Raw genomic sequence first — 72,089 nt, forward strand, 5'->3', positions numbered from 1 at the left:
GTGGCTGAGAAAAGACAGGATGACGTGGAACAACCTCAGGCAAGGAATGCTTCCACAGTTAGTATATAGTGTTAGGGTCTTCTCCTTCCAAAGGTCCTCAAAAATATAATGTTGCTTTCAGCATCAGCTATTACAAAAAGCTTCGTCTTCAGGACACAAGCCTCTTCCACATGACGAAGGCACACAAGATGAGAACAGATCTAAACAGGATAAGAGTAAACGCCGAAGCTATCACCAGATGGACAGCTTCGACTCACAACGGAGATGAAGTATAATGATGATGCTGACGGAAAGAGGAAAAGACTACTTAGTCCTTAATAACTTGTACTATGATCCTATGTGAATATTAGGGACATAAATGTACTATTACTCGAGCTGCGTCCCGTGTCTATAAATAGATGAACAGTAGTACCTTACTGTTCACGATGAATTGTAATCACTCTCTCGTGTGTATCAATGTAATATTAATTCTGTTGATGTTCATACATGTTTTATAGAATGCGAATATAGAGGAATTAATGAGATGTAATTTCTATCTTGCCCTTTCGCATTCATGTTCACATATTAAATGATGGAGACCTGTCCTTCATGACCTTCGTCTGATGATCATTATACCACGGTGAGATAATGCTTCGGAAGACGAAGGACCCTAGTAATTCATAATTGTGTTGTCTTGTTCTTGATTAAAAACATTTGAGAACAAGTGACCAACATATAAAATAGAATAGAAATTTAGAACTTGAATAAAAGAATTACGTAGGCACATGTAAGCGTGCATGCATATCATTTTGTTTTTGAGATACAGTGTGTGTTTACATCAGTCTAGAAATCCCAATTAAAATAAATAAAGTTACAAGGTTTAATTCGCCAAACCACAGAGAAACCATGTAACCAAATGAATTTTTATAATGGCTCTGGCTTCCAAAAAAGCTGCTCCCACCAAGAAGTCAGGGCCAAAGCTATTTATAGAAAAGATAAAGCCCTACCAAAAGACTCTAAGAGGGTCGGATACATCGGAGTTACGAGAACTCAGATATGGGGGCTCTATCAACTACCTAGAGCCCTAGGTCAATGTTTCAACGCCCGCTTTCACCATGACCATTGTGGTGAACTCCGACTTGTCACAAGATGATGACCACTGAAACACTTCCTCATCCCTAACCATTTAGTAATCTAATTGCTATGTTGTAGGGTGTAAAATCGAGTATGAGTCACTCAGAAGCTGTGTATCCTCTCCAGCCTAGTTGTGAAAGTGTGGGTTAAGTTTCATACCTGTATACCAGTGTAACCCATTGTGTAAAATTTCTATTAGTGGTCGTGGTATGTGTTTGCAGTACCCATCGGATACATATACGTTCACATCCCTACCGGTGGCTGTGGAGCAAGGGAATGGAGGCCCTTGGGCAGGTTTTCTTGTTAGCCTAACCCTAACACTTCTACATCTAGGCTTGGTTGTTTGAAATGAGGGCACTACATGTGAGTAAGGTCACCGATCGTGATGAGTGTGTTGGATGGTAGTGACAGGGGAGCAAGAACGAACTTGGCAATCGGGGGTAAGGAGTAAGGACGACAATGGTGGATAGGACCAAGGGCTATTAGTGATGTCGAACAATAGCACTGCTGGTGGAGGGAGCACATGAGCTATGCGATATGAGGCTACTACGACCGAGAGTTGAGGCGGTGGTATTGGCCTAGAGTAGAGTGGTGCGTTGGGCAAAGATGTGCAGCGTATAGAGAAGATCGACGAAGAAGAAGATGGTGACATATGCTGTGTGGGTCCCACATGAAGGTGGCATGATGGATCACAACGACTGCCCGTCTGCTGCGTCTCAATCCTCATACCGAACACTAAATATGGTGTTGACGTCTTTTTGGAGCGCCAATGTGATACCCAATTTTCTCAAAAGAAGTTAAATGTATTTTTCCCTTTTCTTTCGTGATCTGTGTAGTTGGGGTTGGAGTTTTTTTAGGAAGCATTCACCAATAAAACAGTAGAATACTTGTTGGATTTGTGCGCTGGGGTAAGGAGCAGACGTGAGAGCGAGTTTGGGTCGTGGATCTCGATCCGGCGGTGGGGAGCCCATTAGTTCCCCCCCCTTAACCCTAGCCGCCCCCTCCCTCTCACTCCCCCACCCCTTTGGCCGCCCCTCCCCTCTCTCTTCCACTCTTGCAGCCGCCCCAATCCCTCTCCTTCTTCCCCAAGTGATTGCAGCGCCACCCCTCAACCCTAGCCCCCCCCCCACCTCTTCCTCTCCAAGGTGGAGCCTCCCCGCTTGGTGTCCGTCGTGTAGGTGCGAGTCTTCCATGGGAGTTTGGAGGGAGGAAGAAGAAAGAAAAGAAGGAGGAAAGGAGGAACCCAAGGTGATTTTCGTGATCATTTTGTTGTATTTGTGCTGCAATCCAATTGGTTACATGTTTACCTATGCGATTTGGTAGAGGTGCTGTCCAGAAATTTAGTGGGTGGACGAACAACAGTAGTTCTAGGGATTTCTGGGAATTTTTCGTGGTCAATTAGTAGGGATCAGTGGGAGAATCATGTAGATATTTGTCATACATTTCCAACGAGTACTTATGCGCTTGATTTGGAGTTATAATTTAGTAGATATAGTTGTTTGAATCCGGTTATGTTGTTGTCCAAAAAACAGATTTTTCAGGTGGGTGAACAGCAGTAGTATTAGCAGTTTCTGGGAATTTTTCGTGGGTAATTAGTGTTAACCAGTATGATAATCATGTAGGGATTTGTCTTATCTTTCCAATAAGTACTTATGCGCTTGATTTGGAATTATATTTTAAAAGATATCGTTGTTTGAATCCGGGTATGTCGCTGTCCAAAAGACAAAAAACAAATTATAGGGTTCATCTTGTGGACTGTTTTGGGCTAACTAGATGTTGGAGTTTAATTATAAATTGTATACAAAACTTGTGGGGAATTTCATGTAGATGCCTCTGGAGTTTTTTTTTGTTGCCACCGCTGTCATAATTTTAAAGTTATGAAATTATTAAGCAGCGCCGCTGCAGTTTGGTGGGTGTGGGGAGAGATGTAACCCGCGGCGGGGTTTGAATTTGTGCGTAGGTGCGGCGTCGTTTATGAGCCTGATTATGTGAAATTGGTGCACTAAGTTGTGTGTCAAAAACAGGTGGTGGACTTCCGGATCGTACTTAGTGATTTGCCCGAACTTCCGGTAAAAGCAAGTAAATACAGTGGTGGTTGCTACCGTTTGGGTTGCATCCTGTTCTCTGACATTGAGTATGCATAAGTTTTAATTATGTTAATCATTGAATTCTATGATGAAGTTTATTTGTTTGGAAGTATTAATTCTCAAATGTCTAATATTGTGGATGATCATAATTTGGTAATGATATATGTGGTTGATTCCCATCTTGGATGAAGTTGAAGTATTTTTTTGAATCACGTTATATGAAGTGTTGTAGGCATGACATGCTCATCGCATCATCCATCTTGCATTTTGAAGTTATGTCGTGATCTTATGGTCCGACCGTACCGGTACATGTTTAGCATCGTACGTTGCCCGAGGAGGGGTACGATGCGGCTTCATATCCTTAGAGGTATGAAGGCAGAAGTCATCCTTGCATTTGCAGACATTTGCACTCATGAGGTATATATGAAGTGTGACATTACTATGTTACTATTGTGGTTTCTACCTGCAAGGTGTGGTGACTAGGTGTGTTGTATGTTGTATACGTGCTGCACCTTCGTAATAAGAAGGTTGTGGAATCAAGTGGTGGTAAAACAATGTTCTTATGTGGTTAAACAGTTTGATATTATTTTACTTGCTGAGATGTGTCATCTCACTCTTGCATTACTCAATGCAGGTACTTGATACATGTTGGGAATGAGGGGAGTAGCAGCACGTCCACTTTCCCTCTCACAATAACGCTGCCCAGGCGCAGCCATGATTTAATTAGAAACTTATTGTCAAAGGAAGTTTGTTTTTTTAACTAGTCGTGCGCACTAGTTAATTCACTTCATGTCGTATGTTTAACTTCTCTTTGCTAGCCGATTAATAATACTTAGTATGTTTTTGTCATGATATATGTTTATACACTGTTGCCCCCTCATTTATGCAATTTTGCAAGGGGGATGTTGCCGAAATTTTATATATAGATGTCAGAAGTGTTGTTTAGTAGCATTCCGGGGTGTTGGTGGACCCCGGGGTGTTACAGTTGGTATCAGAGGATAGGCTTTAGATTCTACGCAATTTGAAGATAAATTTGACACACTTGCACATATAGGAAGGGTATGTGTTCGTATCTCTTTCATATTAGTATTTTATTGTATAGATGACTAGAACTTCCTTACTCCAAATCCCTTTATGGTTTGATGGGGTATGTCGTTAACGACGTAATGCTTGATATGATATGTTACTTCTATTTAGTATTGGTTTCTTGATGTGGTTGTTATTGAAGATGTTATGCAAGTGAAGCTACTAATGTACTTGTTTTATATACATATCGTCATGATGTTTTTTTTGGGATGCAATGTTTTCAAATCTTTGAGCTATTACCATCATATATTTCTATATGCTTGACTGTGGATGTTTTTTTCCCAAAAGGATTCTTGGGTTCTTGTACTTATAGGACCGATTGTTTATTGAGCTTGTGTATAGTGGGTCTAATATGACTTGGTGTAGTGTGAAAACACTATATAATGTAGTTTTATGGTGTTGTTGAGTTTGATTGACTGTTGGGTTACAACCCAACTTATCAATGTAATATTTCCATGGGTGCAATGCTTTGCGCCTCACTTTTTTTAGGCTAGTGTGGCTATTTGCTAACTTGATCTTAGTATAAAATTGGTTTGTCTCTATAGAACATATGCAACGTTGTAATGTCTATGAAATCTTTAGACTGGTAGAACTCGAGTGAATTTGTGAGATGACGTAGATTGATAAGTCCAACCATGTCTACCTGATAGGTTTTCTTATTATGTGCAACCTTATTTTTAACAATAAATAGGGTGGTTTCAAGTGGATTTTATGTCGTGTATGTTTTCCTTCTATGGCTTGTTTCAATAGCCATAAAGGCTATGCATATATTTTTAGTTGTTGCAGGCTAGTCATGTGGGCGATATTGACAACCTGTTTTATATTTTTTTTATTTGCCAACATTGTATGGCAGTTTGATTTTTTTATGAGCAGTTTCTCTATACATGTTGTTGAATCATTATTTGGACCGCTTTATCTTAAACGAAGTCAATGCTTAACTGGGAGTTGCTTATGTTTGCTAGTCATCGATCTCTTTAATGATGGGGTTGTTGCATCGGATTGAGATTTTTCTTATATGAATGATGGTTTGATAGATCATGTATGTCTACTACTTTGAATGCATCCTGTGATATCACGAAGTACAAATTGTTCAAGTGCAGTAATAGTAGGTTTTGTTGTATGTGAGGTTAATCAAGGTAGTTTGGTTATGTGGATTGTCTTATTGACGTCCAATTACTCCTGTTGAGCATAGTATCGTGTTATTATTTTAGTATTGAAAGTAATATTTATGAAGCTTTTGCATGAGTCTGTGTCAAGAAGTACATTAGTTTTTCTTGTTATCCCTCCATTGCTTTATGAGTATTGCAAATTTTATCTCTTTTGAGAGGAGGAAAAGGCGTTACATGACATGAGCACCATTTGCTTCACGTCAACAGAATAGTTGTGGAGAGCTCTAATAGTTGGATTCTAGTGTAATAACAACCATGTTTTATAGTGCTAGAGACAGGTATGTCAGGTGTTTCATACATTGTCGATACATGGATGTTTGACATTAGTGGCATTAACAAATTAGGTTGTTGAATTCGTTGATTGTGGTGCTTAGTGTTCTAACCTATTAGGTAAAGTGTTGCTTAAAGGCTTTGGGGAGTTGCATCCCCATTTGGTAGTGGAAAATCCTAATGTTGGTAAACCTGCCAATGCCTTGGGTTTTATTTTATATTGTTTTTTTATTATGGGTAAGGTGTTGTTTTGTTTTGGGAGTCATTTTAAATTAGTTGGAGGCTGAATCAGGCTTCACTTATCTAGAATGTTTTGTAGTAGGTTTCTTCATCTTTGCATAGGATGCTCAATCACCCAGTTTGGTCTAAACATTTGAGAGTTATGGGTTTCCTATAGCAGCCTTAATTTTGTACGGAAGTATAGACATTGAATACGGTAAATTTTGGGTTTTGTTAGATTATGAAAGTTTTAGTAATTTCATGATCTTCCCGAAGAGTATTGGTTTGTAATTTTCATTGCATATAATTGGAGTTAGGCTACTCTGAAGTTGTTGCACCGTTGTGTCTGAACTTTAGGTGTCGTTAAAAACCACTAATAAATCGACCGCGTTTTGAAAGTTTCAGAGCCCAAATTTGGGAATTCTCTTTAAGAAAAACTTTTAGTTTTCTTAGTACCTTTTAATGGGTATTTACTTGTAATTGTCTGTTAAATAGATTGGGAGAGGTGGTTGTCCGGATATAAGTCGAATCTCTGATGTGCAGTATCTCAGGCTGAGTTTAGCTGTAGGTCATGCAGAGTTGAGGGCTATAAAGATAAATTTGGGTGGAACTTTATTGCAAAAGTCATGGACAATTTCCAAACTTTTCCCACGCGTGTTCATTGTAGTTTTAAGTTGAGTACAACAGGAGTTATAATATTTTGAATTTTAGTTGTCCATTGTTTCTAACCTATCAGTTTTGCAACAAAGCAGTTGCATTGTTTTATCGGTTTGGAAACCAATTCTGAGACACTCATTATAATAAAAGTTTTAGGTAATGTTATAATCTTTTCAATGAGTTTATATTTGTAAAATTTTGTTAGATGCAGAGAGTTATGAGGTTTTGAATTTATGGGTCATGTTCGGTCAGGTTCTGGTAGCAGATCATGTATGTCACCTTACAAGTCAAATTAAAAAAATGGAGATAAAAAAATAACTTTGTTTATCCTTTGAATACAAAAGTTGTAGGTCATGAAGTTTAGATGATTTTACAATATTTCTTTGTTATCATTGTTTTTATAGTGAAAGAGGTAGAGACAGAATGAGCATTTGTGCTGTTGATTGTCAATTTTCTATTTAGGGATATTTCTTTGGGAGTTTGGTTTAGTTATGGTGAGCTCTTTCGCAATCCATGTTAATTATGTTGTATGGTGGGAGGGAATAGATGTAGTGGTTGTGATAGTTATCTTGTTATTGTATATGTGGAGCGTGGGCTGAAATAGAGAGATAGCGAGGGATATTTGAATAGGCCAGTACGTATTGTTGTGAAGCCATGTTTTCTGGTCTTGGCGTGTTTGCGTAAGTACGAAATAGTTACATCGTGTGAAGTCTAGGTGGAGATGCAGATTGTCTGAGTTATTGGATGGATATATGGGCAGGCATAGTATACTTAAATTGATTCTTGCTTGCATGATGTGAGATCAGGCTTAAAATGATTTAAAAAGTAAGCATATTGCTTCTACCCTTATGTTGGCTCTAAGTGTCTCGTAATGAAGAACCTAAAGTTATTAGTCCTTCGATGAACGCTTAATCTTAGAAGAGTATAGAACCTGAATAAATCTATTGCTTGTTGTTTGGGACTACATGACCAGTTTTGGTTATGCCGCTAGTTCAATGAATTACACCATGTTTTCGGTAGAGGTGTTGTATATAAAAAGTTGTAGCCAACTTCTTCATCTTACTTGTGTAAAATTTCATGACCATAGGTCTAGTAGTTTGGGAGTTATGATTTTCTCAAGTCTAGTCTTGGAATCTGTCCAGATTCTGTACAGATTTCGAAACTGACCTTGTTTGCCCAAGTTAAACTTCGAATCAGTTCTTATAAATTATAAAGAAGTGGTAGTACTTTCCTTAAGCTTTCCAACAAATTTTGAATCAACCTTTTTGGTGACCTATAAGTTAAGCTACATCTATTTTAATTGGAATCTTTGAATCTATCCAAATTTGGACAGCAAAGCCTTTCTTATGTCTTTTGATCTTGATATGCATTGAATTAACCTGATAGGTTTATAAATGAAATATAGACAATTTTACTGGCCTTCTAAAAAGTCTAGGAGCGCCTGAATGGGATGACTGAGACTCCAATTATGGATTTTTGAAGTGAGTAGTTGAATTCTGTTCAAGTCTGGACAAAATTTACGTTTCGCATTGTTTGGCCTTTCTAAGTGTCAAATCTTGTGGTGATGATAATACCAAGGGTATAAAGTCCTAGTTTACTTCTATTGGATGCATATTTTGTGAGTTATGAGGAAAACAAATAACCGTTGTGCTGCTGTCTAGAAATATGCAAGCATTAAATTGATCTTTTGAAGTTACTCTTGTTTGGATAGGTTTGGTTTAGGCTATTTGAGCACAGTATGTATTGCATTCATATATATATATTCATTGAAGTACTTGCATGTGTCAATGTTGATTTGGTGTCAGGAAAGCTTTGTCCGAGTTATATAGGACCGTTTACTATCTTAGCCCGAGTTGGCAGCTTGGCTTAGCACCTACAATTGTCGGAGTCTATGATCAGAGTACACCATGTATTCCATGTCTTTATGTTGAGGAAGTATTTGCGGAATCCAGACCATCAAATCGAGCTAGAGCCGATTCCTGTGTAGCAAGACCAGACTCTAGAGTGTCGTCTGCTGCGTATCTTAGAATCCTAGGAGCTTGAGGAGCTGATGCGGCAGAAGTACCCAAACCTTTCTTTATGTGTGAGTTTTGTTGATTCATTGATATTTCCTTGTCGTTCCGATAGAAGCGTCAGAATTCGAGGTCGAATTCTTTTTAAGGGGGGTAGAGTGTGATACCCAATTTTCTCAAAAGAAGTTAAATGTATTTTTCCCTTTTCTTTCGTGATTTGTGTAGTTGGGGTTGGAGTTTTTTAGGAAGCATTCACCAATAAAACAGTAGAATACTTGTTGGATTTGTGCGCTGGGGTAAGGAGCAGACGTGAGAGCGAGTTTGGGCCGTGGATCTCGATCCGGCGGTGGGGAGCCCATTAGTTCCCCCCCTTAACCCTAGCCGCCCCCTCCCTCTCACTCCCCCACCCCTTTGGTCGCCCCTCCCCTCTCTCTTCCACTCTTGCAGCCGCCCCAATCCCTCTCCTTCTTCCCCAAGTGATTGCAGCGCCACCCCTCAACCCTAGCCCCCCCCACCTCTTCCTCTCCAAGGTGGAGCCTCCCCGCTTGGTGTCCATCGTGTAGGTGCGAGTCTTCCATGGGAGTTTGGAGGGAGGAAGAAGAAAGAAAAGAAGGAGGAAAGGAGGAACCCAAGGTGATTTTCGTGATCATTTTGTTGTATTTGTGCTGCAATCCAATTGGTTACATGTTTACCTATGCGATTTGGTAGAGGTGCTGTCCAGAAATTTAGTGGGTGGACGAACAGCAGTAGTTCTAGGGATTTCTGGGAATTTTTCGTGGGCAATTAGTAGGGATCAGTGGGAGAATCATGTAGATCTTTGTCATACCTTTCCAACGAGTACTTATGCGCTCGATTTGGAGTTATAATTTAGGAGATATAGTTGTTTGAATCCGGTTATGTTGCTGTCCAAAAAACAGATTTTTCAGGTGGGTGAACAGCAGTAGTATTAGCAGTTTCTGGGAATTTTTCGTGGGTAATTAGTGTTAACCAGTATGATAATCATGTAGGGCTTTGTCTTATCTTTCCAATAAGTACTTATGCGCTTGATTTGGAATTATATTTTAAAAGATATCGCTGTTTGAATCCGGGTATGTCGCTGTCCAAAAGACAAAAAACAAATTACAGGGTTCATCTTGTGGACTGTTTTGGGCTAATTAGATGTTGGAATTTAATTATAAATTGTATACAAAACTTGTGGGGAATTTCATGTAGATGCCTCTGGAGTTTTTTTTTGTTACCACCGCTATCATAATTTTAAAGTTATGAAATTATTAAGCAGCGCCGCTGCAGTTTGGTGGGTGTGGGGAGAGATGTAACCCGCGGCGGGGTTTGAATTTGTGCGTAGGTGCGGCGTCGTTTATGAGCCTGATTATGTGAAATTGGTGCACTAAGTTGTGTGTCAAAAACAGGTGGTGGACTTCCGGATCGTACTTAGTGATTTGCCCGAACTTCCGGTAAAGGCAAGTAAATACAGTGGTGGTTGCTACCGTTTGGGTTGCATCCTATTCCCTGACATTGAGTATGCATAAGTTTTAATTATGTTAATCATTGAATTCTATGATGAAGTTTATTTGTTTGGAAGTATTAATTCTCAATTGTCTAATATTGTGGATGATCAAAATTTGGTAATGATATATGTGGTTGATTCCCATCTTGGATGAAGTTGAAGTATTTTTTTGAATCACGTTATATGAAGTGTTGTAGGCATGACATGCTCATCGCATCATCCATCTTGCATTTTGAAGTTATGTCGTGATCTTATGGTCCGACCGTACCGGTACATTTTTAGCATCGTACGTTGCCCGAGGAGGGGTACGATGCGGCTTCATATCCTTAGAGGTATGAAGGCAGAAGTCATCCTTGCATTTGCAGACATTTGCACTCATGAGGTATATATGAAGTGTGACATTACTATGTTACTATTGTGGTTTCTACCTGCAAGGTGTGGTGACTAGGTGTGTTGTATGTTGTATACGTGCTACACCTTCGTAATAAGAAGGTTGTGGAATCAAGTGGTGGTAAAACAATGTTCTTATGTGGTTAAACAGTTTGATATTATTTTACTTGCTGAGATGTGTCATCTCACTCTTGCATTACTCAATGCAGGTACTTGATACATGTTGGGAATGAGGGGAGTAGCAGCACGTCCACTTTCACTCTCACAATAACGCTGCCCAGGCGCAGCCATGATTTAATTAGAAACTTATTGTCAAAGGAAGTTTGTTTTTTTAACTAGTCGTGCGCACTAGTTAATTCACTTCATGTCGTATGTTTAACTTCTCTTTGCTAGCCGATTAATAATACTTAGTATGTTTTTGTCATGATATATGTTTATACACTGTTGCCCCCTCATTTATGAAATTTTTCAAGGGGGATGCTGCCGAAATTTTATATATAGATGTCAGAAGTGTTGTTTAGTAGCATTCCGGGGTGTTGGTGGACCCCGGGGAGTTACAGCCAAACACTCAACAAGAACCGTGGCGGTGCTCTCTGGTCAGGCGCGGACGGTCCGCGGCCAGGGGCCGGACGGTCCGCGACCTGGCGCAGGGGCTAGGGTTTCCTGCCTGACTGTCGGATGGTCCGCGCCCTGGGGCCGAACGGTCCGCGCGTGCGCAGGGGCCGCGAAAGATCGCCGACGGCGCCTGGATCTCGCTCCCGGGAGGGACCCCGTCGAGGAGGAGAGATCATAGGAGTTGTTTAGGCTCGGGCAGGCCGACCTAGACTCCTCTAATCCACGTAGAGTTGAAGAGAGGCAAATAATTTGGGGATCGGAAGGCTAAACTAGAACTAGACTAGAACTACTCCTAGGAAATAAATGCGAAATAGAAGTGTTTTGATTCGATTGATTCTATCAAATCGGTCGTATACCTCTCTATTTATAGAGGAGGGGGCTGGACCCTTTACACAACTGATTTCCGAGCTAATTCCGCGAATCTAGCTAACAACCGTCACAAAACTCAGAATCCTAATCTGTTCTGCGCACGCGCAGACCGTCCGGCCCATAGGCGCGGACTTTCCGGACCGCGGACTGTCCGGCCTCAGGGCCGGACCGTCCGCACGCTCATTTTGGTGCCAAACAAATGCCCCTGCCTTTTGGTGGAGCTGAGCAAAACAAAAGCAACTAACTCGATGTGATTACATCGGTTTTCTTAGGCATCTTGCCACATACTAGGATGGTACTGCTTGAGGAAACGCCCATTCAAAGCTTTGGTTAAATCCTTGCCTTGTAATGTTTGTAGTAAATAGGCGTTACCAGACATTACCTGTTTTACTTTATAAGGACCCTCCCAGCTTGGCGACCATTTTACAAACTTCCGGTCTTTATTCCTTAGAGGCAGGATGGTCTTCCACACCAGGTCCCCTACTTGAAATGACTTTGCTTTGACCTTCTTGTTGTAGGCCTTGGCTACCATGATCTTGTCCTTTTCTGTTGCTCCCAAAGCTATCACCCTCTTTTCGGTCACCTCATCAATATTATCCATCATTGAATTGTAATAATCAGTGAGAGTTAGATCATTTTGTCTGGTGAACCTGACAACATTCAGACTTATTTCCACAGGCAACACTGCTTCCTGCCCATAGACAAGCTCAAAAGGAGACACTTTAGTAGCACTATGTTTAGATATTCTGTGAGCCCATAAGGCTTCGGACAAAATCTTATGCCAGTGCTTAGGATTATCAGATATCTTCTTTTTTATCAAGTTAATCAATGTCCTACAACTAGACTCGGCCTGTCCATTGGCCTGAGCATAATATGGAGATGAATTAAGCAACTTAATTCTATATAATTCAGCAAATTCACGTACCTCCTTTGACATAAAAGAAGTCCCCTGATCTGTGGTCAAGGTCTGGGGAATATCGAATCTATGAATAATATTCTCAGTTATGAACTCAATTACCTCCTTGTGTGTCATGTTCTTCAGAGCAACGGCTTCAGTCCATTTGGTAAAGTAGTCAGTGGCAACTAACACGAACCGATGCCCCTTTGATGATGAAGGATGAATTTTCCCAATAAAGTCTAATCCCCATCCTCTGAATGGCCAAGGCTTGATGATAGGATGTAATTTGACTGCAGGGATCAACTGTAGGTCGCCAAATTTTTGACACACTTGGCAACCCTTGTAGTACTTGAAACAATCAGCTATCATATTAGGCCAATAAAAACCAGACCTTCGCAACAGCCATTTCATCTTTGGAGCCGATTGATGGGTACCACAAATTCCTTCATGTACTTCGGCCATGGCTAATATAGCATCATTTGGGCCCAAGCACTTAAGCAGGACGTCGTTGACTGTTCGGCGGTAGAGTTCATCACTCATCAAAACATACTTGAAAGTTGTACGCCGAATGTTCTTATCTGTCCTGACATTGGGATTTCGTAAATAATTAGTTATGGGCGTCCTCCAATCACTTGCATCGGCTTCATTATCAGCTGAATCGATTAGGAGAACTTTCCTGGTAACCCCGGACGGTCCGGCATCTTCACGCGGACGGACAACGACCTGGGGATTTGGCCCTGCACTGGTTATCAGATTTTCAGCATTGTGAAATTTCCCTCACTTTACCCGATAACCTGATGCATCTTGTGCCAAATTGTTAGCTCTATAATTCTCAACCCTAGAGATATGCCGAATACTGAATTCATCAAAAGAATGGATTATGCTCCAATATTTTTCAAGGTAACTATTTAGAGTACCATCAAAACATTGATATTCTTCTAACACCTGTTGGACGACCAACTGAGAATCACCAAATGCCTTCACATGTTTTACTCCCATACAATTTAAAAGTTCCAAGCTGAATAAAAGGGCTTCATATTCGGCTTGATTGTTAGTGCAATAAGTTTTCAATCGGCTAGAGAAGTCGAAGGAGACATTACTTGGTGAAACAAGCACAATGCCAATCCCTTGCCCTTCATTCCAAACCGATCCATCAAAATATAAAGTCCAAGGAGTAATAGTGAGGTATGACATGTCTAGTTTATAAGTATCATTAATCCGATGTTCTACAATAAAATCTGCTACGACCTGGCCTCTCATAGATTTCAATGGTTCATAGGCCAAGTCATATTCTATGAGTGCATAAGCCCACTTACCAATTCTACCACTCATAATTGGGTTATTCAACATGTATTTAATTACAGCGGCTTGACCAGAAACAGTGCAATGACTAGACAGTAAATAACATCTACACTTGGTGCATGCATAAAACAAGCATAAGCATAACTTCTCAATAAAAGTGTACCTCGTTTCAGCATCCACCAACCTCCGACTTAGATATGTCACCACATGCTCCTTTCCTTCAGTTTCTTGTGTCAGAACAGCCCCAATGACCTTATCTTCAGCTGCAATGTATAATCAGAATGGTACTCCTGCTCGTGGTGCTTTTAATACGGGAGCCGAAGACAAGTATTTTTTAATGAGATCAAATGCTTCCTGCTGCTCTGCCCCCCAAGCGAATTCGTCATCATTCTTAAGCCGAAGGATAGGGATGAAGGCATCAATCTTCCTAGCTAGGTTAGAAATAAACCTTCGTAAATAATTCATCTTGCCGAGAAACTTCTGCACTTCGACCTTACAGGTCGGAGGTCCCACATTCCGAATAGACTTAATTCGGTCAGGGTCTATCTCTATGCCATGTTCATGGATGATAAATCCTAAAAACTTATCAGCCGACACCCCAAAAGCACATTTACGTGGGTTCATTTTCAAACCATACCGACGCATTTTATCAAAGGCTTTGCGCAAATCAGCTATATGAGAACTAAACTCAGCCGATTTGACTACAATATCATCAATGTAGACTTTCACAGTGTTTCCTAACAACTCATGGAAAATCAAATTCGTAGCCCTTTGATAAGTAGCACCAACATTTTTAAGACCAAATGTCATGACAACCCATTCAAATAAACCGATGAAGCCTGAACATATAAAGGCCGTTTTAGACGCATCCTCTTCGGCCATGAAGATCTGGTTATATCCGGCATTACCGTCAAGAAAGCTAATAATTCTATTTCCTGATGCATTATTGATTAATGTGTCGGCTATGGGCATGGCATACTCTAAGCTTACCTGACTCCTTCTTCTCCATCGACACAATATTGGATACCCATTCTGTGTATCTGCAAGGTCTAATAAAATCAGCTTCTAGCAGCCGGTGGATTTCGTCCTTGATCCGTGGGAGAAGGTCTGGACGAAATGTTCTAGCTTTCTACTTGAAAGGTCTGAAACCGGACTTAATAGGCAGCCGATGCTCTACGATCTCTCGGCTTAATCCAGGCATCTCAGTATAATCCCAAGCAAAGCAATCTGAATATTCCTTCAATAGACCGATCATCTCATTTCTAGGATCGGTCTCCAGGGTCTTGTTTGCAAAAGTCGGCCTTGGAGTTTTACCATCTCCTATGTCAATCTCCTCTAAAGGATCAGCTGATGTAAACCCCTGTCCTAGTTTATCAAGATCTCTGAATTCCTCTATCATGTCCCCCACACAGGAATCAGATGATCTTTGTGTGATGGTGGGCTTTCCGGTGTCGGGGACCGGATCATCCGTAACACTGTCTTTACGCTGCGGTAGATGTTCGGTCTTAAAGTCCGAACTGTTTTGTGAAAGACTAGACCATCCGGCCTTAAAAGTCAAACTGTCCGTGACCAAAGACTCATGAACTTTGTGTGTACTCATCATTTAAACTTTATTTAGGATTTAGCCGATTCTCCATCGGCTCTAGCATTATAGGAATGAAACCCTTCTTATCTATACTTATGAACTGATAATCAGAAAAATCTACTCCTGTGAGACATGTAGCAGTCTCATAAGTCCAAAGTACATGGGCATCAGCCACAACGATACAGGCCGATACATCAGCATGTACTTGTTCTACATCATCGCCTACCCATTGTATTAACATTTGATGTAATGTAGAAGGTATATATTGATTGGCATGATCCAATCTCTACCTAGGATTATTCCCTTCTACATTAGCGACGAAGAATGCAGCAGCAAGGGTCTTAGTCCCGATGGTTAATTCAACGAACGTGACTCCCCTGGCTTTGATCAAACTATCAGTTCCAACACCGCTGAGGGTCATGTTGGCCTTGACAAGTTCATCATCTTGTTTACCTAATTTTTTGTATAATGAGTAAGACATTAGATTTACAGTCGCCCCTCCATCTACCAACATTTTAGCAATCGGTATCCCATCAATGTGACCGCACACGAAGAGCGGCTTTAAATGATTTACCGATTCCTTTGGTTTAGTAAAGGCGGCTTCTTTAGGACCAAAATCAAACTGGGCAACAACAGGTTCATCGTCGTCGATAATAGTACAATCGGCGGAAAATGTAATAACATTTACATCCATACCTGGGCACTCTGGAGAAGCCTCGTAGTCGACCAGGTCTTCTCCTAGTAGGTCGTCTTCTTCCATTGATGTTGGTATGTCGTTGGAGGCTTCCTGGTGTGGTGCGGACGATCCAGACTCCAAGGGCGGATGGTCCGCGCCTGGTGCAGATTGTCCGGCCTTGCTGGCCAAGCTATCTGTCGTACCTGCAGGGTGCTGTACAAGCGTTGTTTTATTTTCTATTTTCGTGGCCGTTTGTTTTTCTTCAACGGCCTTTGGTCTCCATTTCTTTTGTGGTGGTGGGTATTGTGGACGTGTGTCATTGAATATCTTTTCTACCTCCTTCTCCTGGCTCTCCTTTGCTCTTAGGCGCTGCAATTTCCGCTTTTTGGGACCGTGTCAATCCCGCTGGGCACCATCGAGGCATGGAGTATTTTGGGTCGGCTATTTTGATGGTAGCCGTATCTTCTTTTTTGGTTGTGTTGGCCGATTCACCAAAAATCATCGGCCCTTTATTATCTTCCTGTATGACAACATCTGCAGTACCTACTTTGATGATGTCCTTTTTTGTTGTTCTTTTAGTTGCTACAGGCATATGCCCCCCTGCCGGATTGGTCGGCCTTGGAGGCCGAGTAGTCCGGCAATCTTGTTGGGTCTGTGCCTGGTGACCGGATTGAGCGGCGCTCAATCGGTCTTGTGCTGGTGGTGCCAACCTGTTGAATACGGATGTTTGGGGTGCCCCCCAAGCGGGGTACTATGGCATCCCAAACGAATATGGTGGCATGCCCCACATTTGATTTGGAACATATGGTGGAGGCATGTATGTGTATGGATATGGCATAGGTGGATATGGAGGTGGAGGTGTCCATGCAGGTATGTTAGGTCTCAATTGCACATTATGACCTTTCATTTCTTCCGATTGGTGAGGTGATCCAATCGGCCTTACCTGACGTTGCTCATGAACAGGTGAGCGGGGTCGCTTTGCTGGCCGGTCACTGGGGCCGGCCTTCTTTTTCACGTATTTAGACAATAATTGATCGAAAGTCAGGCCGGTTTTGACCAACCGACCAGCTGCCTTGAATGTATTTGTTTTCCACGTACCTATCTCTGGTCGTCGTGGTTTGAAGGTATGTGGCCGTTGCGAGTCTTGAGTGGGGCCAGATTGTCCGCTTGAATTCTCCGGACCGTCCAGCGTGGTCCCGGACCGTCCGCACCTGTGTGTCGGACCGTCCGGGATGTGCAGCACGTGTTCCTGCTCCTTGGTCCATGCCTGCCTTCTAGCGTCGGAGGTCGTGATGGTCACCTTAAGAGTTTCCCCTCCATCGGGAGTCTTCTCTGCCACCACATTTCTGCAAGAAATTTTATGATTCTCATCGGCCTCTCTTGCATTGCCGATGACTATCTCCTCGCCTTTGCCTTTATCGGTTGTGTTTGGCCGAACCAGGACTTTCTTGCCCTCAAAGTCGATCATGTTCATTGGAAAGGGCTCTGTATCCACCTGCATTTCCTGAAATTTCAATCGTCCCTCGTTAATGGCCGATTGAATCTGTCGACGGAATACATTACAATCATTAGTGGCATGAGAAAATGAGTTATGCCACTTGCAGTATGCCCGACATTTTAGCTCGTCGGCGCATGGAACAGTGTGATTTATTTTTTATGTTGCCATTTTTAAGTAATTCAACAAATATTTTATCACATTTACCAACATTAAATGTAAACTTAACTTCCTCTTGCCGTTTCTTCTGAACCGGCTGCAAGGAGGAACAAGCCGAAGATTTGGCCTGCTTAGGCCAAACCATTTCAGCAGTATAAACTTCTGTTGATTCGTCGTCCGAGCTACTTTGGTCGCATTCTACTATATGGACATTGTGACGAATGGTTTTGGCAGTTTCTTTGCTTCGGCTTTCACAGGCCAAAGCTCTCTGGTGTAAATGTGCTAGTGTGAAAAATTGGATGCTTTCTAATCTTTCTTTTAAATAGTTTCGCAGACCATTAAAGGCTAATCCTGCTAGCTGTTTTTCTGCTAAATGGATTTGAAAGCATCAATTTCTTGTTTCTCGGAATCTCCGGATGTAATCATTAACCGATTCATCTTTCGCTTGTCGCAAGGACACTAAATCTACCAAATCTAACTCATAGTCTCTAGAGAAAAAGTGGTCATGAAATTTTTGTTCTAAATCCCCCCATGACAAAATAGAATTAAGAGGTAAAGTGGCGTACCATGCAAACGTGGTTCCTGTTAAAGATAATGAAAATAAACGCACGCGAAATGCTTCTGTGTCGGCCAATTCCCCTAACTGTGCTAAAAACTGGCCTATGTGTTCGCGCGTGTTTTTTCCTTGGTCACCCGAAAACTTTGCGAATTCAGGTATCCTGGTTCCCTGTGGGTATGGGTGGTGATCAAATCGGCTGTCATAAGGTTTCCGATATGATTGCCCCCCAGGGACCATGCTTACTCCGAGCTTATCTCGGAACACCTCAGCTATTTCCTCCCTTACAATATCAATGGCAGCCATTGCAAGACCACCGGCTCTCTGGTCAAACATAGGTGGGGTTGGCTGAAAATTAGCGTGTTGTCTTCCCCCCGACTGGTTATGTGGTGCATTGCCACTTGCCCTATATGGTTCATAGGTTTGATCGTTCCTTTCCAGCCTTCTAGGTGGGGCCGGAAAGCTTTCTTGGGCTCTTGATCTTGAATTAATGGGCTGATGCATTGCATAGTGTGATGGGAAGTGTTGCTGGGACGGGTGAGGATTCAGGTAACAATCCTCCTCAAAAAGGTCATGTGCAGACTGTCCGGACATTGGCTCGGACCGTCCGTGATTATATGTGGACCGTCCGTCGTTGTATGCGGACCTTCCGACTGGGTAGTTCAGATTCTGTGTCATATGTGGTGGCTCGGGTGCATGTCTGGGTAACTCATTAAAAATGGGCCTGACTGTGGCTGGCCCGGACGGTCCGCGATCACGGGCGGACGGTCCGGACATGTGCAGATCGGCTGATTTACTGCCGATTTGTGGTTGCTCAGGGTACATGTCCATCGACATTCCATAAAGGGGTTGTGACTGGTCGTGACAACCTGTAGCCGATGTATTACGCGTGTTACCCCCTAACTCAACCTCGTGCGAAGGAAAATTTGCGATATTAGATTCATCAAATGCACGTACTAGTCTCCTATAATCGTTTTGCATACCCCCTATGATATTTTGCATTTGTTCACGCTGTTCATCTACATAATTCCTAAAAGATTGTAGCTCGTTAGTATTACTTACATTGGGGATATCTGGTGTGGGCCGGAGCAAAGCCGAATCCGTCGCCCGATGTCGGACGACCTTGTTGTTCCTGTCCACTTTGAAGTTGGCCAAGAACTTTGCTTTTGCCTTCTGGATCATCTGCTCCTTGTGCTCCTCGAACTGGAGCTGTTCGTCGGCCGGCAAGGTTTCCCAAGTCCGCTCTATAATGTTGCTGGGGAGACTTCAGAACTATCCCTTGAACTGGCCATTGAGGGCCGATTTGATAGGTCTAGATGTGTTGTCCCCAGTGGAGTCGCCAAAAAGTATGTTGACGTATTTTTGGAGCGCCAAACACTCAACAAGAACCGTGGCGGTGCTCTCTGGTCAGGCGCGGACGGTCCGCGGCCAGGGGCCGGACGGTCCCCGACATGGCGCAGGGGCTAGGGTTTCCTGCCTGACGGCCGGACGGTCCGCGCGTGCGCAGGGGCAGCGGAAGATCGCCGACGGCGCCTGAATCTCGCTGCCGGGAGGGACCCCGTCGTGGAGAAGAGATCCTAGGAGTTGTCTAGGCTCGGGCAGACCGACCTAGACTCCTCTAATCCACGTAGAGTCGAAGAGAGGCGAAAAATTTAGGGATCGGAAGGCTAAACTAGAACTAGACTAGAGCTACTCCTAGAAAATAAATGTGAAATCGAAGTGTTTTGATTCGATTGATTCTATCAAATCGGTCGTATACCTCTCTATTTATAGAGGAGGGAGGTTGGACCCTTTACACAACTGATTTCCGAGCTAATTCCACGAATCTAGCTAACAACCGTAGCACAAAACTCGGAACCCTAATCTGTTCTACGCACGCGCGGACCGTCCGGCCCACAGGCGCGGACTGTCCGGACTGTGGACTGGGGCCGGACCGTCCGCACGCTCATTTTGGTGCCAAACATATGAATATCCCTATTTGCTCAACCAACCAAACCCAAATATGGGATGGTCCCAAACAAGAGGACTTGACTCAATTAGAAAAAAAAAAACGAACGGCCAATAAAGCAAACACAGCACAAGTTTGAGAAAGGGATGGGAAATAAAAGTTACTTACTGTTTAATTATATACCAGATTATCTAATTCATTAAGGATTTTAATAATTAAAAATAAAAATAATAAAGTTGTGGATCCCTCAAGCCCCCACCACAACACAACCGTCGCCACTTCTTTCTTAGCCATTGCTCTAGCCTGATCTTGGTCGTGCTAATGTTAAACAACAACAGCCTCTCATACGATTAATATCTCTCCAATCACATACATATATTGGTTGTAAAAGACGCACATGATTAATATCACTCCAATCACATACGTATTACATATATAGATAGGCCGCTAACCAGAGTTTTTTTTTCATGAAACCGTACATGCAAAAAATATGGAGTAATAAAATGGGATAAATCATGTGCGGGAGCCTCTCACACGAGGAAGTGGAGAAGAGATAAAACGAGACAAGTTTTTTTTCGCAGATACGGAAAGACTGTTTCAAATCTGTGACATAATGATTTAGGGAGATAGCTCACACCTTTTACACCATGCCAACCTTTAACAGTACTTTGCATATACATTTTTTAATTTGCCAACCCGACGCTAATTAAATCTGTCCACAACAATGTGACCTGGGACGACATTAGATCGAGCAACAAGGTCAATTGATCTAGTTTCACTCGGACACGACTAATTCATCGCCATCGCAACCACTTGTACGGGTATTATGTATGGAAGAAGAGCGTGAATAAAACACTGACGAGGATCAGCTCGAGTGCTTCACTGAACAAGCCACTACTTGAGCCCAGTGCCTGAGCCTTGTCTTCACAAGCAGAGGGTTATCTCCTATTACATCAAGAACCGACAAAAGAGATGAGAAGAAAGACAAAAACTCTATGCCAAAACACACCGTTCTTCCCAACATAAGAAACTGCAGAACGTTAACAAGATCATGGAAAAAAATTCTGCAACTCAAATTACCTGGGTTGCAAATCTTCCATGACTCCAAGGCGTTACTAGAGTGCGCACCAGGGCTACCTGGGCTGGGCGTGCCGCAGAGGTTGGGCGAGGACTTGGTGGCCGACAGAGACGGCCCTGAGCTCGTGCTCGTGGGAAACGACATCCTGGGCTCCGACACCTGCCGGTTGACGGCGAAATAGAAGTCGAGGGCGGGGAGGGTGTCGCAGAGGTCCTGGCCGCCCTTCTGCTCGTCGAACCTGAAGCCGAGATCCATGGATCCCCTCAGCTCATCCAGGTCCCCGTCGGTTATACCAGTGGCCACCCGCTCCGCGCTCGAGCTCGCCTCGCCGTCAACAGGACAGACAGCAGTGCTGCCACCTGCCCTGTCGTCGGCTTCGCTCAGGCGCATGCTGCTCCTCTGCCGTTGTATCTGCCGCTTCCGCTTCTCCCACTTGACCTCCCTGGTGGTCTCCTTCATGGACAGCTGCTTCGACAGCCTCTTCTTGTTGGCGACGCCGGCTGCGGCCGCGGGTGACGTTGACGACTGCGCCAACGGCGACTGCCGACGTCGACCAGCCTTGACGACCTCTTCCTCCTCCCAATCCCTGTAAAGTGGTAAAGGTGGCGGGCGTGGGACTCCGCGCCTATGATCTCTGCCATTACTGCCCATGGCTTTTGTCGTCCTACTCTCTATTATGATATATATGACGAGAGATTGTTGGTTTAAACTCGTGCCGTCGTCCCCTTTCTTCCTCCCCTGAAGGACGCTGCAACTGTCGTGCTCCGACAGCTGCCGCTCGTGCTGGAGGAAGGAGGGAGAAGGAGACGTCGACAAGAGAAGGCAGGGGAGGTGAAACTCCCCCAATATCAAAGTGACCGAGGGGGAAGAAACCCCCCAAATAGAGGTGTGTAGCCTGTCCCATGGCCTGGCGGCATGCATGCCTATTTTACTAGGTTCCTAATGGTAGCCATGCACGGTTGTTGTTATGCATGCCCATCGGCGGTGCGCATTCCAGACCATCCATGCCTATGCACTTAAATTAGTTTGCAGCCAGCATCAGCCAAACAACATGGGATAATTTTTCTGTATATATTTAATATTAAAGAGATAAAATTTCTCACCTCAATATTTTCGTCCCACCTCTCACTCCTTCCTAGATAGTATAATAAGAGTTTTAGCTGAGTCCAATGTTGAAATTATTGTGTCTAGCCTATTTTAATTTTAGAACAATTTCTAGAAATTATCAAAGGCTTATTCATGAAGAGGTGTATAACAACATTGAGACTGGTGTGTAAACATTTAGTTCTACCTTGCTAGTAGAGATATAGGAAACCCAACTTCAATAGTTCAGTCATTTCGATCGTCTTGCATGTGTTGGGTGAGAGGTACAAGGAAGAACACATACACTCGCCTTATTGGGTGGGGCAAAACGGAGGGTCCACACACACACGACATGCTTGTGAATGTCAGCACACTGCCAGGTAGGGCTCTTGACATGTTGGCAAGTGGGACACCTTCATCTACAAAAGGAAAAACATACACACCAAAGGGGATCAATTACCATTACCAGGACTCACTTACTTGTTTTCCACGTTCATCTCTCTCTTCTCTACTACTTCTACTGTTCTTCCTCGCATGTATTTCGGTTATGAACATTGTGGAGATTCTGAACTCTGAATACAGCTACCTCGTTCCCCAATCCTCTTCTTCCTTCATCTCTAGATCCCTCCTATATTGCTAACAAGTGGTATCAGAGGAATTTGATCCTTGGTGTTGGTTTCATCTTCGCAACAACACCATGGCTCTTGACACCAAGCTCATACTCGATGCACTGCAGTACCACTTCGACGAGATGGACACCAAGATGGATCGATGGTTCACCGCTCAGGATGCGAGGCGTGGCTAGTGATAGTCGCCTAGAGGGGGGGTGAATAGGGCGAAACTGAAATTTACAAAGTTAATCACAACTACAAGCCGGGTTAGCGTTAGAAATATAATTTAGTCCGTGAGAGAGGGTCGAAAACAAATCGCAAGCAAATAAGAAGTGTGACACGCGGATTTGTTTTACCGAGGTTCGGTTCTCGCAAACCTACTCCCCGTTAAGGAGGCCACAAAGGCCGGGTCTCTTTCAACCCTTCCCTCTCTCAAACCGTCCCTCGGACCGAGTGAGCTTTCTCTTCTCAATCACTTGGAACACAAAGTTCCTACAAGGATCACCACAAGATTGGTGTCTCTTGCCTCAATTACAAGTGAGTTTAATCGCAATGAAAGAATCAAGAAAGCACGATTGAAAAAGCCAAGCGACAAGAGCGACAAATAACACACGGATCACTTTCTCTCTCAAGTCACTAATCACTAATGATCTCTTTTCTCAATTGTGAAACTTGGAGAGATGGAGGCTTTGAATGTGTCTTGGAATGGATTGCTAGCTCTTGTATTGAATGTTGAAGGTTGGAATGCTTGGGTGGTGTGAATGGAGGTGGTTGGGGTTGTATTTATAGCCACCAACCACTTCCTAGCCGTTACTCCATTCTGCTGAGCGCGGACGGTCCGCCCGCCTGGCCCGGATGGTCCGCGCCTGTAGATCAACGGCTGAAAACGCAACGGTCAGCAGTAACGGCTATATCAACGGCTATATAGCATTTAATGCGTCGTCAGATGTCAGATAAAGCCAGTCGCGGACGGTCCGCGAGCCTGGCCCGGACGGTCCGCGAGCCTGCTATAATTCATTTCTCCGAACCCGTCACCTTCGGGTTTTTCGGATCCTTGCCTACCGGACTGTCCGCGCTAGAGGCCGGACGGTCCGCGCGAGGACTCAGACGGTCCGCTCTTTTCCTCCGGACGGTCCATAGTGCAGACTTGGATTTTTGCATTGTTTCTGTCCGAGTGTCATCCTCGTGTCGCGGACGGTCTGCCGCAAGGGCCCGGACGGTCCGCGCTTGGCCTGTTTTTCCAAAAAGCTTCTCCTGTCCGGAATAATCTACGGTATTCCGGACAGTTGATTTAGTATAGTTGTAGATGAACCTTTGACACCTGTAGAACATATAATCTAGAGCAAACTAGTTAGTCCAATTGTTTGTGTTGGGCAATTCAACCACCAAAATCAATTAGGAAGTAGGTGTAAGCCTAATTCCCTTTCAGCTAGCATTTCATCTCCCATGGTGGCACCCTTCTCGACTAGGCCACCAGAGGGTTGCCTAATGCGACGGCGGCACATACGGCTACTCCGGCCTCTACTTCGCCTGTGGTTGTGGCCACCACGACATTCTGCGACATCATCTTCTTCAGTTCTGGTGGCAAGCATGCCACCACGCACCTTGTTGTCGCCGACGACACCGAGGACGACATCACCCGCACCATGCCCACAAGGTGTTGCACTTCGTCTTGCTGCATTCCCGCTTCTCCGCCGCCGCCACCGTTGCCTCGGTCCACCCCGTCTTCTGACAGTTCAGCACGTAGAGCTACTCCTGGCATCACCGCACGTCGGAGGCCTGGGACGGTGGTTCGCGTCCGCACGAGGACTGCGGCCACGACATTTGGTTACTTTCCCTACGTAGAGCTCACCACAGCGGCAGCCCCGAAGATTCCGTCGGCCTCCATCGGCTTCTGCATCGACGTCGCGGAATCTGAGCTCTACATCGATGGGCGCTACATCGTGCACGGCCTCCACGGCTTCATTCCGCTGCTCTTCCGCGCCCCCTGCGTCGAGGGTGTGCGTGTGCATCCCCTCCATCAAGCACACAACAACGAGCTCATGACACATCACCTAATGGCTCCACCATTGTGCTCTCGAGCGGCATCGTCGACTATCACACCATCGGTTGTCTCAACTCCTCCACCAACTCATGTGTGTACACCGTCGGCTAAAGATTGGGCTCCAGCTATCTCTAGTCTGGATGTACCTGACGACACGCCCACCAACTGTTCGATGATGGTCATAAACCGCGGCGCCTATCTGCGACGAAGACTTCGAGAACAGCTGTTGGACCATCATCTTTACCTACAACTCCGTCGACCACGACGACACCATCCCCGACGGTGGCTACTCTAGCAGAGTGGTGGTGCACGAGCGGTTATTAGAGAGGATAGCAAAGAATTAATAGAGTATCACTGATGTTGTGAATTCACAGGAACAGGGTACAACTGATGCTTCTAGGAAGCAAGAAGCCAAACCTATGCAGGTCGAAGGTGAAGCCACAAGTTGTATTCTCAAATTTAACAAAGTGGATAAAGATAGTGAGGAGGGTTTGTGTGATGACTGCACAGTTTCTGTTGTTTTCTATAATGAGGAAACATGGCTTTCTATGAAGGAAAAATAGATGAAGATGTTCCCAGTGTTAATGTTGGTGAGTCAGATGAAGTAACTAAGAATACAAGCCAAGAAACCAAGGCAGAAGTTGATTTAATTGATGACGTCATAACAGAGTCAAACTTTACATCTAAAAATATAGTTGAAGTGAATAGTGCAGCTCATGAAGTTAACGAAATAGAGGTAAAAGATCTTGCATTTGCTGACAAGGCTAATGTAGCTCCTTTACACCTTCAGCATGACTATGAATCTGTTCTGGAAACTATATAGCATGAGAAGGTCGAAGTACCAGGTGGTTGTCAATCTCATGAAATTGAGAATTCTTCAGCACTAGAACCGAAGAAAGAGTTTGAGATGGAGGTTGATGGTGTTGTTCCATTGCAAGGAGCTACAACTTCTATGGCCTATGTGGTCCACCATGAGCCAAGGTCCATTGATTTTCTTGAGAATGATAGCGGTAACCATTCTAGCCCAACTACCGCGTTGGAATCATGTGACCACGTGCGAATTAAAGAGAGCATATCCCATGAAGTTACCATGGCCACAGTTGATCAACCTATATCTGTTGATCAAGTTGAACTGGTCAACCTGAATGAAGATGAACTTGTGGTTGATGATGATCAACCTGATTTTGATCCAAGGTGTGAATCTGATAGGCTCGATAAACCTAGATGTATTTCCAAAAAGGATGATTCAAATGAGATTGTTGAAGATAGCAAATCACTGGAAAATCAGTTAGAAATTTGCAATGCTATCAATTATTAAAATGAGCCATGGCATGATATTCATTCAAGGCTGGAAGGGTCAGTTGCTTAGGATGTTCTTTACAACTTGGAGCACCGAGTCACATGGAATGTTCAGGTCTTTAGATCCATTGATGGTGCTACTGCTTTTGGTTTTCCCAAGACTTCTAAGGAAGCTGCAAGAGCTAGTCTTGTAAGTGGATTAAAGCAACCATGGCCACCACCTATGGATTTTGGGTGCTTGGATTTGTGCATGGCCTCCAACAACTTGACGATCATGATCCTCGGCTTGAGGCAAGCCACATTTCAAGAGGTGGGGAATGTCAGCACACTGCCAGGTAGGGCTCTTGACAGGTTGGGAAGTGGGACACCTTCATCTATAAAAGGGAAAATTGTACACACCAAAGGGGATCAATTACCATTACCGGAACTCACTTACTTGTTTTCCAAGTTCATCTCTCTCTTCTCTACTACTTCTACTGTTCTTCCTCGCATGTATTTCGGTTATGAACATTGTGGAGATTCTGAAGTCTGAATACAGCTATCTCGTTCCCTAATCCTCTTCTTCCTTCATCTCTGGATCCCTCTTGTATTGCTAACAGTGAATGGTCCACGAATTCGAAGTCCAATCCTTATGTGTCTTCTGCTTCCTTTTGTAGTTTTGTTTTGCCACTTATTCCGGATTACTTATCTGATAAGGATCATCAGCGTAATTTACTAGTACGGATTGTATCAACATATTTTGGTGCGAATCCTTATCTGATGCGGATTTTTTGGAACCAGACGTGGTTTTCTCCTACCAATACATATGGGTGCTGCCATCATAAAACACAACATCAGCCAACACATCTAGTCAGTTGTGCACCATGTAAGCTACTTCATCTCGATCGCTGGCATGTACCGATGAACAGGAGAGTAGGTCTCCGGAACCGGCATCCTCAGCAATCCTACACCTAGAGATGGTGAATATGGTTTTTGGGAAGCACTCATCTATGTGGTTGCTCGATCACTTCGTCGTCCTCTTCAACATCGTCGCGTGGGCATTTCACATCGTCGTGAAGAACAAGATGGTGTTGAATGTAGGCATTGTCTTCTCTACCCCATTGTCAGCAATGAACAAACATTGTTTTCTCTAATTTGTTCATACATCATTCTGCTAGTTCAAGTTTTGATCTTAATTTGCATGATACACATGTTTATATCTATTTATGTTTTGTACTTGTTTGTTGTCAGGGCCAAGCTTTATTTACGAATTAAATGAAAATCAATTGTCCTTTTTCAGCAATCTAAAAACTTTATTCTAGGATATTTTGTTTTATGGTTGTATTTGTCGATACTCTAAGGTCCGAGAAGTTCTTTAGTGAGCATTTCAATTAATTGCTAACGAGAATGATGATTTGGCTCTCTGCCATGCAAGTCCTTGTATCCAAAGGCAAACCTCAGGGTAATCTTACCCAGGAGTAGGAGAAGGCTTATAGAGATGCCAACACTCTCTTTGTGGGCGATGTGTTTGGTACAGTTGTAGATGGGCTACAATATGTGTACCTACCTCATACTAACGTTAAAGAGTTGTGGGATGCTCTGGAAGCCGAATATGGCAGCATAGATGATAGTACTGAGCTGTATATTATTGGGGGCCTACATTGCTGGAGGTCCGCTGAATGTCTATATTACATATTTGTGTTTCAAGAGTACAATAAAAGCCATGCCAAAGATCACTTATTTATGAAGAAACGATCATCTGTCTAACATATAGTGTATTTCATAACATTTCCACTTGCAGACAAAGTTAACCTTCGATTAAAGTAGTGTACAAGGATGCTGAACACCGAAGGCCGAGGCTAGCAAAGCTGAAGACGGAGAAAATACGTTATTGTCCTTATATCATTTGTAAACAGTGTATGTGTTGGGGGCCTTCGTCTTTCGAATGTCCTCAAAAACGTAATTTAACAATGTTTTCCAAGTGTAATATGTGAACAGGTGCCTTCGGTCTCGGATCAGAATCACACAGTGTGGAAAGCACGAATAATACGAAGGTTGATGCAGCGCTGAAGCTACGTGCAAGGGAGCTTCAGCATGACGACAGAAAAGGGAACCGACTTAAAAGGGAAAAGGCTATTTAGACCTCGGTGGATTACCTTAAAGTTATTAGCAAATGTAAAGGGTCTGGATGTAATTTTACACGGGCTGTGTCCCGTACCTATAAATAGATGAACAGTACCCCCGTACTGTTCACGCTGACTTGTACTTGCTTTTGCGTCACGCTTGTACTTTTTGCTTCTGTCAAGCCGAAGGTACTTTTGTAATTCAGTATTGTTTCTGTCTTCCCATGATAATATGATAATAATGAATTAATAATGTTATGTGATTATTTATGTTGTTTCTCATATTTCATATGCTTCTTCATTTATTAATATATACTGCAATCACGAAGGTATGTCCTTCATGACCTTCGTCTGAAAATCATTATATCCTGAGGGGAATAATGCTTCGAAGGACGAAGGGCTTTAACATTTAACATCTTGTGTTGCCTTGTTCTTAATTTATAGTATTTGAGAACAAGTCCCCAACATTGGCGCCCACCTCCGGTGAACCCTTTTTCGACTACCTTCGGCAAGTACTGACCTTCGTCATGCCACCGAAGAAAGCTTCAGCGCCAGGGGCTGCCGCACTGCAGCCACTGGACCTGAACCAGGAGACCCTTTCTCTTTGAGAGGCCCGAAGCCAAAAGAGGAAGGCCACTAGTCCAACACTCCAGGAGGAGGAGTTGGACCAAGAAATCAGAAACATGGAGATAATCCATCAGTAAGTGCAAAGGAAGGAGAAGATGGCCCGACTGGCTGATCTTCAAAGACAGATCGACGAAGCCACTGAAGAAGTACGCCATCTTGTTCAAGACGAACAAGATCGAAGGCCCCAACATAGGGAGCTTCATCAAGAAGGCTTGTTCAACGACGATGGATGGTATGATGATTTTAATCATGATACCTTTACTTTTGATGATGCTTCTCCCTTGGCAGCAGAACTACAGGCTATCCCATGGCCCCCATCATACAAGCCACCTCAGCTTCCCATGTATGATGGGCATTCAGACCCGAAACAGTTTTTGATGAGTTATGAAGCAACTATATCTTCATATGGAGGCAATGCAGCTGTCATGGCCAAGTCCTTCGTCATGGCAGTTCGGAATGTGGCCCAAACATGGTATTCTTCTCTTTGGCCAGGGACGATTACTTCGTGGCAGAAGCTCAAGGATATGCTGGTGACAAGTTTCCAAGGCTTCCAGACGAAGCCAGTCACAGCTCAGGCCTTGTTTCAATGCACGCAAGATCATGAGGAGTACCTTCAGTCATATGTCCGAAGGTTCTTGCGTCTTAGAGCACAAGCTCCTACAGTGCCCAATGAAATTGTCATTGAGGCCATGATTAAGGGGCTTCATCCAGGACCTACCGCCCAGTATTTCGCTAGAAAGCCCCCATAGACTCTGGAGAAGCTGCTTCAGAAGATGGATGAGTACATCCGGGCTAACAATGACTTCCGCCAAAGAAGGGAGGAAGCATATAGGTTCTCTGAAATGACCAAGGGCTTCGAAGGAATAATCCACCCGAGGCACGTCAGGTCAATTCACAACTCCACCCAGAGTGATGATAGAGGAAGTCAACAGCAGAGGCCACAGTATTCTTCATAAGCTTCGGGGCAGCAACAAAGCTTTTTCCGGCCACCAGCTCCAAGAGGCAGAGGCGCCAGGGGCTTCGGAGGAAGATATGGGGATCAGCCCAGGAAGATCTACTACCTATTTTGTGGTGAAGATAAGGGCCACAATACAAGAACGTGCCAAATCACCATCCAAAAGCAAAAAGAAATTGCAGAAGCCGAAGCCCGGAAAAGTCAACCGAAGTAGGTTCTGCACACTGCTTCGTGTCATTCTCCCTATATACCAGAATATGTGGGTAATCATCCTGCAGCTTCTGTTGCTTCGGCTAGTCAGCCGCAAGTTTCTTGGCCACAGCTTCCACCTCCGCCGCCACTACAACCTGCCTACTCACATGGTCAGCAGCCAGAAGGGAGCCAACAGACCCATCAGCAGCGAGATTTCAGGGAGGGGTCTGAAGCTCGCACAGTTAATAGTACTGTGCTAGAATCAAAACACATATATTGAGAGATATCCTACCTCTGGCACAGTTTTACATTCATTGTCATTTTCTTTTAATAAGGAACAATCAATGTAAACCTACTTTTCTTGTCATTTTTAATTTCCTGTACTAGCTTCGTTTATGTCAAAATGAAATGTACCTTCGTCACAGACTTATGAGAATGCCGAAGCTATGAAGAGATATTCCTTCAGGAATGCAAAGCTAAAAATTGCAGTGAAAGTTTCACCGAAGCCACAAAAAGTCATTCTTAAAGAGCGCAGCGTAAGTTTGCTGAAACTTCAAAAAGCCGTTCCCAAGGGAGCGCAGTGTACGTTTTCTGCTCAAAACTCGTTCCTTAGGGAATGCAGAGCCAGATACCGCCGAAATATAAGGCGAAGCGCGAAAAGTCAACGCGAATACCGCCGAAATAGAAGGCAAAGAAGTTCAAAAGATGTTCCTTAGGGTATGCAGAACTTACACCGAAAAATAAACGGTGCAGCCAAAAAATAAACGGCAAAGAGATTTCAGTCATTTCTTAGGGAATGAAGGTTGTGGATGAAGCTTCGGATGTGTGTGTTTGGGCATTCATTTGCACGATACATTAGCATCATTCTTTGCAACATATCATCGCATCATATCGCATAACATCACATTATACATCATATCACATCAATGACATCAATTGAAAATGAGGCCGATCTTCGGGCAATGCTTTACAAAAAATGAAAAGATGCCAAGGCACAAAGTAAGCTAAGAACCACAGCTTCATGAGTTCTGATGCGGAAAAAGGGATCTATTGTTTACGAAGCATTGATGTTTTACAAAGTATGAATGATTTTTACGAAGCATAAAAGCTCTTCTTTACGAAGCATAAAAACTCTTCTTTATGAAGCATAAAAGCTCTTCTTTACGAAGCATGAAAAGAAGGGAAGGTGTTTTTTCGCCGTAGGCTCAAAAACGGTATGTACAAAAAGTTTCATGCATCGCAAAGAACTGAATTACAAACCACTCATATATTACATTCAAATCTATAAGCACTGAATATTACAAACATAGTTCAGCAAATGTTACATCAATGTTCTAGAAAATGTTTTTACAATAGCTACTCTTCTTCCTTCAGAACTTTTTCTGCAGCTTCGGTTAGCAGCTTGGTAACAACTTTATCTACAATAGCTTCGGCCATATTAATAATTTCTATTGTTTTCTTTGTCTCTAGGTCGGCCAGTGGGTCGAATGGCTCTATGGGAGGAGATAGTTCAGCTGCGGTAGGAGACATAAATTAGTTTGAAGTCATAAAAATAAACAACAAAGTTAAATGCGATTAAGTAATACCTATCTGTCTTTCGAGTTTCGTAGCTTTTTCAGCCGCTTTTGTTGCTTCTCGAGCGTCATGAGTATTTTTTTCGCTCTTCTTCATTATTTCATGGGCCATCCCTCGGCCGCCATTTTCCCAGATATCAGTGAAAAATTTTCCGCCTGTTGGGGGCATTCGTCTTCCAAAGGTCCTCAAAAACGTAATTTAACAATGTTTTTTGAGTGTAATATGTGAACAGGTGCCTTCGGTCTCGGATCAGAATCACACAGTGTGGAAAGCACGAATAATACGAAGGTTGATGCAGCACCGAAGCTACGTGCAAAGGAGCTTCGGCATGACGACAGAAAAGGGAACCGACTTAAAAGGGAAAAGGTTGTTTAGACCTCGGTGGATTACCTTAAAGTTATTAGCAAATGTAAAGGGTCTGGATGTAATTTTACACGGGGTGTGTCCCGTACCTATAAATAGATGAACAGTACCCCCGTACTGTTCACGCTGACTTGTACTTGCTTTTGCGTCACGCTTGTACTTTTTGCCTTCTGTCAAGCCGAAGGTACTTTTGTAATTCAGTATTGTTTCTGTCTTCCCATGATAATATGATAATAATGAATTAATAATGTTATGCGATTATTTATGTTGTTTCTCATATTTCATATGCTTCTTCATTTATTAATATATACTGCTGTTGGGGCGAAGGCGAAGACGCTACCCTTCGCTCCAGCCTTTGTCTTTCTCGTTGCGCCAACGGAAGTCGAAGGACCGGTGAGGTCCACCCCTCCCGTTGCACACTACGAGACGAAGGCCTACGACGATGTCGCCCCGTCCCACGTCCTCACTCGGCCTCGGGGCCCACGTGGGATTCGACCCATTGTAACAGGCCCCGCACGGGGAAGCATGTTACGGGCCCGATTTGTAATAGTTTTTCTGTAATGACAGTCTGTAACCCTCCTTTATAGGAATATTCCGGGGATAGTTCAGGTGCCTGAGGGTACATGTGTCCTTACATCGAGATGTTGGGCACTCAGGCACCTATAAATACCCCCGTACAGTGCCCTTGAGAGGTTGAATCAACAGAGCTTTTGCCATCTCGAGTTGAAACCTTTTTTACGTTGCTTTCATCCCCCCGTTGGATCAACTTTCCCAGGAGAGCCAGTTCCAACATTTGGCGCTTACGTATGTGGACGACATCGTCGTCACCAGCAAAAGCAAAGAAGACCATCTGGCTGACCTCGCAGAAACGTTCGCGAACATGCGGGACGCTCGACTTCTCCTAAACCCCAAAAAGTGCGTCTTCGGCATCCGCCAGGGGAAGATACTAGGCTACCTGGTGTCGCACCGAGGAATCGAAGCCAACTCAACCAAAATCCAGGCCATCATCAACATGACGCCCCCACAGTCAGCCAGAGACGTCCAACGACTGACAGGCAGATTGGCCGCCCTCAACAGATTCATTTCCAAGTCTGCAGAGCGAAGCCTACCTTTCCTCAAAATGCTTCGTGGCGCAAAAGACTTTGCATGGGGACCAGAGCAAGCGGCGGCCTTCGCTTCACTAAAGCATCACCTGTCAGAGCTGGCGATTCTTATAAGCCTCAACCCTTCGCTACCCCTGTTGCTCTACGTCACAGCTTCGCCGCACGCGGTCAGCGCAGCGCTGGTTCAAGAATAGGACAGGGAGGGCACAACCAGACAATGTCCAGTTTATTACGTCTCCGAAGTGCTCACGCCATCCAAATGCAACATGACAGAACTGGAAAAAATCGCCTACGCAGTCGTTATGGCTTCGCGCAAGCTGCACCATTATTTTGAAGCGTTCAAGGTATGGGTCACCTCGGACAGGGGACTCGGTGAATTATTCAAAATCCGGAGGCATCTGTCCGGATCGCCAAATGGGCAGCCGAGCTTTCCGGATACCATATCACATTCGAGCCCAGGACAGCCATCAAGTCACAAGTCCTAGCAGACTTCATCGTCGATTGGACCGGGCCAATAACGCAGCCGGACACGCCTGCAGAGAAGGTGTGGACCATCCACTGCGACGGCGCATGGTGCCATGCGGGGGCAGGCGCAGCTGCAGTCATTACTTCACCCACAGGGGTCAAGCACCGATATGCAGCACAACTCAGCTTTGCTTTGGAGTCTGACATATGCACCAATAATGTAGCAGAGTACGAAGCCGTCATTCTCGGCCTTCTCAAGTTACGGGCACTTGGTGTCACCACCTGCACAATCAGAATAGACTCCAAAGTGGTTGTCGGCCAAGTCGAGAAAGATTACTCAGCCAAGGACCCCGCACTTATGCAGTATCTCGCGGCCGTCCGCAGTCTCGAGAGACAATTCAAGGGCTTTACCTTACAGCACGTGGACCGAGCCAAGAATGAGGAGGCCGACGCATTGGCCAAGGCAGCCGCCAGAGGCGAGGCCCTGCCCTCCGACGTGTTCTACCATGTCATCGGCACGATAGCCGTCCGCAGCCCAAAGGGCCTCCAAATCACCAATGACACCGAGGGCCACCGCATAGTCAACCTCATCATGATCGAAGACTGGCGGGCACCAATAACCCTGTTCCTGCAGGGATACTACCATCCGAGCGATATCAACGAGGCCAAACGCCTCAAACACCGAAGCCGGGACTTCGCACTCATTGAGGGACAACTTTACAAAAAGGGGGTCAGTCAACCCATGCTTAAATGTGTCACCGAGACCGAAGGCGTCCAGATCCTACGCGAAGTCCACAGCGGAACTTGCGGCTCTCACTCAGGGCCTAGGGCCCTAGCCGCCAAGGTGATCCGACAAGGCTTCTACTGGCCCGCTATGATTTGCGCCACAAATCGAGTGACGAGGTCCTGCGAAGCCTGCCAAAAATTTTGATGAGGACATCACTATGAGTACGACTACACCAGCAGCACCTCCACATCAAGCGCCACTTCCTTCATTAGCTGGGCCAATCACTCGGGCCCGTGCCAGAGATCTTAACTTCGTCATGCTACTGAAGAATGACGACCAGCCCAACTGCGGCCCATAGTGGACGACCTAGGGTTGGCTGCCCCTAGGGGCTGCCCCCCCCTCTCTCTATTTATATAGGAGCTGCGCCTCCTTTGTTCGGCGAGTTTTGTTTTACATCTAGCTTTAGCTACCCCAGAACACGCACAAATACGTGTTGTCCTCTGTGATTCAGAACTCCACCTCGAGTGATATTAAGATTGCTCGCATCTTTTTCTTGTTCGTTCTTCGATTGCGCACAGGAAACGATCTTCGTCATCATGTCGATCTCGCATCATCAAGGTCGGTAACCATTGGAAGTTGGTTCAGCGATTGCATTGGCGCTTCGGGATCGCTCGTCGTAGTCGGATCGTGAGGGTCTACTTCCACCAAATCGGAATTATCTCCACTCACCGAAAGATCGGGCACTCCAGCTTTATCAAGTGGTATCAGATTTCTAGGTTGATCGGTGAGTTTATCGAGTGTTTTTTTTCTCCTACAGTCCACAAAACCACATAAAAATTCAGGTTAGACCTTATACCAGCACCCTTTTGAGCCTCACACCTTCTTTCAATAATCTGCATTGTTGAATTTGTGTGCTTTCGCGTCATTTGTTACTGGTCGCATTGTGTTTTTTCTCACCATCCTTCTTTCTTCCTTGTTTTTCTCCTTCGGTTACATCAAACCCTAACGCGCCACAACCATCTTCCTTATTTTTCTCCTTCGGTTACATCAAACCCTAGCGCGTCGCAACCATCTTCCTTGTTTCTCTCCTTCGGTTACATCAAACCGAGTCAACGCCACTTCCTTATTTTTCTCCTTCGGTTACGTAAAAAAACAGAAAAAAACCTAGTCAACGTCGCTTCCTTATTTTTCTCCTTCGGTTACGTAAAAAAAACAGAAACAAAAAAAAGAAAACGAAGGAGAAAGGATACAAAGCGGTTGTCTCATCTCGGTCGTTTTAATCATACCTTCCTTAAACCGGGCATAACTTTTCGCTCGGTTGTTCAAAAAATCTGAAATTTTTACAGGAGCATGTTGGCACCATTCTGAGGCCGTCAAACGGACCGAAGGTCGGTTTGGCTTCGACAAAATTGTCAAAAAATTTCAGGAAAATAAAGAAAAAAATCCGTCAAAGTTCTCGCACTACTTCCTGATTTTCTGTAGACCACATCTGAACTCTGTTTGAGGTGAAATTTCGTGTAGCTCCTAGTTTGTTGCTCCTTGTGCTGAGAAAAATATCAAAAAAATCATACAAAAAAAGAGAAACAAAATCACCTGTGATTCCTACTAGTACCTTTTTGGCCTCGCTAGTACAATATTTGCGGTACTGCCATTCTGCTAGTTCCATCCATCCTTTGCACTTGTGGCCAGCAATATAGTTTCGTGTTTTGCACTATAATTCAACTTTGCATTATTGTTTGATCATGCTAATCCTTGACTTGAGTGCAGCCTCCCAAAACTCCATATATTTCTACAACGAGAAGGTTTCTGTTTCTCCAGGCAATCGCTCATCCAATCTTTCACCGGTTCCACCTGTTGGTTGCAGTTCACCACTGTGGCTTGGTAAGAACGGATAAGAATTTGATAACAGCATTTCATTGAGCGAGTTGTCACCACCATTTCCCTGTTGTCGTCGGTTTTTCTCCTTTTGGTGTTTTGGTGTTTGCGCTAACTATGGCAGGAGCACACGACACGGTGGATGCCCAGTTGCTGGAAGTAAGGGGACAAGTTGATGGACTTGCTGCTGACATTAGGACGATGCATGAACGGCTTGATTCAACGATCACTTCGACGACCGAGTGTTTCAACCAGCTTGACCTTGCTCAAACGGCGACTCGCACCACACTCGACACCATCCTGGCACGCCTTGATGCGTTGACCACAAAGATGGAGCAGGACTACGGCGGTGACACTGAGCAGGACGATGGAGATCGCCGTGGTCGTGCACGCCATGTGGTTCGTCATCCCCCTAATGACTTATTTTCTAAGATTAAATTTAAAATTCCACCTTTTAATGGCAAATATGATCCTGCTGCATATCTTGATTGGGAGTTAGAGGTTGAACAAAAATTTTCATGCCATGATATTGCTGCACATTCTCAGGTTAAAGCTGCTATTAGTGAATTTACTGATTTTGCTTTAATTTGGTGGCGTGAGTATAAAATGAAACATCCCACTGCCATTCCAACCACTTGGGATCAGTTGAAAGCTGCGATGCGACATCGATTTGTGCCTTCGTATTATGCTCGTGATTTGCTTAATAAAATGCAGCGTTTTCAGCAAGGTTCTCAATCTGTTGAGGACTATTTCCAGGAGTTACAAAAAGGTATGATTCGTTGTGGGATATTGGAGGACAACGACGCTGCTATGGCACGTTTTCGTGGTGGTTTAAACCGCGAAATCCAGGATATACTTGATTATAAGGAATATTATGATATGACTTCTTTATTTGAATATGCTTGCAAAGCTGAACGTGAAGTGCAGGGACGCCGCTCGAAGACATATTCTAACCCTTTTGCAGGACGAAGCTCGACATCCACCTCAGCACCAGTTCCCCCTACGCCATCCACGTCCACCACTACTCCACGCGAGAAGATGACCAAACCAGCCAGCACTTCCCTACCCACAGGTCGTACACGGGATATTCAGTGTCATCGCTGTAGAGGATTTGGCCATGTGATTCGAGACTGCCCAAACAAGCGCACTTTGCTCATTCGTGACGATGGTGAGTACTCTTCCGCTAGTGATTCTGAAGAAATTGAACATGCACTACTTGCCACTAACCATGCAGCTCAGGCAGAGGTACATGTAAACCCGGGCGACGCTGATAGGTATGAAAGTCCTGTTGTGCAGCGTGTTCTTAGTACACAGGTCGCTTTGCCCGAGAAGAATCAGCGACACACTCTGTTCCATACAAAGGGTGTTGTGCAGGAGCGGTCAATTAGCATCATTATCGACAGCGGCAGTTGCAACAATTTGGCGAGTACCATGTTGGTCGAAAAGTTGTCGTTACCTACTCGTAAGCATCCAAACCCATATCACATTCAATGGCTTAATGATGGTGGTAAAATAAAAATCACGCGTTCCGTGCGTGTTCCTTTCTCCATGGGTGCTTATTCTGATTTTGTTGATTGTGATGTTATTCCCATGGAAGCATGCTCTTTGTTACTTGGTCGACCTTGGCAATATGATACTGATAGCTTGCATCATGGTCGTTCGAATCATTATTCTTTCATTTTTAAGGGTCAGAAAATAATTATACATCCAATGACCCCTGAACAAATTGTTAAAGATGATCTTGCCCGAGCTGCTATAACTGCTAAACAACTTGATCCATCGCCCTCTGTTCCTTCTGAAATCAAGTTAAAGGCTCCTGTTTTACTTGCTACACGTGCTGATTTTGATGATCTATACGGTGCTCATTTGCCATGCTATGCACTTGTATGCTCTAGTGTCTTCATTTCACTTGATGATGCACCATCTTTGGATATTCCCCCTATGGTTGCTAACCTTTTGCAGGAGTACGCTGATGTCTTTCCCAAAGACTTACCACCGGGTCTCCCACCACTTCGTGGCATTGAGCACCAGATCGACCTCATTCCCGGCGCACAGCTTCCGAACCGCGCACCGTACCGTACAAATCCGGATGAGACGAGCGCCAGGTACAGGCGTTGCTTGACAAGGGATACATTCGTGAGTCTCTTAGCCCTTGCTCTGTTCCTGTGTTACTTGTTCCCAAGAAAGATGGGTCATGGCGTATGTGTGTAGACTGTCGTGCTATTAATAACATCACTATTCGTTATCGATATCCTATACCACGCCTTGATGATATGCTAGATGAGCTTAGTGGTGCCATTATTTTCACTAAGATTGATTTGCGTAGTGGTTACCACCAGATTAGAATGAAACTGGGTGATGAATGGAAAACGGCTTTTAAAACGAAATTTGGTTTATATGAATGGTTGGTTATGCCGTTTGGATTGACTAATGCTCCCAGCACTTTTATGCGAGTGATGAATGAAGTTCTAAGGCCCTTCATAGGATTGTTTGTGGTTGTTTATTTTGATGATATCCTTATTTACAACAAATCTAAGAAAGAGCATTTGGAACATTTAAGTGCTGTTTTTGATGCATTGCGTGCTGCCTAGTTATTTGCTAACATGGAAAAATGCATCTTTTGTACACGACGTGTCTCGTTTCTTGGTTATGTTGTTACTCCACAGGGCATTGAGGTGGATAGCAGCAAGATTGCTGCCATTCGGGAGTGGCCTACACCGACGACGGTCACACAAATTCGGAGCTTTCTTGGACTTGCCGGTTTCTACCGCAGATTTGTTCGTGATTTTAGCTCCATTGCAGTGCCTCTACATGAGCTTACAAAGAAAGATGTGCCATTTGCATGGAGTGATTCGCAGGAGGAAGCGTTCAGCACTTTGAAAGATAAGTTAACCCAAGCTCCCCTATTGCAATTGCCTGATTTTAATAAAGTGTTTGAGCTTGAATGTGATGCTAGCGGTATTGGGCTAGGTGCTGTTTTGTTACAAGAAGGAAAACCAGTTGCTTATTTTAGTGAAAAATTAAGCGGTGCTAGTCTGAAATATTCTACTTATGATAAGGAGCTTTACGCTTTAGTGCGCACTTTGCATACATGGCAGCACTATCTTTGGCATCGTGAGTTCATAATTCATTCTGATCATGAGGCTTTAAAACATATTCACACCCAAACAAATCTGAACCATCGTCATGCTAAATGGGTAGAATTCATTGAGTCTTTTCCTTACATTATTAAACACAAGAACGGGAAGGACAATGTTATTGCTGATGCTTTGTCTCGTCGCTATACCATGCTGTCACAGTTAGATTTTAAAATCTTTGGTTTGCACACTGTGAAAGATCAATATGTTGACGATGCTGATTTTAAAGATGCTTTCGTCCATTGTATTATTGGGAAACCATGGGGCAAATTTCACATACAGGATGGGTTCCTGTTTCGCGCTAACAAGCTGTGTGTTCCAGCTAGCTCGGTTCGTCTTTTGTTGTTACAGGAAGCGCATGGAGGCGGTCTCATGGGGCACTTTGGCGTCTACAAGACACATGAGGTGTTGGCTGCCCACTTCTTTTGGCCTCGAATGCGCGCTGATGTTGAGCGCCTTGTTGCACGCTGCACTACTTGTCAGAAAGCTAAGTCACGATTGAACAACCATGGTTTGTATATGCCTTTGCCTGTTCCTACTTCCCCTTGGATTGATATTTCGATGGATTTTGTTTTGGGATTGCCTAGAACTAAGAAGGGGAGGGATAGCATTTTTGTGGTTGTTGATCGATTCTCAAAAATGGCTCATTTCATACCTTGTCATAAGACTGATGATGCTAGCAATGTTGCTGAATTGTTTTTTAGAGAGATTATTCGTTTGCACGGTATTCCCAATACAATAGTCTCGGATCGTGATGCTAAGTTTCTAAGTCATTTTTGGAGATCTCTGTGGAATAAATTGGGAACTAAATTGCTGTTTAGCACCACTTGTCATCCTCAGACTGATGGTCAAACTGAGGTAGTTAATCGAACTTTGTCTACCATGCTTAGGGCTGTTTTAGACAAAATTTGAAACATTGGGAGGATTGCTTGCCTCATGTTGAGTTTGCTTATAATCATGCAACACATTCTTCTACAAAGATGTGCCCTTTTCAAATTGTTTATGGTTACATTCCTAGGGCGCCTATTGCTTTGTTTTCGCTTGAAGCTGCGGACGCACCACACATAGATGCTGTTGCACATGTTGAACAACTGATTAACCTCCATGAACAAACTCAACAAAACATTGCTGCTACTAATACAAAAAATCAGATTGCTGGTAGTAAAGGAAGAAAACTTGTTACTTCTGAGCCAGGTGATATGGTTTGGTTGCACTTGAGAAAGGATCGGTTTCCTACTTTGCGCCGTTCTAAATTAATGCCTCGTGCTGCTGGTCCTTTTAAGGAGCTAACAAAGATTAATGATAATGCTTATATCCTTGACCTGCCTGCGGAATTTGGTGTTTCCACTAGTTTTAATGTTGCAGATTTGAAACCATATATGGCCGAGGATGAGGAGTTGCCGTCGAGGACGACTTCACTTCAAGAAGGGGAGGATGATGAGGACATCACTATGAGTACGACTACACCAGCAGCACCTCCACATCAAGCGCCACTTCCTTCATTAGCTGGGCCAATCACTCGGGCCCGTGCCAGAGATCTTAACTTCGTCATGCTACTGAAGAATGAGGGCCCAGAAGAATAGACGACTAGCCCAACTGCGGCCCATAGTGGACGACCTAGGGTTGGCCGCCCCTAGGGGCTGCGCCCCCCTCTCTCTATTTATATAGGAGCTGCGCCTCCTTTGTTCGGCGAGTTTTGTTTTACATCTAGCTTTAGCTACCCCAGAACACGCACAAATACGTGTTGTCCTCTGTGATTCAGAACTCCACCTCGAGTGATATTAAGATTGCTCGCATCTTTTTCTTGTTCGTTCTTCGATTGCGCACAGGAAACGATCTTCGTGATCAGGCCGATCTCGCATCAGCAAGGTCGGTAACCATTGGAAGTTGGTTCAGCGATTGCATTGGCGCTTCGGGATCGCTCGTCATAGTCGGATCGTGAGGGTCTACTTCCACCAAATCGTAATTATCTCCACTCACCGAAAGATCGGGCACTCCAGCTCTATCAAATTTTCTCCACGCTCGGAAAGCCCTTCGCAGTTCACAAAGCTAATCGCCCACACGTGGCCTCTCCAGCGCTGGGGCCTGGACATTGTCGGGCCGCTACCGACGGCCCAAGGAAACCTCAAGTTCACCTTCGTCACCGTCGAGTATTTCACCAAGTGGATCGAGGCAAGAGCAGTATCCACGATAACATTGAAGACCTCCCAGAAATTCTTCTGGCAAAACATTGTCTGCCAATTTGGAGTCCCGTCCGAGCTCACAGTTGACAATGGCAAAAAATTCAACAGCCAAGACTTCAAGGACTTCTGCTTCTCCATTGGCACCAAGCTTGCCTTCGCCTCAGTGTACCACCCACAATCAAACGGCGTCGTGGAGCGCGCCAACGGCAAGATTTTCACGGCAATCAAGAAAATGCTCCTCGACGACAAGAAGGGTAAATGGGCCGACCTGCTACCTGAAGCAGTCTGGGCACTGAACACGACCGAGTGTCAGGGGACCAGATTCACTCCCTTCGCCTGCTATATGGATCGGAGGCCATGACCCCGCAGGAAATCAAACATGGGTCCCCGCGGACAAGCACTTCAGCAGTACCCGACGTTGACGAGCAAACCTCCAAAGATCTCATCGACGGAGACCGTGTCTTTGCCCTCCAGGCCCTCAACAAATACCAAGCCCAAACGAAGGCCTGGCGCGAACACGCAGTCGTCCCAAGGGAATTCAACGAAGGGGACCTCGTACTTGTCCGCACAACCCGGACAGAGTCACGGGGTAAGCTGGAGCCAAAGTGGGAAGGACCATTTATCGTCAAGACGAAGTCGTCTCCCAGCGCGTACAGACTAACAACGCAATCTAGCGAAGGCCTGGAACATTCCTGGAATATTGACAATCTTCGTAAATTGTTTGTTTAAATCCTCAGGGCTAACACGCCCTTGTAACTCACCAAACAGTTTTATTCCGGCCCGCACTCTTTTCCTCTCGGGGGTGAGGTTTTTAATGAGGCGGAGCCATGTAATATACACGCGAAAATCCCCCGCAAAAATTAAAGCAATGTCGAAAAAGACCGCATCGACGGTCTTCGGCATTCGATAACATCGAAGTCACCGCGAGGGACAGCGAAGCCTCCTCTCGCGTGCGACTCTCCGCGCAAAAGTCGCCTAAGGGTGCAGCCGGACTAGCACAACAAGTGCGAAACATCTAAGTCTTTCTCCAAAAGACTCTCCGTGCAAAAGTCGCCTAAGGGTGCAGCCGGATTAGCACAACAAGTGCGAAACATCAAAGTCTTTCTCCAAAAGACTCTCCGTGCAAAAGTCGCCTAAGGGTGCAGCCGGATTAGCACAACAAGTGCGAAACATCGAAGTCCATTTCCAAAAGACACTCCATGCAAAAGTCGCCTAAGGGTGCAGCTGGATTAGCACAACAAGTGTGAAACATCGAAGTCTTTTTCCAAAAGACTCCGTGCAAAAGTTGTCGAAGGCTGCAGCCGGACTAGCACAACAAGTGTGAAAAATCGAAGTCTTTTCCAAAAGACTCTCCGTGCAAAAGTCGCCTAAGGGTGCAGCTGGATTAGCTTAATAAGTGCGAAAAATCGAAGTCTTTTCCAAAAGACCCTCCGCGCAAAAGTCACCTACGGGTGCAGCCGGGGTACTAGTACGACAAAATCGAAGTGTTTTCTAAAGAACTCCGTACAAAAGCCTACGAGAGCGGCCTGATCAACGAAAGCGCGCAGCTTCATCACACAAGAGTATGGTTACATACATACAGTGAGGGCATCACACACTACATTGGCTCAACCTTCGGGATGATACCCATCTCCCTATAGTTGAACAACATTATCCTCAATTCCTCACCCGCAAACAGACTTCGTAGTTCCCCCTCACCCACACTCACCCCAGCCGGCGAGGACAACAATTCCCGCTTGCCAGTCCCATCCACACGAAGGCGTCCACCTTCCACCTCACCACGATGACGCCTACCACTTCGCGGCAGCTCACTCACCCTCCGTTTCGCCACCGCCCTTCGCCGCCTATGCCCAACACTCGCACCCGGAAGATCCTCATCACCCATTACACGCGGTGAAGCCTCCACCGTAGCCACATCCAATGCCGCAAAGTAATCCAAATCCTCATCTGAAGACTCCTCTGTCCACACAATCAAACTCCCAGAATCATCCGACTCAAAACACTTAGACACAGAATCATCAGAATCGTCTTCAGCAACCACGGTCGAAGCCGCCACAAAATTAGCATTGACAGTAGCAATTGTGTGCGCAGGCCCAAAATCTTGAACCTGCGCAGCAACCAAGGTTCAATAACATAGACAAAATTTACAAACTCCCCAAACTCCTACACAGCCACCTGTGAAGGCCTGGCCGCGGCCATGGGGTCTTCAGCCGCTGGCTCAGCCACCACCTTCGGGGGATCTTCGGCCGTCGGCGCAGGGGCTGGCAAATGGCCTTCACCAGACACGGTAGGCATGGGTGCAGCCGAGGAGCCTTCACCGGCACTCAAAGGCGGCACCGGGTTGACCTCAGCCTCGGGCGGCGCGCCGACCAGATCTCCAAGGTCCTCGACATCCTCGGCACGCACCATCTGCAGCAACAGCACACTCATTCAGCAAAACCACACATACCCACACAACCACACAAGACAAAAGATAACATTTACCTGCTCTATCGCCCGGTCAGACTGCTCCCTAACCGCCTCCCGACTGTGCGGACCCCACATCCTATCAAAGAGTGCCCCCGCTGACTGCTTCACCATAGGGTCTTCGGCCTTGAAAATTTCACGTTCAAAGTTCTCGTCTGATTGGTCGAAGACCTCGTAGTGTAGGCACCCCTCGTGGGACAACGCATTCAGGGTCCCCTTGCAGGTAACGAGGGAGGCGAAGGACATGAAACCCTGCACAATAGTTGGGAGCACCTGTAGCTCCTCTTGCAACCATTCGAGGAAGCGAAGGCCCGCCTCTTGGTCAGGTACTTCGAAGTCTGCAGTCCGCGCACCCAGATCACGGTACGCATCCACGAACTGCGCGTGCGTCCGCTCGACTTCTGAGCGCGCCGAGGCCTCGGCCTTGTCCAGGCGGCCGTGCAGGGCATTGAACCTTGCCCCACTCCTCGGCGCGTTGGCTGGCGAGACTGTTCTCCGCCCGCGCCACTTTAGCCTCCGCTCGCGCAGCCTGCGCTTCAGCGATAGCCTGGTTAGCCTCCCTCCTCTCCTCCACCAGCCGGCACCGGAGGTCCGTCTTCTCGGCCTCCAAGGTAGCCACCTTCTCCGCCAGCCTGCGGTTTTTGCTCTCCGCATCCGACTTCTCCTGGACAACATCTGCATGCTGCGCCAGAAGACTCTCGACTTTGGCAGTGACGTCTGCAGTCAGGATGCCCGATGCAACACGGTCGGCGAAGTCGGCCACGTGACAAAAGCACATGAGACCCAAACCTTCAACGAAACAACAAACGTCGAAGCCCAGCACAACTTACTTGCTTCAGCTGCTGCGACAGCTGCTGCGACACCTCCCTCAGCCGCTGGGACATGGTGCCCGCCACGTCCTTAGCGGCAGCGGCTGTCAGAATCTCTCCGCTCGCGCAGAAAGCGGCCCACGGGTCTTGCGCGGCTCCCTTCGCCCTTACCACCTCCGACGGCGAGGTGTTTGCCACCGGAGGCGGGACAACAATCAACTGTCCCTCGCCCGACCCTGCAACATTACTCCGGTAAAAAAAACTTACCAACAAGATAATCTTCGACACCAATATTCGTGCCAAAGTCAGCGACACGCCTCCCTGGCGAAGGCAGCTCCTGTCCTTTCGTAGGTCCGCCCAGGGGAGGCCTGCTTCCGCCAGAGGCGGCAGCCTTCGCGCTCGCCGACGCCTTGCTGGGTCCGGGGGCAGCTGCTTTTGCAGGCGGCACCGGCTTGCTACTGCCGAAGGCAGCAACCTTTGTGCTCCCCCGCGCCCTCTTCGCCTCGCGCGCAGGATCTGACATCCTGACGACGGCCCGGCGCTTCTGCTCAGCGTCTTGACGGTCCTTGTTCATCACTGCCGACACAACAGCAGCAATATTCCGTTCGTAAGGAAACACCTTCAAGTCGCGCGCCATGCGGGATGTATAGAAGTCTTCGCCAGCCGTGTGGGGGATCAGAACGTTCTTGGGCCATCGACCCCCGGTAACCTCCAGCATTCGCGCCGAAGACTCCCGGAGCTCGGGCGAAGACATCCTTCCCCCGAGGGCTGCACACGTCCCCATCAAATCCACAGCAAAACTATCAGACACCCCCATTCCCCCCACTACAGTACCTAATTTTCTCTTCTTAGCGGCCGGGGCAGCCTCCTGCGAAGGCCCTTCCTCGGCCACGCCTATCTGTTTCTTCCCGCGGCGGTCCGTGGCATCTTCCCCAGGATAACCACCATATGGCAAGCGGTACAATTGGAAGATCCTATTCAATCTGTCGTTGGACCCACGGATATCCCAGCTCCGCAGACCCTCTGTCTTCGGCACGTAGCGCCCCACGATCCTTGCCGCACCGTCCTCCGCTTCACGCACGAATGTGGCGGGATCCCGGCCACACAAATCCAACGCGAAGGCAGGACTTCACACCCGCTGCCCGCCCCGGAGGGGCATCTCTCGTGGGCATACTTTGCCCAGCACCCAGCCATGCGCCAAGGGCCATACCCCATACCCGAAAAACTCCTCAACTAAGTCGCGCCCGCTACTCATGCGGGCAACGCGCCGAAGAGCTCCTTTGTCTTCATCATCCTCTGCCACCTCAAACTGTGGGTACGCTATGTAATAATGTGAGCACATGACGGCCACGGGGAGCCCTGGGTGGTCTTCGACTGTGTCTTCGGAAACGTAAAACCAGAAATCCCACCAGTTGCCCCATTTATTGCGGGCGCAGGGAACCAACTCCATGACTTCCATCAAAGTCTTCCCGGTCCTCGGGGTAAATGTGCATGATCCAAATTGTGCAATCTCATGTCCAATTTTCCTCTTTTGCCAATGCAGACAGTAATGCTTTGCGAAGACCTCCACAGAGGGCTGACCACCATACGAAGTCGTCGCCCAGACATACTTCGCCAGGGCCACCACGGCATTCGGCGTCAGCTGGTGGACCTGGACCTCAAATCTCCGCAGGACCTCCGCCACGAATCGATGTGCAGGTAGACGAAGGCCAGCGGTGAAAAACGCTTCAAACACGACCAGCTCGCCTCCGGCTCGGGGACCTCCTCCGCCCCCGGAGCACGCCCCACTCCGCTGCCAAAATACCCAAGTTGCTGCATATCCTGAACGCGGACCGAGGAGATCCGCGACACGCCAAACTCCACTGTATCACCAGGATGTAGCGCTTCCACCGCCAAGTCGCTCAAAGTGTCCTCTGACGATGCGGCGGTCGGCGGGGTACTCGCAGCAGACGAGGAAGAGGACGGCATGGCTACATACTGTCGGTGGCGGCGGGCGGTCTGCTTGACGCGGGCCAGATCTCCGACGTGCAGGAGCAAGGAGGGCAGGTGAGCGGAAGAGCGGTTTCAAAAGGAGGCTAGGGTTTTGCGGCGCGCAGAAAGTGCACCTGAACCGCGCCGCCCCGCCCTCCTTTTTATACACAGGACGCGATGCTTCGGGAAACCCGCAATCCAACAGTACCACGTCCGTCAACGGTCACATCAAAAACCCCCCACGGAACCATTTCGAGCGAGGGCAGCGTCTCCACCATCTAGCGACGTCTTCGGCACCAGATGACTCAGTCGAACTGGTCCCTCGGAGGGCAAATATTGGGGCGAAGGCGAAGACGCTACCCTTCGCTCCAGCCTTCATCTTTCTCGCTGCGCCAACGGAAGCAGAAGGACCGGCGAGGTCCACCCCTCGCCTTGCACACTACGAGACGAAGGCCTACGACGACGTCGCCCCGTCCCACGTCCTCACTCGGCCTGGGGGACCACGTGGTATTCGGCCCATTGTAACAGGCCCCTCACGGAGAAGCGTGTTTTGGGCCCGATTTGTAATAGCTTTTCTGTAATGACAGTCTGTAACCCTCCTTTATAGGAATATTCCAGGGATAGTCCAGGTGCCTGAGGGTACATGCGTCCTTACATCGAGACATTGGGCACTCAGGCACCTATAAATACCCCCGTACAGTGCCCTTGAGAGGCTGAATCAACAGAGCTTTTGCCATCTCGAGTTGAAACCTTATTTACGTTGCTTTCATCCCCCCGTTGGATCAACTTGCCCAGGAGAGCCAGTTCTAACAACTGCAATCATGAAGGTATGTCCTTCATGACCTTCGTCTGAAAATCATTATGTCCTGAGGGGAATAATGCTTCGAAGGATGAAGGGCTTTAACATTTAACATCTTTTGTTGCCTTGTTCTTAATTTATAGTATTTGAGAACAAGTCCCCAACAGTTTGTAAAACCTTGATGTGCATTATTGTAAATTTATACAAAGGTGGTTCATCTCCCCTATAAAAAGATGAACAGTGCCCTGCATAAAGTATCTTTTCCAAGGGTCATAGCTTCATGTTGCTTAGCCTTCGAAGAACTTTCGTGCCTCACTCTGTCCAGGAGCCGAAGGTATGCTAAGGCAATGAAGATAAGTTCTCATATATCATTTCAATTGTTTTATTCCATTACATATCATTTCTGTTAACATCATTGTCTAAAGTCCATCGTCCTTCGTATTAACACTTCAAAGGAGTGTTAAACACAGGACGAAGGTCTCCATTCCTAACTTGTGTTGCCTTGATTTTCAATGCCTTTAGAGGATTGATATAATGACTAGGAGATGACTGATAGAACTTAAGACGAGCAAGCTCATGAGATACAGTGCATGACAAAGGAGCTTCAACACCTAAAGATCAACATACTCGACAAGTTTGTGGCTTGTGGCATTATTGCTAAGTTGCCTCCATGGAGGGATTTTGCCATAGCTCTTAATCACAAGAGGACACACAACTCTCAAACAGAAGAAAACAATGATACCAGTTTCACATCTATTTTCATCTTTTGATGTTAAGGAGAAAGCTCGGGCCAAGGATAAACAATTTAAGACTGATAAAGGTCAGACCAGTGCCAACATGGTGCATAGATCTCAATCTCATGGCAGCAGAAAGGAGAAGGGACAGAGGACCAAGCCCAAGCGTACCACTACTTTTGTAAGGAAAATGGACACCGATTCATTTGACTAAGTGATTTTGGTGTTTGATGATCAACATAACAAGTTGACTAATGGCTGTTTAAGTATGTGTTTTGTAGTTCACAGGATGCATAGTGGATTGGACTGAGGCTCTAGGGATGCAACATCTCAAAAGAAGACCTGAAAACACATAGAAGAGTTATGAATACTCAGCACGAGTCCAAGACACAAGACCAATGTCACGCCCGGTTTTAGGGGCAAACCGAATGCATAACATATGTGTTCTAGAATCTATTTCCATACATACGTTGACGTCACGAGTATAAAATATCAAAAGACTGCTTAAAATATAAATAAGAGTATAGTATTTTATTACAACTTAAATGATATAATTGTCTTAAATATTATTCCATTAATGTGGACTTGCGGCGGCGAGGGCACCTACGTGTGTGGTGCATGTGTGCAGCTGTGGTCCCTGTGGATGGCTGGCCGCAAGCTTAGCAGTCTACTTGTTTATTTAAAGGGTGTAGTAGGTGTGTATCCAAGTGTTGTGCAGTCCTGTGAGAGGTGCTGTTGTGAGAGCAGTACTGCACAAGTGCTATTCATGAACAAAGGGTGGTGTTCTGTGCGTGTGTTCTTGTGAAAAGAGTGAAATCAAGCGTTCTGTGTGTGGGTGTTGGTGTGCAGCATGTTCCTTCTACATAGGGTGAGTGCGTGTGAGTGTGAGAGCTGGGTCAACACCGGATTCCGAACAGATATCAAACGAGACTAGGACTATTTCTAGCAGCTTATACAAACTCATACCCATATTCAAACTACACTCTATAAACAATACAATCTATATTGCAAAACGGTGCAAAAGGTGTTTTTGGTGACCATATGGGTGAACTAATGTACATTGCACCTATATGGTCACTAAAAATACCGTTTTGCATCATGTTACATTGTAGATTGCACTGTTTATAGAATGTAATTTGAATATAGGTATGAGTAAACTGCTAGATATGGTTTAAAGATGCAAATCTCTATTCACAATTTGAATGGACAGATACTAAAAGTGACTTTTAATATCGGTTCCTTACCGGAACCGGTATTAAAGACGGACCTTTAGCAATGGTTGTAGCCAAGAACTAGTATTAACATTTATCACCAAGAACCAGCACTCAATTGATTTTTTTTCTAAATATATAAAATTATTAATATGTGCACATAAAAATGTACAAGTTCTTTCCAATAGACTAAACTTGTCGTTTAGAACTAATCTAAAGAGATTTGGTCTTTTTTTCTTTGCACATACACTACCGGAATCCGAGCCTTTGCCGAGTGCCGGTGGCTTTGCTGAGTGCCTTTTATCGGACACTCGGCAAAGATGACTTTGCCGAGCGCCGCACTCGGTAAAGTCCAGCGCTCGGTAAAGAGCTTGTTTACCGAGTGCAGGACACTCGGCACAGCGAAGCACTCGACAAAGACTTCTTTGCCGAGCGTCAAACACTCGGTAAAGACGGCTCTCGGCAAAGGGCCGTTAGCGGCCATCTACAGCTGACGGCCGTCAGTCTTTGCCGAGTGCCAAATAGCTAGCACTCGGCAAAGAGAGTCTTTACCGAGTGTCTTCTGTGGACACTCGGCAAAGCATATTTTTATTTTTTATTTTGGCCACCAAACTTTTTGTGGTATGTTCCTACACTATGTAGACCTACATGTACCATTTTGGGATAATTATAACAGTGTTTTCAATAGCTAGTAGATTTAGTTCGTTTATTTGGATTTCTTCGGAAAATTCAGATTTGAACTGCAGGTCACTCGAAACTTGGAAAACCGTGCATGCAAAAATGATATGCATGCTACTTAGTACAAGTTACGACCGATTTTAGGAGTGGACCGGAAACTTCGACCACCATGCTCACTCAAGATGGCCGTGAACTTGCCATCTAGGTGTTTAAAAATTGTATAAAACACAAACAAAGTCAGAAAATCATGAAACATGTCCACGTGTCATGATATCATATGTAGATGCTGTGATAAAAATTTGAAAAAGTTTAGAGAAAGCTGTGACGCACTATGTGTACAAATCTAAGAGATCCACATTGAAACTCTATGATTTCATGTGTAGTTCTCTTAGGTTTCTACACATAATGTCTCACAACTTTCTCCAAACATTCTAAATTTTTTATCACAGCCTCTACATATGATATCATGACACGTGGACAAGTTTCATGATTTTCTGAGTTTGTTTGTGTTTTATAAAAAATGTAAACAGCTGGATGGCAAGTTCACGGCCATGTTGAGTGAGCATGGTGCACGAAGTTTCTGTTCCGCTCCTGAAATCGGTCGTAACTTATGCTAACTAGCATGGATATCATTTTTGCATGCACGATTTTCCAAGTTTCGAGGGACTTGCAGTTCAAATGTGATTTTTTGAAGAAATTCAAATAAACGAACTAAATCTACTAGCTATAGAAAACACTTTTCTAATTGTCTCAAAATGGTACATGTAGGTCTATATAGTGTAGGAACACACCATAAAAATTTTGGTTGGGAAAATAAAAAAATAAAAATGTACTTTGCCGAGTGTCCAGAAATGACACTCGGCAAAGTAGGCTTTGCCGAGTGTCAGCCCAGAGGACACTCGACAAAGAATAGTAAAAGAATCTTTGCCGAGTGTCTGTCAGCCCAGAGGACACTCGACAAAGAATAGTAAAAGAATCTTTGCCGAGTGTCGCCCAAGGGACACTCGGCAAAGAATAGTAAAAGAATCTTTGTCGACTGTCGCCCAGGGGACACTCGACAAATACGACTTTGCCGAGTGCCAGTGATCAGGCACTCGTCAAAAAATATTTTAAAATTTTAAAAAAATCGTTGCCGAGTACAATATCGCGGGCACTCGACAAAGAACCTGTAAATAGCACCTGGTAAGTTTCTTTCTCTCTCACTCTCACCGCCGCGCCGCCGCTGCCCTCTCCACGCTGCCACGCCTGACGCCGTCCCGGCCAACGCCGCCACGCCCCTCGACGGTCGCGCCCTCGGCCCGACGCCGCCGCGCCCCTGCCCCCTCGCCGTGCCCCTGATGCAGTAGACTGGGACGGTCGGGAATTTAATAACAAGGCGGAGCGGGTGAAGCAAGAGCTGTGGGTAAGTCTTAGTATAATGTAAAATATGTCGCATTCGTTGCAAATTCTTGAAATAATGTATGGATACATCGTTTTTGTATGCAGGATCTCTTCAGATGCGAGGCTGGATAGGAGGCTAGGGCGGATGTGGTGGCCACCACAAGCTATAAGAAGCTCGTCGTGGACATGCACTATGAGGCCCAAATCCAGACCATCGTCACCTACCACGGCTCCGTCCTTGGGGAGAGGGTGACCAAGCAGCAAGCCTGAACCATGTCGTTGACCAGGGACCAGTACCTGCAGGTAAAGTCATGCATGTTTGGTACCAGTACTCCATGCATGAATTTTATTTTATCTTCTGATATGCACTTTACGTGTTTACTTTGTAGGTGATTCCACATTGGTGCGTCGCACATCCTCTCTACTGGGAGCAGATGGTGGATAGGTGGTGTTCGGCTGAGTGGGACGAGGCGCACAACGCTAGCCGGGAACAGCGTATGATGATGCAAGGTCCCTCCCACCACCAAGGCAGCCGGAGCCTGGGCCAATATGCCGAAGCATGGGTACGCCCTCTTTTTTATTTAGGAATATAGCACTGGATTAGATATTATTTCTAACTATCTCGTTGGTTTTCTTGTAGTCGGCGTCACATGGTGGCCGGCCTTGCTCCACCTTCTCGGCCTATGCTATGACCCATAAGGGCAAGGCGACGTCCGACGTCACCTACAACCTGGATGACGGGCCTGAGGCCTACAGCAACCCCGCCGTCTACAGCCGCCTTCATGACTACACCGCCATGGCGCAGGAGGTCCATAGCCCAGAATATGATCCGAGCACCGAGCCGATCGACCCCGATGTGCTCATGAGGGTCGGAGGAGGCAAGAGACATGGGCGGTACTGGATTGCCGACGGGGCAATCGACTCGTCCTCCACTCCCACTCTGTCTCAGGTGAGAGCAAGGAGCACGGGCTCGAGTCCAGCCATACGACCTTGGCATGATAGTTCACAGCTTCGCATACAGCAACTCGAGGTTAGTGCTTCTGTAACTCGTCCTTCCTTGAGTTATATACCTTCTCTTTGAGTTACTATAACGTTGGTTTGTAATATTACAGACTCAACTAGAAGAAGACAGGAGGGAACGTCACGAGATGGAGGCGAGGATTATGGCGGAGCGGGCGGAACGGGAGGCAGAGCGGGAGGCTCGCCGAGCAGATCATCAGAGGATGGCGGAGATGTTCCAGTACATGCAGAGCCTTGGCTCCGCACAGGGCATCGCTCCGCCACCTCCATTGTTCCCTCCAGTTGACCCTGCTCTCTTCCATACTCCTGTGAGTATCAAAATTGTAGTTAGATGTTGGTAATGCATCTGGTATAACACATGCAATCTCTTCTCTATGCAGGGCCAATCTGGGGCGGCATCCAACAACCCTCCAGAAGGGTTCAGCCCAACGCAGCACCAGTCGAACCGCCCACCTCCATGAGTGTTATGTTTTCAGTGTTTAGACTTCAGAACTTGTGTTGAATACTTATGTTTGTGTTGGATACTTATGTCAGAGCTTGAGACGTATGAGACTTATGTTTGTGTTAGATACTTGTGTTGAACACTTATGTTTGTGATGGATATTTATGTTTGTGTTGACTATTTATGTTTGTGATGATATCTGTGATGTATATATGTGATATATATGTGATATCCTTTGTTTGTGTGGATGGAATATAAAAAACAAATAAAAAAGGTGCCTAATGGTCACTTTGCTGAGTGTCAAGGCCATAGCACTCGGCAAAGAACCAAGACCTGGGCACCGGTATAGGTTCTTTGCCGAGTATAATGTCTCTGACACTCGGCAAAGAGGCACGCTTTGCCGAGTGTCGTACATAGCACTCGACAAAGAGCGTGACATAGGGACCCTCCCTGGCGGGTTCTTTGCCGAGTGTCCCAGGTGGCACTCGACAAAGATTGATTCTTTGCCGAGTGCTGTCTGGCAGACACTCGGCAAACGTAACTCCTTTGCTGAGTGTCACCCAGGACACTCGGCAAAGACGCCGTCTTCGTCACCCGGTGCCGTAACGGCTGCTTTTCTTTACCGAGTGTTGTCTGGCACTCGACAAACCTCTTTGCCGAGTTCCCGAGAAAAAGTACTTGGCAAAGAAGGCTTTGCCGATGCACTATGTGTCGAGCCTTCTTTGCCGAGTGCGACACTCGACAAAGCCTTTGCCGAGTGTTTTGCGATTCCGGTAGTGATACAAATGTAGAGGCAATTATTTTTCTTCTTAAAATCAAGACACTTCATTAAATCCAAAAAAGTATTACATATCTTTTAGTATAAATTGATAAGAAAAAATTTCATCCAAGTTTCTTCTTTGATCCTTATTTTTTGTATAAGTTTTTTCTTCTTCGTCATCATCCATCAACCTATAGGAAAACGTCGAAAAACGTTGTCTAAATTAAGAACAACAATGCTTACATACTTAAGAACGTCGAATTTTTAGGTCGATGTACTTCAACATAAGTACGTCGGTTGTGCGGTGGACCGACTTACTTATCTAACTTAAGTATGTTGGTTGGTCGGTGGACTTACGTACTTAAGGTTAATTACGTCAGTGTGGCTGTTGCATGATGTACTTATTAAGTACGTCAGAGTAAATATGTCGTCTAAGTATGCCAGTCCCATGTACTTAACCTAAGTATTTCAAGTTATTGAAGTAAGAACGTCGGTTATTGGTCGACATTCTTTAATCAGATTCCCGTAGTACCCTACTTCTTTTTTTGGTGCAGTTCCTTCTTTATCTCTTGCCAAGGATCTCTGGTGAAGGATGAAGATGCTCTTAGCCAATAACTGACCCTTAGTGCAGGAAATAAAATATATTCAACTAAGAGCTAGATGGTAGTTAAAAGTATTTTCTTATTTCTTGTCTAAGGTCTAGTTCATGATCCATGTTCTTGTCCATTTCAACGAGATTATTGTTTGCATGATTCCTAGAAAAAACAAAATAAACAAAAAATATAGTTTAAAACGAACGATGTAAGCATTATGGACACGTAACAAAAAAGCAAAACATGGATAAACATCATTGTTGGGGGCCTTCGGCTTCCGAAGGTCCTCAAAAACATAATTTGACAATGTTTTCCAAGTGAAATATGTGAACAGGTATCTTCGGATTCGGATCATGAGCATACAGAGCATGGTCAGGACGAAGCCTGAGCGAGACGAAAAGTGATTATGACAAAGGACAAGGTAATCACGAAGCTGTGCGCAGGAAAGCTTCGGCATGGCAGCAGAAAAGGGGAACCGACTTAAAGATGAAAAGACAAATTAGACCTTGAAGAATCACTATAGAGTTATTAGCAAATGTAAAGGGCATGAATGTAATTTTACATGGGCTGCGTCCCTTGCCTATAAATAGATGAACAGCGCTCACGTACTGTTCACGCTGACTTGGCATTCGCTTTTTGCATCACGCTTGTACCCTTGCTTTCCTTCAAACTGAAGGTACATTTATAATTTGTTATTGTTGATATGGTAGTGCAAATAAAAATAAGTTGATAATAATGTTTAAGTGTTTATGTTATTTTTCGTATCTTACATATGAATTCTTCTTCATCATTTATTGTGCTTATGAAGGTTTTTCCTTCACAATCTTCGTCCGGAATTCATTATATCCAAAGGGAAATAATGTCTCGAAGGACGAAGGACTTTAAAATTTAACACTTTTTATGTTGCCTTGTTCTTAACTCTTAGCATTTGAGAACAAGTCCCCAACATTGGCGCCCACCTCCGGTGAACTCACTTTTACTTTTTGAGTTTCGAACACCTTCGGCAAGCATAGACCTTCGTCATGCCGCCAAAGAAAGCTTCAGCAACAGGGGTTGTCGCTCTGCAGCCGCTGGACCCCAACCAGAAGACCCTCTCTCTTCAGGAGGCCCGAAGTGTCACACCTGGATTTTGGGGCACCAAGACCCGGGCGCGAACATAATCACCAGGTGTGCTGGGACCAAGTCTCACACATATGATGAATCATGGCACAGGATCGAATGTCACATCTTTACTATATAATCGGAGTTTTGTACAAAATAAATAAATAATTACATTATATGGAGACAACGGTCCAGCAACCCAAAGTTGACTGGGAGACGACGACCTAGATCTCTCACGAACTCATCACAGCATCCTCCATGCGCCTCATCCTGCGGTACCTGTTCTTGACCTGTGGGGGGGGTGTGAGACAGCAAGAGTGAGCTCACATATGTTCATCGCTCAACAAGTTGTGGGGAATAATGTGCATGAACTCGCCAAAGATGGGAGCTCACGTGAAGTGTAAGGCTTACCAAAGAGGATGGTTAGAGCTGAGCATTGCTTTTAAAGTTGGTCAAAATTTTATTAGCAATTACTAAGTATAAGTAAATACCAACCCAATTAAGTAGTAGAACAAAAGTAACAACATCACCTGCGATGCAATGCATATGACAAATTGAATTTAAGTTCCATAAATTAATCATGTGAGGGTCCGAGCCGCTCATGACCGTGAGCACGGCTAGTATACCAGTTTTACACTCTGCAGAGGTTGCGCATGTTTACCCACAAGTCATGTTACCCATCTGCCAAGGGATCGCGACTTCCCATACACCTCTACCGAGGAGGTGAGGAAGGGTAACACTACGAGGCCTTTACAAAGTTCCACTAGCTTCAGAAAACCCGCTACAGTTTATAGGAAGCTCCAATGCAGGAATCCCTTGCGGGACCGCCATCGCAGCAAAATCCTCCCGAGGGCCTCCCTACACTGACCACTCCCCTACTGCCCTTGCCCCTTTCGGGTAAGGTAGTCTTCCACTAGCTTTCCTAATTAGTTAGCCAAGGGCGTCCATAAACCCTTGTGGTAGCACTGTTTTCCCGGGTGGTTCTCCATGTTCCAATTAACATAATAATCTTATCATGAACAGTAAATAATAACTGATAATAAAAGATAATCATGAATAAAATGTATCTCTATACCCAAAACCACATAAAGCAATAGCAGATACTACCCAAAAATCCAGTGGTGAACAAGGTATAAAGATAGTCAAACTAGGGTAACCTATTGGGTCCCATCAAAATTAACCTATGCAGATCATTATGATTAATTAGAACATGACTGGGTAAAAAGAAGTGATCAAGGGCACAACTTGCCTGGCACTTGAGATTCCAGGTACCAGGATGATCTTCAGGTGGCTCGTGACCTCGCGCTAGTCGTAGCAATACAAACAAGCATGGTATAGGCAAAATTAACATCACACCAAACATAAGAACAAACTATATAAGAATATTCTACATATTATAATAAGATCAAAGGAACAGGAATCATTAATTTTGGAGTTATAGATTTTTAATTATGAATTTCCTAAGGTTTAATGTGATTAAAATAGGATTAGATGAGGGATTGATTTTCTAACTGTTTTCATGCCAAAACAGAGGCACTAGGTGATAGATAATATTATTACAAAATTTTAGAAACTTGAATGGATGAATTTGGAGCCAATATGAATTTAATATGAATTTCTCAAGTTTCTAGAATTAAAACTAATTTCTATAATTATTTCTCTAGTTTTAATCCCTTCTGGACTGGGCCTCGATTTCCCGAAAAGATCAGGGGCTGCGCGCATAAAATCCTAGACTCAGCGCACAGTGAAGGTGGATGGCGGGTTATTTAAGAAAAAGTGCAGGGGCTCTTTACGAAGATTGCCACGACAAGGCTACAGGCGGTTCTCAGCCGTTGGATCAACGACCGACGCGCCAGATTAAATCTACATCTAAGCGAACCGGTAAGCGCTGGCGGCCGCCCGATCCGAGATCTACGGATCGGATTTAAAATACCCGAGGTGGCTTCGAATGCGCCCGATCCCCATCCAACGGTTCGGATCTTCACACGCGAAGGGGTACGCCGGATCGATTCTCCACCACACATCCCCGGATGAACGGTTCAGAATGAATCGGTCACGATCTAATCACAGGCGTCCATTACGGATCAACGGCCCTGCGCCCTTCTTCAACCCTAGGTCAGGGACGGCGGCGCACAGAGTTTCCCCAAGGCAGAAGTCACCGGAGTTCGACGGGACGGTGACCCCCCTTGCTCCCCCACCCATCTACAACGAGATTCGCAACAAGAAGAAACACTGGGACACGCCGGAGGTACTTACCGACGTTGAAGGGTTACGAAGGGAGCTAGCCATGGCCGAGCGCAGCGCAGTGGCAGAGCAAGAAGTGCGGTGAGAAATCCCGGCAGCCACCGCCACCTGCACTGCAATTACAAGCTTCGATCGACTTCGGCACGACCCGTAGATTAGCCGAGACGTTCCTCAAGCCATCCCAATGGCGCTAATCACGGCGGCGGACCCGCTGTCTTCCTCCATCCTACGACGGCGGCTGACAAAATCCCTACCCAACCTGCGCAGACACCCAATTCTCCCCTGGTGATTGGCTCAGCAATGACTTGGGGACGGGGGCGGGGCTCAGGTCTTATAGGAGGCGAGTCCGAGGCGGTTCCATTGCATGCGCCGGCGCCAGTGGAACAAGGATCTCCCCCGTCCGCGCGCGAGTTCGTTCAGGGGCGCACCATGCGCGGGATCCACGAGCCGCAACGCCCGGAGCTGGACGTCTGGTCCGCCCGACGGGTCCCATGGGCAGAGATTCGGCGCGGAGTGGAGGTTCACGCGACGAACGACCCGAGCTAGAAATAAGGAGAGTTCGGTGAGCTAGGGGCAAGATTCCCGGCGAGAGAAGCGGTCCAGGCGTAACCATCCGGGAAGAAGACTGGCCTGACCGGTGGGTCCCGATCGGCAGTGGGAGCGGAGAGTGGATACAGGAAGACTAATACGTGGGCCCAGATTGTCATCCACAGTACCCACGCGGCATGCAGTGCTGGCTGGGCGGGATAAAATTTTGGAAATGGGCCGAAAGCTGAGGAAAGAAACGGCCCATTCGCAGTTTTATTTTTTTTCTATTTTTTTCTTTTTTGTTTTAAATTCCAAATCCAAGGATTTAATTCCAATTCAAGTCTTTATGGCACATTTATTTTCACCTTAAATGTTCAGTTTGAACATAGTTTGAATTTTATAAATCTTTGTTTTGTATTTTAGAGCATTTCTCTCTGTCAAGTCCAAATTTAAATGTAGGGCTAAATACCAATTTCCTAAATTGTACTTTTGAGTTAACTTCAAATTCTAGTCTCAATCTTTTTATTTTTATTTTCATTATCACTATGAGCGAATGCACAAACATTTAAACTCCAGCATGATGCATAATTTGGTGGCATACATTCTTATTAATTATTTGTTTTCAAATGAAGTGTTCACATGTGATGATAAATGGAGAAATCACATATATAGGAAAGAAATTCTCCTTTTATTTCTTTTACAAAAATGGGTGTTACAAATCCTACCCCCCTTAAAAATAATCTCGTCCTCGAGATTTGTAAGAAAAGGGATACAATAAGTTTGGTTAGAATTTTAGTTTCTCATTTGGTTTTGGGAATCAAAGTTTTGTTTAAAGTTTATATATATATATATGTATATATGAATTTGTATGTCTAGCCATTTATTCTGTCAGATGAGGTACGGTTATGGCAAGTATAAGTTGTGGCAAGGAAGAGTATAATAAGGAAAGACTTCATCCAGAACTGTGGATCTTGATTCCGCTGGCGATTCATCTTGATCTTTGAAGTCTTGAGTTGATGCTTATCCTTCTTTGACGTGGTTGGTCTCCTTTGGCCTTTCTTCTTGGAGTTGCCATCCGAGTTGAGGACATATGGTTAAGATATATGTGAGTAGGATGGTTATGTGGTGTAGGTAGGTTAGAATCTCTTGCTAGGTTAAAATCGAGAGGTTATGCAACTATTAGATGGTTAAGGTAGTTGCATATGGCCAAGTCGGTCTGTCGTTCTTAATTTAGTGCAGGGTGAACTAAGTTAAGACATGTTCTATAGGAGTAGAGTCTTATTTATTTTATCACTATTAACTGGTTAAGTGACTGACCTTAGGTTAGCTCAACTTAAGGTTTAGACTTCATTAGGTTAGATTAACCTATTAGATTGGATCAGGTCTAGAATAAATTTTGGATTAGCCCATGGTTGTTATTCTAGAGTGGGATAAACATACTAATTAGGGCAAGATGAATCCATAAGGATAAGGTAGAATCTTTTGAGGTTAGTTAGATCTATTAGGATGAGATAAAATCTTTTCAAGATAAGATGAGTCTACTAAGGTAATAGAGTATCTTTTAAGATAAGATGGATCTATTAAGATAAGAGAGAATATTTTAAGATGAGATGGACATTGTTAGGCTAGATGCTTTAATGAAGGATAATCTAGTTTATCTAGTTATTTTTATAAGCATTTTTTTCTATACGTATATGCAGATGTAATTGTGGACATTACTCCACAACCCATCACACTCAATCAAAGATCCAAATCAGACAAATATCATAAGAACAAACATTCAAGTGCATAGATACCTACAAATATAAAAAAAATACTTTTGTTTTTGTTCCTATGAATAGGTCTACTATTCCTAAAGGTCACTTTAGGTGCATGATTTCAAAGTCTGAAATCCACATTTGTCTTTAGAATGAAAAGGTAAGAATAATCAGAGTAAGCGGAAATAGATGAGAAAAGATTATGAAAAGTTTAGAAAGAATCAGAGTAAGGTAAGTAAGTATTGGTTGTCCAATTCTATCTAGGTTTCGTCCTACAGTCAACATTCCTCTGATACCACTTCTGTCACACCCGGATTTTGGGGCACCAAGACCCGGGCGCGAACATAATCACCAGGTGTGCTGGGACCAAGTCTCACACATATGATGAATCATGGCACAGGATCGAATGTCACATCTTTACTATATAATCGGAGTTTTGTACAAAATAAATAAATAATTACATTATATGGAGACAACGGTCCAGCAACCCAAAGTTGACTGGGAGACGACGGCCTAGATCTCTCACGAACTCATCACAGCATCCTCCATGCGCCTCATCCTGCGGTACCTGTTCTTGACCTGTGGGGGGGTGTGAGACAGCAAGAGTGAGCTCACATACGTTCATCGCTCAACAAGTTGTGGGGAATAATGTGCATGAACTCGCCAAAGATGGGAGCTCACGTGAAGTGTAAGGCTTACCAAAGAGGATGGTTAGAGCTGAGCATTGCTTTTAAAGTTGGTCAAAATTTTATTAGCAATTACTAAGTATAAGTAAATACCAACCCAATTAAGTAGTAGAACAAAAGTAACAACATCACCTGCGATGCAATGCATATGACAAATTGAATTTAAGTTCCATAAATTAATCATGTGAGGGTCCGAGCCGCTCATGACCGTGAGCACGGCTAGTATACCAGTTTTACACTCTGCAGAGGTTGCGCATCTTTACCCACAAGTCATGTTACCCATCTGCCAAGGGATCGCGACTTCCCATACACCTCTACCGAGGAGGCGAGGCAGGGTAACACTACGAGGCCTTTACAAAGTTCCACTAGCTTCAGAAAACCCGCTACAGTTTATAGGAAGCTCCAATGCAGGAATCCATTGCAGGACCGCCATCGCAGCAAAATCCTCCCGAGGGCCTCCCTACACTGACCACTCCCCTACTGCCCTTGCCCCTTTCGGGTAAGGTAGTCTTCCACTAGCTTTCCTAATTAGTTAGCCAAGGGCGTCCATAAACCCTTGTGGTAGCACTGTTTTCCCGGGTGGTTCTCCATGTTCCAATTAACATAATAATCTTATCATGAACAGTAAATAATAACTGATAATAAAAGATAATCATGAATAAAATGTATCTCTATACCCAAAACCACATAAAGCAATAGCAGATACTACCCGAAAATCCAGTGGTGAACAAGGTATAAAGATAGTCAAACTAGGGTAACCTATTGGGTCCCATCAAAATTAACATATGCAGATCATTATGATTAATTAGAACATGACTGGGTAAAAAGAAGTGATCAAGGGCACAACTTGCCTGGCACTTGAGATTCCAGGTACCAGGATGATCTTCAGGTGGCTCGTAACCTCGCGCTAGTCGTAGCAATACAAACAAGCATGGTATAGGCAAAATTAACATCACACCAAACATAAGAACAAACTATATAAGAATATTCTACATATTATAATAAGATCAAAGGAACAGGAATCATTAATTTTGGAGTTATAGATTTTTAATTATGAATTTCCTAAGGTTTAATGTGATTAAAATAGGATTAGATGAGGGATTGATTTTCTAACTGTTTTCATGCCAAAACAGAGGCACTAGGTGATAGATAATATTATTACAAAATTTTAGAAACTTGAATGGATGGATTTGGAGCCAATATGAATTTAATATGAATTTCTCAAGTTTCTAGAATTAAAAACTAATTTCTATAATTATTTCTCTAGTTTTAATCCCTTCTGGACTGGGCCTCGATTTCCCGAAAAGATCAGGGGGCTGCGCGCATAAAATCCTAGACTCAGCGCACAGTGAAGGTGGATGGCGGGTTATTTAAGAAAAAGTGCAGGGGCTCTTTACGAAGATTGCCACGGCAAGGCTACAGGCGGTTCTCGGCCGTTGGATCAACGACCGACGCGCCAGATTAAACCTACGTCTAAGCGAACCGGTAAGCGCTGGCGGCCGCCCGATCCGAGATCTACGGATCGGATTTAAAATACCCGAGGTGGCTTCGAATGCGCCCGATCCCCATCCAACGGTTCGGATCTTCACACGCGAAGGGGTACGCCGGATCGATTCTCCACCACACATCCCCGGATGAACGGTTCAGAATGAATCGGTCACGATCTAATCACAGGCGTCCATTACAGATCAACGGCCCTGCGCCCTTCTTCAACCCCAGGTCAGGGACGGCGGCGCACAGAGTTTCCCCACGGCAGAAGTCACAGGAGTTCGACGGGACGGTGACCCCCCTTGCTCCCCCACCCATCTACAACGAGATTCGCAACAAGAAGAAACACTGGGACACACCGGAGGTACTTACCGACGTTGAAGGGTTACGAAGAGAGCTAGCCATGGCCGAGCGCAGCGCAGTGGCGGAGCAAGAAGTGTGGTGAGAAATCCCGGCAGCCACCGCCACCCGCACTGCAATTACAAGCTTCGATCGACTTCGACACGACCCGTAGATTAGCCGAGACGTTCCTCAAGCCATCCCAATGGCGCTAATCACGGCGGTGGACCCACTGTCTTCCTCCATCCTACGACGGCGGCTGACAAAATCCCTACCCAACCTGCGCAGACACCCAATTCTCCCCTGGTGATTGGCTCGGCAATGACTTGGGGACCGGGGCGGGGCTCAGGTCTTATAGGAGGCGAGTCCGAGGCGGTTCCATTGCATGCGCCGGCGCCAGTGGAACAGGGATCTCCCCCGTCCGCGCGCGAGTTCGTTCAGGGGCACACCATGCGCGGGATCCACGAGCCGCAACGCCTGGAGCTGGACGTCTGGTCCGCTCGACGGGTCCCACGGGCAGAGATTCGGCGCGGAGTGGTGGTTCACGCGACGAACGACCCGAGCTAGAAATAAGGAGAGTTCGGTGAGCTAGGGGCAAGATTCCCGGCGAGAGAAGCGGTCCAGGCGTAACCATCCGGGAAGAAGACTGGCCTGACCGGTGGGTCCCGATCGGCAGTGGGAGCGGAGAGTGGAGACAGGAAGACTAATACGTGGGCCCAGATTGTCATCCACAGTACCCACGCGGCATGCAGTGCTGGCTGGGCGGGATAAAATTTTGGAAATGGGCCGAAAGCTGAGGAAAGAAAAGGCCCATTCGCAGTTTTATTTTTTTCTATTTTTTTTTCTTTTCTGTTTTAAATTCCAAATCCAAGGATTTGATTCCAATTCAAGTCTTTATGGCACATTTATTTTCACCTTAAATGTTCAGTTTGAACATAGTTTGAATTTTATAAATCTTTGTTTTGTATTTTAGAGCATTTCTCTCTTTCAAGTCCAAATTTAAATGTAGGGCTAAATACCAATTTCCTAAATTGTACTTTTGAGTTAACTTCAAATTCTAGTCTCAATCATTTTATTTTTATTTTCATTATCACTATGAGTGAATGCACAAACATTTAAACTCCAGCATGATGCATAATTTGGTGGCATACATTCTTATTAATTATTTGTTTTCAAATGAAGTGTTCACATGTGATGATAAATGGAGAAATCACATATATAGGAAAGAAATTCTCCTTTTATTTCTTTTACAAAAATGGGTGTTACACGAAGCCAGAAGAGGAAGGCCACCAGTCCAACGCCTCAGGAGGATGACTTGGATCAAGAGATTAGAAATATGGAGATGCTTCATCAGCAGGTCCAAAGGAAGAAGGAAAAGATGGCTAGGCTAGCCAACTTGCAGAGGCAGATAGACGAAGCCTCCGAAGAAGTTCGCCATCTTACTGAGGATGAGCAGAACCGAAGGCCTCAGCACAGAGAGCTTCATCAGGAGGGCTTCTTCAACGAGGAGGATTGGTATGAGAATTTTCATCATGGAAATTTTGCTTTGATGATGCTTCTCCTCTGTCAGCAGAACTGCAGGCTACACCTTGGCCTCCGTCTTACAAGCCACCTCAACTCCCCATGTACGACGGACATTCAGATCCGAAGCAGTTCCTGATGAGCTACGAAGCAACAATATCTTCCTATGGTGGCAATACTACAGTCATGGCGAAGTCTTTCGTTATGGCTGTCAAGAGCGTTGCACAAACCTGGTACTCCTCCCTTCGGCCAGGAACAATCACATCATGACAGAAGCTAAAGGATATGCTGATCACCAGTTTTCAAGGGTTTCAAACGAAGCCGGTCACCGCTCAAGCCTTATTCCAGTGCACCCAAGATCACGAAGAATATCTTCAGGCGTATGTCCGAAGGTTCTTACGCCTGAGGGCACAAGCGCCAACAGTGCCCAATGAAATTGTCATTGAGGCCATGATTAAAGGGCTTCGGTCGGGACCTTCAGCCCAATACTTTGCCAGGAAACCCCCTCAGACTCTGGAGAAATTGCTTCAGAAGATGGATGAATACATCCGCGCTGACAATGACTTTCGACAGAGAAGGGAGGAAGCTAACAGATTCTCCGAAATAGCCAGGGGCTTCGGAGGGAGGTTTCATCCCAGACATGTCAGATCGATTCATTCCACTCAGACTGATGACAGGGGAAGCCAGCAGTAGAGGCCGCAATATTCCTCCCAGGCTTCGGGGCAGCAGCAGAGCTATCCTCGGCCTCCAGCTCCAAGGGGCAGAGGTGCCAGGGGCTTCGGAGGAAGATTTGGGGATCAGCCCAGGAAAATTTATTGCTTATTCTGTGGTGAGGACAAGGGTCACACCACCAGGATGTGCCATTTTACCATCCAGAAACAAAAGGAGATAGCAGAAGCTGCAGCCCCACAGAGCCAGCCGAAGCAAGTCATGCATACTGCTTCGTACCATTCGCCTTACATTCCAGAGTATGTAGGCAACCACCCTGCAGCTTCTGTTGCTTCGACAAGCCAACCTCAGGCATCTTGGCAACAACCTCCACTGCCACCACCAATGCAACGAGGCCAGCAGCCAGAAGGGAGTCAGCATACCCATCTCCAACGGGACTTCAGAGAAGAGTCCGAAGCTCGCACAGTCAATAGTACTGTGCCAGAATCAAAGCATATTTACTAACAAATATCCTACCTTGGCAGCAGTTTTTGCATTCAGTACCAAGACCTTCATCAGGAGGGTTTCCTCAACGAAGATGACTGGTATGACAATTTCCATCATGGGAATTTTGTTTTTGATGATGCTTCTCCTCTGTCCGCTGAGCTGCAGGCTACACCTTGGCCTCCGTCCTACAAGCCGCCTCAGCTTCCCATATTCGACGGCCATTCAGACCCGAAGCAGTTTTTGATGAGCTACGAAGCAACAGTATCTTCGTATGGTGGCAATACTGCAGTCATGGCAAAATCTTTTGTTATGGCTGTCAGGAGTGTTGCTCAAACCTGGTATTCCTCCCTTCGACCAGGAACGATCACTTCATGGCAAAAGCTGAAGGACTTGTTGTTAACCAGCTTCCAAGGGTTTCAGACGAAGCCGGTTACTGCTCAAGCTCTATTCCAGTGCACCCAGGATCACGAAGAATACCTTCAGGCGTATGTCCGGAGGTTCTTGCGTTTGAGGGCACAGGCACCAACAGTGCCCAACGAAATTGTCATTGAGGCCATGATCAAGGGGCTTCGGCCAGGACCTTCAGCTCAGTACTTCGCTAGGAAGCCTCCTCAAACTTTGGAGAAGCTGCTCCAGAAGATGGACGAGTATATTCGGGCCGATAATGATTTTCGTCAAAGAAGGGAGGAGGCTTTCAGGTTTTCTGAAATGACCAGGGGCTTCGGAGGAAGATTCTATCCGAGGCACGTTAGGTCAATTCACAACTCTACTCAAAATGATGATAGGGGGAGCCAGCAGCAAAGGCCACAGTGCTCCTCACAGGCTTCGGGGCAACAACAAAGCTCCTTCCGACCGCCAGCTCCAAGAGGCAGAGGCGCCAGGGGCTTCGGCGGAAGATTTGGAGATCAACCAAGAAGAATTTTTTGCTTGTTCTGTGGTGAGAACAAGGGCCATACCACCAGGATGTGCCATGTTACCATCCAGAAGCAAAAGGAAATAGCCGAAGCTGCAGCACAACAGGCTCAGCCGAAGCAGGTCATGCACACTGCTTCGTATCATTCGCCTTACATCCCAGAATATGTAGGCAATCACCCTGCAGTTTCTGTTGCTTCGGCGAGTCAACCTCAAGCTTCCTGGCAACAGCCTCCGCCTCCACCACCGCTGCAACAAGGCCAACAGCCAGAAGGGAGCCAATATGCTCCACACCAAAGGGACTTCAGAGAACAATCCGAAGCTCGCACAGTCAATAGCACTGTGCCGGAGTCGAAGCACATCTATTGACAAATATCCTATTTTGATAGCAGTTTTCTTCATTTCAGTTTTATTTTCTATATAATAAAGGACACTTTTTAAATTTCAAGTAATAGTTTTGTTGTCTGCCATAAGGAAAATATATCTTCTCCGAAGGTTTAAGTTGTCGGAGCTTGAAGATTTGCAATAGCAAGGAGGACCTTCGAATTATCAAAAAATTATTTTAAAAAGACACGGTATGAATTCTTCGAAGCAACAAAAAGTCGTTCTAAGGAACACAGAGTAAGTTTGCTGAAGCTACAAAAAGCCGTTCCAAAGGGAGCGCAGTGTAAGTTTTCTGCTCCAAAGTCGTTCCAAAGGGAATGCAGAGCTTACAGCGAAAAATAAACGCTGATACCGCCTAAGTAAAAGGCGAAGCGCGAAAAGTCAACGCGAATACCGCTGAAAGTAAAAGGCGAAGAAGCTCCTAAGGGAGGCTTACAGCGAAAAATAAACGCTGATTCCGCTGAAGTAAAAGGCGAAGAAGCTCCTAAGGGAGGCTTACAGCGAAAAGTCAACGCTGATATAAAAAGATTATGTGTTTTATTACAAGGATGTGCGTGTATCTTCGAAATAAATACCATCTCACATAGCATAACATCATCACATCATTTCGCATGGCATAAGCATCATACATCATGTTGCATATGACACAAGAAGGGGACACAATATCGATCTTCAGAAGAATGTTTTGAAAAAGGGGAAAATCATGCTAAGTCACAAGGAGATACACTATTAATCTCCGGAAGTGTAGCTTCGGAAAATATCTTCACGAAGCTTGGATATTCTTCAGAACTCTATGGATATTGTTGTGATAAATGAAAACTCTTCTTCACGAAGCATGAAAAGAAGGGAAGGTGTTTTTTTCGTCAAAGACTCAAAAACGGTATGTATGTAAAATTTCATGCATCGTAAAGAATTGAACCATAAAAGCAAGTGTATTACATTCAGGGTTACAAGATGTTACACATATTACATTTCAGAAGTTTTTACAATAGCACTTAATTTTCTCTAAGTACAACTTCCGCAGCTTCGTTCAGGAGCCGATCAACAACTTCATCCATGATAACTTCAGCCATCTTTTTAATTTCGTCGTCTCCTTTCGGGTGAGGGCCCGGAGACGCTTTAGTAGGATCTGAAGGAGCACAGGATACGGCTACATTGCTATTACAAATTGCGAACGAAGTTTAAAACCAAAAATTACAACACAATAAAAACCATTAGTTAATACCTATTTGCCCTTCGGGCTCTGCGCTTTTCTCAGCAGCCTCTGCTACTTTTCTAGCATCATGAATACCCTTTTCGCTTTTTTGGATAATTTCTTGGGCCATTTCTCGACCACCATTATCCCAGACATCGGTGAAAAATTTTCCACCAACCATGCTAGCTTCGGCTGTAGGATCTTTTGCATCTTCGAAGGGCAACGCAGCTTTGGATTGGGCTAAAATCTTTACATGCTCGCAGCCCTTTTTCTCTAAAATGGTGGCAATCCCCCTGGCACCCGAGAAAGCACATATGTCTCCGCGGCTATTTAAAATTTCCTCGAAGGCCTCAGCTTCGTGATTAATCCATTCGATGGGACCTTCGGGGTTGCCTCTTATAAAGTTTTCTTCGCTCGAGAATGCGCCGACGCTGGCGAAGCTAGCTTTCATCTTATTAACACACTCCATAGATTTATCATAGCATCTTTTCTTGGACGAACGAAGCTCTTCAACAGTTCCTTCTAAATGATTTGCCCATTGGTCGCTAAGTTCTCGCTTCGTTTCTTCAAGTATGTGTTCCTCTTTAGCTCTAGCCAGTTGTTTTCGAAGATCTTCAATTTCACGCTTCTGAGCCTCAGCTTGACCTTTAAAAGTAGCTTCGTCCTCTTTTATTCTATTTATCAATGAATGTAATATTTTATCTTTTTCGAGACCTTCGTTCCTCAGTTCAATTACTTCGGAACGAAGGTTGCTCAGGGCTATAGCGCATCCTTCGTCTTCGGCATCTTTTTGGGCCCTGAGGGCATTGCTAAGTATAAGGCCCTGCAAAGAAAAATGTGTGTGCGTCAATAAATTTAAGTAAACGAAAAATTTTGGTCTCAAGAAAAAATACAAAGATCTCATTTTTTGCACCTTTAAGCTATTGTATGCCAGGCTGTCGGCCAGTTCGTTTTTCGACAGCACCGAGAGCCCGTCTTCTAGTGTTGGGAATCCGAAGCTCTTGCTCATCTCCCGACAAACAGAAATCTCCTTGCTGTCAGGGAGACAATACAAAAAGTCTTCTTCTCCACTGCCGTTGAATATTAACGCCCCCTTTGGATACTTCAGCTTTTGGGCGTAAAGCTGGGCCTCTTGCTTTTCTTTTTCTGATAATTTTTTCCCCGAAGCATGTCGAACAATATAATCAAGGACTTTGGGGGATGCTTCGGGGGCAACAGCACTGATTTCTTCAACAAAAATTGGCTCCGTCATTTTTTCTTCCTCGGTTTCCAAGGATTTTACCTTCGTGGGCTCTGAGGGCCCAGCTTCAGCTTCAGTTTCTTGCTCTGGAGCCTTAGTATCAAAAATCTTAGTTTTTGCTTCGGAAGTTTCAACAGTCTTCTTCGGAGTTGTGCTTGAGGACTTAATTGTTTCCAGAACATCTAGCACGTTGACCATTCTTTTTTTTCGGAGTCACCGCTGGCCCCTTTTGGATTTTTGTTGTCTCAACATTTGATGAAGGACTTAAAACTTCTGATATTTTTGATCCCTTAGCTGATCCTTTTGCTTCTTCCATTTTTTCTGTCGATGGCGCTTCGGCCATCTCTTTGGTTTCTGATAACAAAATCTTTGGTTCTTCCAATTCTGTTCTTGTTGGCGCTTCGCCCATTTCTGCGATTTCTGGCAGCAAGGTTGGCTGTTCAGCCTCGGTGGCCGAAGAGGTCTCTCCGGTGAACTCAGGCACCGAGGCTGGTTCAATATAGCGTGGCCGATGTGTGAGGACCTTTATCCTTTTTCTTTTCGGTGCTGGCTCACTAGGAGCAGCTGCAGCTTCTTCTTTCGCAGAGGTCGTGCCTTTTCTTTTCTGCCCTCGAATGGGATAACGATAGTCAGGGTAGACGAACCCGATTGCGTCAAACACTCGGTTCAGTCTTTTCTTTTTCCGGCCTCCGAAGGCTGCTGACAATGCAGTATCTTCGGCCTTCGAGTAAGCCCCAAGTAGTTCATCACTTAAATTTTCAATGCTTTTTAGCCAGTCATCATCTGGCTCAACGAATTTATCTCCGAACTTGAAAGTATACTTCAGCCTGATAAGTCCACCTTCGTCAGCCTCCTTTATGGTCTCTTGCGGCATTTCCCATTTTTCCGCGAGCGGCCATACTCTGAAGGCAATATGCTCTTGGACCAAATCTCTCATTCCAATAAAAGAACAAATAACTCTGAAGGCTCTCTGGCATTCTTCGGCAGCTTCATTCATTTCAACCTTCGGCCTCCGCAGGCCGAAGCTTTGCCAAATAGGGCGCATAATTATACCTTTAATATCTTCCCGTGCTTTCAGGTCATTCTTCACATAAAACCATTCTGTCATCCAGTCGCCGGGCCATCTCTTCCGAAAGGTTGGCACGGGACAGCTTGACCCAGACCGAGAAACGAAACTGTAGCAGCCAAAATTATTGTGATACTGTTCCTTACCCCAAGGTTTTGTCTCGTATGATAATTCGTGTATGTTGCAGAAACTTTTTGCATCAGGTTCCAGACCTTGGCTTCTCACGGCCCACACGAAGATATTCAGCCTTATGATTGCTTCGGGGGTAAGTTGGTGAAGATAGACTTCAAATATTTTCAGCACCTCTACGACAAAGTTGCTCAGGGGAAATCGAAGTCCAGCTTTCAAAAAGCTTTGGTACACTACGACTTCATTTTCTTCAGGGTTCGGACAAGTCTTTTCTCCTTCGTCGGCCCTCACAACGGACAAGTCCCGGAAATATCTTCCTCTCATGTTGACAAGATGATTTTCTTTGATACTTGATTTGCCGAAAACCGCATGGCTTGGTCGCCAAGGGCGATCTTCGGAGTCTTCACCACCACTATCCACATCATAACTGTCGCTGTCATCAGTATCTTCAGACAAACCTTCTAAAATCTCTTTGGTGATTTTTTCTGTATTGGTCTTCGACATTGCTATAAGAAACCCCAGATTCTTCTCTTCAGAGAGACTCAGTTTCATCTCAGCAGCAGCCTTCTTATCTTCAGACATCTTCGGAAACACTAAAAAACTGTTTTCAAAGCCGAAGCTTCAAAACTTAAAAAGCTAAGCAAATCTTGGTGCGCAAGAGCTAAAAATTGAGTGAGCAAGAGCAGATGGCAAAAAAGCGTACCAAATGAGCTCACGGTATGCCCTTATTTATACGCCCAGTGCGTTGAAAATTGAAAGACCCCGCCTGTCAGTGAATGTTGTTATTCTAGCAAAGGGAAGGTGTTTTTTCGAACCTTTGGCTTAAAGCCTTCGTCCATGTCGCAATCTAAATTTATTATTTTGACAAATTAATATTGCGAGGGGCTACTGTTGGGGGCCTTCGGCTTCCGAAGGTCCTCAAAAACAGGATTTAACAGTGTTTCTGGAGTATAATGTGTGAACAGGTATCTTTGGACTCGAGTCGATATCACGGTAGGAGAAGCCCAAAATAATACGAAGGTCGATACAACGCCGAAGATGTGAGCGGAAAAGCTTCGGCGTGGTAGCAGAAAAGGAAACCGACTTAAAGATGAAAAGGCTATTCAGACCTTGGTGGATTGCTATAGAATTACTACCAAATGTAAAGGGCATGAATGTAATTTTATATGGGCTGTGTCCCGTGCCTATAAATAGGTGAACAGTACCCCCGTACTGTTCACGCTGACTTGGCATTTTGCTTTTGCGTCACACTTGTATTCTCATCTCCTTCCAAGCCGAAGGTACATTTGTAATTTGATGTCATTTCTATTTCTTCATAATAATAATGCAAAAATAAGTTGATAATAATATATAACTGTCTATGTTATCCTTCATATTTCATATGATTCATTCTTCATCATCGTATGTTGTGTTTATGAAGGTGCGCCCTTCATAACCTTCGTCCGAAAATCATTATATCCTAAGGGAAATAATGCTTCGAGGGGCGAAGGACTTTATCGTTTAACATTTTCTGTGTTGCCTTGTTCTTAACTCATAGCATTTGAGAACAAGTCCCCAACACCTTCGAAATAACAAAAAGTCGTTCTTAAGGGAGCGCAGCGTAAGTTTTCTGCTCAAAAGTCGTTCCGAAGGGAATGCAGAGCTTACAACGAAAAATAAACGTTGATTCCGCTGAAAGTAAAAGGCGAAGAAGCTCCTAAGGGAGGCTTATAGCGAAAAATAAACGCTGATTCTGCTGAAAGTAAAAGGCGAAGAAGCTCCTAAGGGAGGCTTACAACGAAAAATAAACGCTGATTCCGCTGAAGTAAAAGGCGAAGAAGCTCCTAAGGGAGGCTTACAGCGAAAAATAAACGCTGATTCCGCTGAAGTAAAAGGTGAAGAAGCTCCTAAGGGAGGCTTACAGTGAAAAATAAACGTTGATCTTCAGCAAATATCATTTTGCATAACAT

General features: G+C 45.1%; 1 protein-coding gene across 1 annotated transcript; it reads right to left on the reverse strand.

Annotated features, from left to right (window-relative positions):
- Nucleotides 1-20,657: 20,657 nt before the first annotated feature.
- Nucleotides 20,658-22,129, reverse strand: LOC100276437 (uncharacterized). The gene is made up of 2 exons (NM_001150228.3): nt 21,194-22,129; nt 20,658-21,058 (listed from the first exon to the last, which is right to left on the reverse strand). The coding sequence occupies exons 1-2, from the start codon at nt 21,840-21,842 to the stop codon at nt 20,979-20,981; spliced, it is 729 nt and encodes a 242-aa protein (NP_001143700.2). The 5' UTR covers nt 21,843-22,129; the 3' UTR covers nt 20,658-20,978.
- Between the last annotated feature and the right edge of the window lie 49,960 nt (nt 22,130-72,089).

The sequence above is a fragment of the Zea mays genome, chromosome 2 (assembly GCF_902167145.1).
Source record: "Zea mays cultivar B73 chromosome 2, Zm-B73-REFERENCE-NAM-5.0, whole genome shotgun sequence".
Taxonomy (NCBI): Eukaryota; Viridiplantae; Streptophyta; class Magnoliopsida; order Poales; family Poaceae; genus Zea; species Zea mays.

What these genes read in the sequence shown, in the direction of transcription:
- LOC100276437 (NM_001150228.3), bottom strand. Translation starts at nt 21,842, where the DNA reads ATGGGCAGTAATGGCAGAGATCATAGGCGCGGAGTCCCACGCCCGCCA. An exon ending in ATGGAAGATTTGCAACCCAG is followed by an intron (nt 21,059 to 21,193) that starts GTAATTTGAGTT and finishes TTGATGTAATAG; the next exon opens with GAGATAACCCTCTGCTTGTG.